Consider the following 72,089-nt stretch of genomic DNA (forward strand, 5'->3'; position numbering starts at 1 on the left):
ATGGAGAGAGAGACAGACACGGAGATGAGCAAGAGAGCTGCTCCATACTGGAGCAGGTTTGCGGGGGGGAAGGCTTGTGAATCTGTGGACCAGGCTGGAGCAGTCTGAGCCTGAGAGACTTGAGAGACTTTCTGTGATTTATGACTCCACCCCAAAGAAATGACCCATGCTGGGGCAGGGGAAGGGTGCAAGGAATGCCCTGCCCAGCCAAGAAGGAAAACAATGTGTGAGGAACTGACCAAAACTCCATTTCCCCAGTCCCTGCCCCTCCCCGTGCCACTATGGCGGGGAGAGGAAGGGAGCAAAATCCTGATTAAAGTGAAGCCTGCTAAGAAGGGAGGGGTGGGGGAGGTATTCTAAGATCTGGTCGCACTTCTCATTACCCAACTCTGGTGTCACTGTGTGTGCAGTGTACTGTGATAAATTTGAGTTTTCTCTCCCTTATTCTGTGCTGAGTCCATTTTGCCCATGATGCTAATTGCATCCTTATCCTCCCTGTCCTTATCTCAACCCCAAACCTCTCAATATATATTTTCTTCCAGATCCAGCTGAAAAGGAGTGATAAAGTGACTTTGGTGAGCATCTGGCCTTCAGCCAGGGTCAAACCACCAGAGGAATACTGCAAGTTTCTATTTTATCACTTGACTTCTTACTTACATATGATTCATCTGAGGGAAAAGTACGTTACTGAATCCAAGTGCTTGAACTAGTTTTGTCTGTCTGCTTTTAAATATGATACCAAAGATACATCTAACTAACATTTTGGGAAAAGCATTGCTTCTGGAAAATTATAATCAATTTTACAATCACAAATATTGCAATCACAAACAACAACCCATAAGTTTCCTAATTCCCTATCGTGTTTTCTGTTCTGAAAACCACTTAAGGTTTATGTAACTCTAATTAATTTCAGTTTAGATGAAGTAGTGTAAGAAATACAGAACTGACCAGGATGCCATGTGTTTTGGCTTTCCACTCCACATGATTTTTCACTACTACATACTGACAGAGATGAGAAAATCTAGACCAATACACAGTAGGGTATGAGTAAAATCCAGTCTACAAAATAAGAACTCAACATTTTCTAGAAGGTGAATATATAATGTTATCCTATAGGACCTGTATGAAACTGCAAAACTGAACTCTGTCTCAGAAAACAGCAGTTTTGTAACAAAAACGTTAGGCATTAACAAAGTCAGCCTTTATTAGTTCTTAGTTTAGAGCCATACAGAGGCAATATTTAGAAATTCATTCATTCTGTTCAAATTTTGGTCATATTTACAGACATCGATGTGAATGCTCATGTTTCCAGAGGTGGCGAGGACAGTCAGGCTTCACAACTGGGCTGCTTCTTTTCCTGGTTAGTCTTGTTTCAGTGTTCTTGCATGTGTCCCCGGCACAGGAGGATTACTGGTGCTTTCTCCCCTCTCTGACCCAGCAGGCAAAACATGCGGGTATGTCTCATTGCAGAAAACACGGTATTGCCCAACAGGACCTGACTGCTGCTGCCAAAAATCACTCTGAAAAAATAGGGCAAGCCTATACTGCTGTGGATTATGGTCAGAAAAAGGATGTTAGTGCCTCTATACTGAGCTTCTCCCTGTCCACTTCTGCTGTCCCTGAACTACTTCCTTTACAGTAGTTACGATACGTTATGTCCCCAGTGACTGTCCCATCTAAAAATAAGTGCTCTTGACACACAAGAGATGTCAGGCTAGCACAGCAGGATGCTGAAGCGTCTCTAGATGCGGAGCAGGGCTTCTCTTACACTGGGTTGCAGCAATTTAGGAATTCACACGTGATAAATGCAGTAAGGGCGGCTTCTTTTTATCTCTGGAAAATGGTGCCAGGACTGATACATTGCTGACCCTTATTTGGGTCTCTAGCTTATTCTTTTATGCTGTTCTCTGGAACCATATAACCCTAATGCTTCATCAGGCAAACATGCACTGTAGTTGTATATGCTTTTTCCCTGACATCTATAGATGAACTATGCAATTCACAGCAGCTGGCTCAGCTTTTTGCTTGAGCTCAGACAGAAACATACTGTGTTTGCTCTGATAGTGCTTCTCAAGCAGGGAGATAATGCCTGAACTCTGAAAAGTTTCTTACCTATGGCTGAAATAGCTCTTATCCAGCTTTTATTTTTGTTTTCCAGATATAACAGTACAGCAACAAGCTTCTCTGCATTACCCTGAATGCTATTATGTGATTTAAAGCCTGCGTCCTTGCTGGGTTTTTTTCAAGGTGAGTGAAAATCATAGTGAAAGCTAAATGAAACATACTATTTTTCTTAATAGCAGCATATTACATACAGACTAGATTAAGCTGATTAAAGCTCTTCCAGAGCAAGGCCCAGAGAAGTAATCATTTTCTCACAACAACAGAAGTAGTTAGTGTCCTGGACTACTACTATTTACAAAGCAAAAGGAAGTAGTATTACAGGTGCTGTTTCTCCCTCTTTTCTTGCATTCTCTTCACCCTGGTAATTTTATAGATTTCCTTGGCAAGGAGGAATTTTATTTTGGAAGTTTAAGTGCTATCTTTTTTTCAGAAACCTCACGAAAGTTAGAAAAATACATGAACTGACAGAGGATGCTTAGCTGAGTTCTTTTTCAATTTTCAAATCAGTAGTGCAGCAAAAACATTACAGCTATTGGAGCCTAGGTACCTGTCAAAAAAGTCCCAATCCTCTAAGAAAAAGGATTAAGAGAACTAGAGTTGAGAAACCACATAGCAAAAGAAGCACTAAGGGCTATGAAAACAGCCTCTAAAAATCCCTGCAAAACATCTATTCTCTTTTGACTGTTTCTACTGGGAAGATTACCATGTTTGGCAAAGGAAATTACACTGCCACGCATCTTGATGGTGTTCACAGCTTCTTGAGGGCTGTGGGTTGTCATTCATTTGTTGGCTAGGACTTTTGCTTTTGTCTACTTGATCCACAAGGTTGAGTGTTACCCAATTCTTGTTTCAAAAGATTTCTGTGATTTCAGAGAATAGAAGTGGTGTCTCTAATCCTGTCAAAGCCACTCTGTCAGCAAAACTAAACTTCCACTCCTCAGGAGAATACTCTTCTTCAGTATTCTGAAGAAAAGCATTCAGTATTCAGACATCCCAGGAAACTGCAGAGACCCGTTCTGAGAAGGAGGGAGGAGAAGGGACCATCTGGAAGAAGTTAGAACCCACCTTACCTGTCGGGTAAGAACAGTCTTTGGTATCCACTATGAAAGCAAATGCAAAGTAGGCCTCACCTGGAGGAGTTTATGCACATACCCATTATTGCAAACCACTTGTTGAGACCTCTGGCTTCTCTCTTCTTTCCCTTTCGCAAATTTAATCCTGAACTTTTTAGGATTAATTTACCCACCAGCCAGTTTCAAAGTCCCACACAGACAAAAGCAAAAGCAAGCCATACTAGGAGAGCACTACTAAGGCATTTTCTTTGCTTGGACTTAAATTTGTGTTTACTGCATTACTTCAGAGCCACAGAGGAAAAGGGGCCTACATTTATATAGTACTATCTCAGCTATTTATGGGCAACAGAACCTTAAGTAAATTGCTCTTTGCCCTTGTTTTTTTGGCTATTACAGAAGTGAACAGTACACTGAATTACAGTATCATTTTTATAGCCACACAATATTTGAGTCCAAGGCTTGAGCCGCTTCTAAACTAGGCTCTGTTTAAGCAAATCTGTAAAGTAGTGCCTAAGTTGTTTTACAGGACCAGTGTCAGAAGAAAATCAAGGAATTCATAGAAATGCTGGCTAAATAAACATGAAATAAACCACTAATAGTTCATTACTTTAACTCAAAAAGTCCTTAGTGGGTTTTTTTTTTGTTAATTTTAGGTGTGGATTTTTTTATTTTATTACATGGCTTTAGCATAATAAAAGAAAAAATTTGTATTCTTTTCTTCCAGTTGATACTCTTACTGTCTTCACAAAGATCTTGTTTGCTACGTTTTTGCAGTGGTGTAATTCTTTGCCATAATGCTGCAATTTAATATTTTAAATTAGAATAGTTTTTGTTCACTTACAGATGCTGTCTTTTAAAAATGGATTTGTACATCTTTTTTTTAAATTTCCATTTATGTTTCGTTTAGCAACTTGATCTTGTTCACTAGAATAAAGACAGGGACACATCAGAAGGTGACACTACATTCCAAACAAATACCGACAGTGGAAAAAACCCCACGTAGATCAAAATCACAGGTTTAGACTGCTTTACGGCTCCCATCTACTCTTTCTTATAAGAAAATGTAAATAGAACACAAAAAATATTTTGGTGGAAAAGACAAAGTTCATCCTTTACCAAAAATGAAAAACAGAACTGAAAAGCTCATTCTGTCCTAATTACTGATAGAATCTGTTAGTTTTAAATTACCCATTTTAGGAAAAAAACCCCTCCGGAGTCCTTTTCCAATTCCTAAAATACTTAAACACAATAAACGATTGTCAGAGAGAAGTATTTATAGAAAATAGGTTGGAAAATGAAGATGACAACCCTCAGCTGAGGAAGCTGCTTGTAGCCTGAAGGCCCTGTATTATCTGACCCTGCACAGACACGTGAATATTAGCACATAAAAACTTAACACCCACGTGTTCACCACTGTAACATTTGTTCTCCCAAGGAAGACAATTTGGTAGGTAACAGCAATGGAAGAACACACAATTGTGCCCAAATTACTAGTTTTCTTGTTTGAGAAATGCTTTTCATTCACTGAAATGAAGTTAAAAGAACACCATGTACCAACTGCAAGCATCAGGATTTGTTGCTCATAAGCAAACCTCTAAAACTCATGAGGGTAGAGTCATTTCAGGGGAAAAGCTGATGAAATCTCAGCACAAACACACAAGTATGCAATAGATCTGTTTCATGGAGCTTGGCTTTACACTATTTCTTTTTCCCCTGTTACACTACAAAAGTATTTAGAAACAAAGAACTTCAATGCTATTAATACAAGCTTGTAATTTAGTTATTCTTTAGTCACTTTAGTGAGGAAGACCTTCCAGCAGCTTCACAACTGCAACTTCTGAAACCCAAGTATTTTCCCTTTACCAGCAATAAAAGGTATTCCTATAGCTATTACTTTGTTTGAAAATCTACTTGGAATTTCATTAGTTTTACTGAACTATTCAATAATCTGCCAAGTTGGCAGGTATTCTTAATGAACCAGGAAAAACCTCTCTGATCACTTGAAAGATGTACACTTGGAAGTTACACTAGAAAACCCACTCAACTGTTGTGTCCTTGCATTCATAGATCTATCTTCATTTGTCTTCTGAATGTGGCTTTATCCCAGGCAATTACTGTGTCCTCTTAAAGCAGAAGAAATTTATTTTAAAGCACTAATTTTAAAAGCTGTGCTGTGGAAAAGCTGTGTCCTTAAGTCTTCTGTAAATAACAATAAATTAAAATCAGCATCAGAACTCAGCAATGAGAAATTTCTACAAGTACCCGGGCCATATGAAATTCTCGATACATCCCCAAATCAATATGGTCTCAATATGGTCCCAAATCAAAAAGCTTTTTAACATTTCAAACTCTCACAATAATTGAGATATTCTTACTGAATTTAAACCTATGCCTAAAATACCATCTCAGTGTATACAGGGATAGCTGTATGTGTGGAATTCTCCATTGCAAAATAGTAAGGAAATCATAGTGTCTTTATCTGAATTTACTTATCAGCTCATGTGACTGAATTAAAGGTCAAATATTCAAAACCAGTATAAAAAGCATCTTTACTGAACAACATATGAAAAGCAAATTACGTATCATTTGAGGCTATTAAACTACATTACTGATACTTACAAGAACTCAGTACAAGGTCTGCCAAACATTTTGCTTGTCCACAAAGCGTTCAGTGAAAAATACACCCAGTGGGTCCCATTATGCAAGCAACCATTTAAAAAAAGTCACTATAAAAATAGCGATCATATTTCTAACTGCTTTTTACCCTTTCCCTTTCCAAAACTCGTAGAGGACAAACATCCCTTGACGATTCCATGATCCTGTGGATCACTTTTCAGTCTCATTCTCAGGTTCGCTGTCTCCGCTATCGCTGTCTCTTCCGGGGTGTTCTGGCATGGTTCGATGTTCATCCACTTCAGGCACTTTCAGTTCTCCTTCCTTTGTCATTTCTTCCCCTGCCTTATTTTCTTTTTCGGCATCTTCCTGCATTCCTTGCACTTCACCTTCTGCTTCAGTTTCTTGAGTTTGAGTAGTTTCTGGTTCTTCAATCATGGCAGGTGGAGGAAGTAAACGCTAGATGATGAAAAAAGAAAGAATTTTCAGTTTTTACAGAGAATGCATCTATTTGGGCACACATACCTAATTTAGTTTGAACTGTCCACCTTACATGTAGGATGTTGCATTAGGCAACAAGTTAACAATAACGACTACCATTTAGAAACCCTTATCATTTGTAAGCACTTAAGTCATAAAAAAAAATAAAATCAATAATAATCTTGGCTCACAAAATGGTTTTATTTACACTTTTTTTTTCTTGACAAGAGGCTGTTAAAAACTCAGTACTTCCAATTGAAGGATGTCAAACACATTTAATTATCCCAAACATGCAGACAATTAATAGGGTTACTGTAAAACCCTACTTGAAGCAACAAGCACATTCCTACCATAACCTCATCTATTACCATTTCAAACTCCTAGATATATTTAACTTGCTTTTGGGGGTCTTTAACAACTCATTCCAGTAGTTTCCTATTGAAAAGTCTTATTAAATATTATGTGAATGTTATCTGCACTTATACAGGTTACACATAGAGCTGTAAGTGTAGAGTATTGCAAATTAAAGCAATAGTTAAATATTTTTCACATAATAAATACTTTTGGAAAAGTAATATAGTGTGCTCAAAGTGGTTTGTTTCCAACTAAAAAAGTAGTTTGGAAAACAAGCAGCAATGGTAGCCACACTGTAGACTTGGGAAAAGAAATAACAAGAATACAGGAAGATGAACAGTATGCATGAATACCTTACAACTCCAAGCTGCACAGAAACACTCATACTTCTTGCAGCCTGGCATTATTTAATGGCATGATGGGTACTTCCTTGGAATCTGTGAGGCATTTTGATAATATTAAAGCTTGATAAATCTCCCATGGATGATTATTTAATTTTGTTTTGCTTAAAGGCAACTTGGCTTCACATAACAAATTAAGGGTTTAATTATAGTGAAGTCTTATCTTCAATTAGATGACAGTAATATTACAAATTTCTGACAAGCATAGTCAAATCTATGAAGCAATTATGACTACCAGCAGAGATATGAAAATAATTTTCTGCAGACTTTGAAGTTATACTGGTTCCTATAATCCATCCATTCACAAAAAAGCCTATTTCAAAACCAGAGATACTTTCATTGTAAAATTATATCCTTGATACATGACACAGATTCATACTTCTGTGATTTAGTTAGATACATGTTGTGCTTGGTGACTACTGCTGTTAAAACTAGTACAAAAGTAAAATATATATTGTATTAAATAGGGTAAAAGAAATTTAATGCCTTCTTTTTTTTTTTTTTTTTGCAATTCACCTTTTGGCTTCTCCTTCAAGAATGTGATTCATTGCCACAGTAGGAAACCAGCAGTTCTGTAACTAATTTTGGCTAGCAATGGGCAAGATTAGGATGCTAAAAAGAATAGTAATATTAGCAGAAGGATCATGTCCATATTTGATTGAAGTGTCAAGCAAACCCATCTTATGGTAAAATTCAGATGCTACCATCTGCTTTTCAGGACACGTATACCCTTCTCAGTTTTGACAGTGCTACTCATTTGCACTGAATGTGACCAACTGCACACTCCACTGAGTCTTGCTCACATATGAACTTTATGGTTGAGAGTTCTCCAAACAAACAGACAAACTGGCTCCAAAACATCTTCTCATGTGCTTTTAGGCTTGAGTTTCTAACAAAACAGTGTGAGCTTTCACAACTTAAAAATGACAAGAAGGGATTTCAGTGATGTAACTCCTCTTTCTCTATCACCTTTTTTCTATAGCAGACAGATAATTAGAGCACTTTCCACAAATAGCGAGAAAGCAGCCTGTGTACCTGGAAAAAGGCTTTTTCTAGCTAGAAAAATGCTTCAAATTTGGCTGAAGCTATGCCTTCCAGAATAAAAAATAGAAATCAAAGAATCACAAAGATAAGAATTGCAGAGGAAAAATTTCCTAACCAAAGTCTGACACGCAGTAAAAGGAGAAGTTTTAGGTTTGTATTAGATTAGACTGTTCCAATTAGACAAACAGACACTTAGAAGGAGGAAGAGGATAGATGAACATCCTCGCATTAAAAAACAGAACTTTGATCTCACAGACAAATACCTTGGACTAATACATTCAAGGATACAGAACCATGCTCATGCTCTCATCCCACAGCCATCTAACACAGCATGAGTAGTGTCTACTTACGTAAGTTTTTTCTACCTTTGGAAATCCTTCAGAAGAGCAAAAGCCAACAAGGGAACTTCCGAGTACCATGAAAAACTAAGTTATAGGTATTATAATCGTGCTAGACCCCAGGTATTAAGTGAAAGCTGATGCAGCTGCAGGGTAGCATTTAAAACCTTTCCATTCCCATTTGCTACCAGCTACCTCTAGGCCTCTACAGATCCAAGCATGCTGAGTAAAGGCAGCTTTCTGCTCAGCACACTAAACTACCTTAAAGCTCTGCTTACATATGTAAGGTGGTGAGGGGGTTCTGTTGGGTTCTGAATTTTGCTTCAGGGTTAAACACTTGAAAAAAATTAGGTACAGGATTGAGAAAGCATCTACAATTGCTCCCTATCCCATGCTATTTTACTTGGTGCTAAACTAGCGCTAAAAAATTGCCCCAGACTAAAAACGCTCCAGCTGCTACCCAGCCTGGATAATGCAGTGAAGTAACGGTTACAATGGTTCCAAGAAACAATCTGGCCTTTCTACACGCTGCAAGTTTGTCATGCAAATCTGTTTTACAATGTTGCACTGGCTATCATACCATCAGCTACACTTACCTGAAAGATAACACGTGGTTACTTCAATACTGGGCAGGCTAGTTTTTTAACACAGCCGTGCCTAGCACTTGGCATCAATTACTGCTGGTTTTGGGGCCTAAATTACTAAAACATACAACTCTTGCTCCTGCAAGATTTGAAAGACCTCGATATTCTCATTCTGAGTCATTAAACCTTCTTGAATTTTAAACAGTCTCAAACATCACAAGTCCACTTACTAAATGTTGTTTTAAACGCATGCCTTTGCAAAATTCAAAGGTCCTTACCTGCTGATAGTGGCGTGTACTCTGTATCATGTGCATATACATATTGTACACGAAGTTAGCCATCTGAGGCATGTTCTTAATAACATGTATTTGGTGAGATGGTCTTTCTCCGTTCTGAAGAAGGGGGGAAAAAAATCAGAGCTTCAGCAAGCAAACCAAAACAACCAGTATTCAAAGGTTATTTAACTATATTAGAACACAAACTCCAAGAAATGAAATAATGCTTTTTTTAAAAAAACCCACAAAACTAAATTATTTGGGAAGACAGGAAGTGTAGGTCTTACACTTTGGGGAACTGGACAGCCCAACAAAGAAACTTCAAAAGGAAAGGTTGGGGTTTGATGCTTACTCCATATTTTGGACTGAACAGTAAGATACTAAAGGCACAAATAGTGTAGAATCAGATCAGGACTCTGCCTACTTGTCCACTACTGTCCAGCTCCTCGTGGCTCACAGTCAGTGACTACGCACACTGCTGCCTTTGTTGCACAGTGGATCTGTAAGTTTGAACTGAAGGGCTCCCTCCCAAACTTGTCAACAGCACTTAGGACCAGAGAAAGATCTGTTACTGCATTTTGAGACCACGCAGGCAACCCTTCACAAAGCTCCTGGAAGCAAAGCAGATAGCGCTCCTCCATTTCTTCATTTACCATCCTACCCTGTGTCCTGTGCTTAGATGCTTAATACAAACCTTTCCCCAAAGATCTAGTACAGTCTTACAAATTACGTTTTCGTACTGACGAACCGAGCTCAGCAACAACAGCAAGTACTTCCTGTGAGGTTCAGTATTTTTCTTTTATGATAAAAAGTGTTTACTCTGCTATATATTTTGGTTTTGTTGTCAAATAATGGTACTTATGAAAACGCAAGCACAACAGCTGCAATGATAACTAAGTTTTGTGAAAATATCAAAACCAGCTAGCGTGTGTCATCACAAAAGTTAACTCTGGGACATATTAACCAGGCGGCACTGGTTTAGCAGAAAAGATGGTCCCACCTCTTATACCCACTCAAAAAAAGTGGGCAAACACTCAATACAGGCAGCGATTCAGGACAGCCTTTCCTACCTGTCTTGCTGTTGGAAAACATTCGGTGGGAACAATATGGAGGTGAAGTGGTCGAGCTGTGAGTTGGCTGAAAGCTGGAGTTAGCTCAAAACAGTTCTGAAACAGCGATACTCTTGCAAAAATATAAAGCCCAAGCCTGGCTCTTGACATGGCAACGACTAATCGTCGGACATCCCTTCAGAAAGCAAACCAGAAGAAATCAAATCAACCACGTTCTTTTCACTAATGACAGTTGCAACAGAAATAACTAGAAGTGTACGGAAGTCTTATACTAAAGGAAATAAAAAATCATCTGTTAAAATAGTATTATGTATTTAGGTTTTTTCCCTACACACTGTTTCAGTAACCACCAAATCCTACAACCACTATACAAAAGCACATTCACTGTACCGATAACATGAAAAATTGCCCTTCACTATTTTCCCATACTTCAAAGATTTAAACTGAGAACAAATCACATTAGTTTTTCTGTATCCCTGAATGAGTAAAAATGAGTTTGAGAACACATCCAGCTACTGCTGAACAGACAAGTCTTCCTCCACCCTACCTCACAAATTAAGTGCAAACCTTTTAAACTACACGTCATAATTGACACAGTGAACTGATCACACAGTGATTGACACTTCTGATACAATACAAATAAAAACCTTTACAGGAAAGCACCTATGAGAAAATTTAAGCCTGCATTTGTTCAACAAGCACTGCATTCCTATCATTCTACTAGGGTGAAACCAAGTTCAGCCTATCTGCAGTAATATAAACTAATTATAGTACGAGAGCCATTACTAAAGGATAAAGTGGTTGTGAAGAGGGTACCAGACAGTTATAAAAGGAACTATGTCTGAACTTCATTCAGTACATAGCATTAAACTTAGTTTTTACTACATACTCAAACAACTGAACACTTTTCTATAATGTACTATAAACATCTTTCTGATTCAGAAAAGATCTAGTTTGATGACACTATATGAGTATCTTCTTACATACCTCAGGTGGCCCACAGCTTTGGTACGCACTAGTGAAAGGAGAATATAATCATTCTGTTGACCTTGAAATCTGTCCACAGTTGTTACCTAGAGAATCAAAACCAAAAAAAAACCCCTCTGTAGGTTAATCTTTGTCATTTCAATTAAAACATAACACTAAAATTCTAGTATCAACTTCAGACTGATACTGCAATAAATAGGAAGAGAAAAAATGATGCTTCAGCTCTCAACCGGTCTCTAACCAAAAAACAGCCTTTTCTTTCTGGGAGACGTCGGGAGATTTTATCTGACCGTATACATTATAATATTTATGTTGTTACTCAATTCAGACAGCTAGTGGAGTGCTAATACCAAATGATTATGGACAGCCATCAGTTCTGTAACATGGAGTTTTAACCTGCAGAATTATCACCAGACTTTTATAACTATGCTTTATAGTTGTTTCACTTGATTTGTCATCATAGATTTTATCATATAATTTCCCCTTTGGATGGATCTTCCTGTAGCTGTGTTTTTTTGGGCTTGGTGTTGGGGTTTTTTGAGGACAAAATAAATGACAAAGCAAAGTTATTCTGTCCCATATAGTCTGTAGTCTTTACAGCTTCACTGACAGGCAGAAATGAGAGCACTACTCTAAGAAGAACGTGGGTTAATAAAAATGTAGTAGACCAGGGAATACTTGCAGAGTAGCCTGTGAATCTATCCAATTAGTCTGTTCTGTAATATGACAAAACAAACAAACCAGAACCACTCCAATGACTGATGTATTTTCATAGTCACCTTGTTTGGCCGTCCAATCAGTGGGTTATTTCCACACCGCTGATTAATGACATCACGAATTAGGTGTTTCTGTCCATTGTATGTTGTCAGGATACTAATCTTGTCTGCCGGGTAACCAAGCAGGCACATATACATGAAGAGTGCCACAACATATTCTGCTTCACCAAGATTCTTAAATTTAAATAGGGTTAAAAAAAAAGAAAAAAGGGATTACTGAGTTTGTAAGGTTGGAAGAATAACATCTGTGACATATATTTAGTCAAAAATCTCAGTGCTGAGAAATTTCTATACATCTGGTCTTTGCTTACTTAAAAGTTTTGAAAGGAAATATTCACAAGTAGATTTAACTTCATTCTGGTTCCTTTTCAGAGACCTGCTGAAATCTTTACATCAGTATTACTCTTAGTCATTAATTGACACTTCCCAGTACCTATTCAGAAGCTCCCAGTTTTATTTCAATACAAGATTAAACTTTAAATATTTAGTAGTCCATTTAAATTGCATTTATGAGCTATTAAATATTTACACATTTGAATATAAATGCATTTATATACTTACAGCTATCTGCCCAACAGAACTATTATTACAGAACACAACCTGTACAATATTTCATTTCTTCTTCTTCTTCTTAAAGGTCACATACCAAAAAATCTGTTATGCAAACCCAAAAATTATTATTATTTGTTAAAAACTACTACAAGCTGATAGACCCCAGACTCCTATATTTAAAGTTATTTTAAAAAAAGTGCAAATTTAACACAGTTCCAAATAAGCACGCAAAAATGTTGCAGTGAATGGCTCTCCACTAAAGCTGAAAGTAAGAACCAGTTGAACTAGAATAACAAAAGTCCTTTCAACTATTAATTAGGAGAGACACATCTGGACTATTAAATGCAGTTATTTCTACTGAGGCCATACCTTTTCAATTTCAAACAACCAGCTGTTATTTTGTATTTCTTAACTTTTTCCCCCCTAATGCCTAAAAGCATCACTCTTCTGGCTGTAGAAATTTTGTCCAGTTTCCAGACTGAAGTTATCCATAGCCTGTTTAAATCCCTTTTCCATCAAGAAAAATTACGTTTCAGGCTAAAAAGTTACGCTCAACTGCTGACATGTATTCCTGCTCTATTTACACTGGGAAACTTACCCCCAAAAAGTGTGTGTTTTACTAGGCTGAACATACCAGCCTCCTTTACTTCTTCTGAAGTGGGCTCTGCATTACTTGGAAAATGCAGTTGCTACACATACCAAACACCAGGGGGCATAAAGCTATTCTGCAAATCTTAATCCACTAAATCTGGACAGAAATGCCCAAAATCAGAGAGAAATAATGCATGGTTGTAATTCGCTACCGCTAACATAATCTGCTAGTATCTCTCAATCCTCTGGACCATGAAAAAGAAAAATAACTCTAGTACACATTTTAAGAGTGCTCATGAAAGTACTGTAATGATAAAGGTGGTCTGTGTCCCTACATGAGTCAGTTGTCTTTGGCCCAGGAATGGACTAAAGCAGTGCTCAGATTCTCTGTTATCAGAATCCTGTTTTTAAGGCACTAATTTCAGATGTTCCACAGGACAACTCTTTACTACTACTTCTTTACAGTGCTACAGCTTGAACAACAAAATCTTAAGCAGCTTCTACCTCCAAACAACCGCCCTCAAACTAAGAATGACATACAGTGGATTATGGCTCACCATGGGCTTATTCATTAACAGCATGCTAGCTTGTATTTAAAAAAGTGAGAGAGGAACCCAAGCATAAACTATGATTATCTTTCGTATTTTTCAAAATATAAGTTAACATGAATCTCAATGCTCTTCATAGGGAAAAAATGACAACAAATATTATGTTCTTAAAGTACATTGTTTGCTCTCCGTAATAGTAAACAAAATATAAGGTGTTAATTCCATGTTTGAATTAAACTTGTTAACTTGCGCTCAGCTCCAGCCTCTGACTATGCTGAAACCCAAACTGGTAATTATAAGCACCGGAGTTTGTTTTCATCACTGTTTTTAAAACAAGAAGAATAAGAGGACTGAAAATACAAGCATCTCCTTACAAGTGTAGGGGTTTTTATATTTAAGAGAAACAGATGGCAGCTGCTGTTGCTGGCCTAATTTTCAAATTTAGTTGAGAAATTCAAAGGCTAAGTTGTTTTTTTGGCAATTTACTTCAGTCTCAATATCTGTCTTTTGCACAGAGACTTATTTTTTGCAGTACTGTTTCATTCATTTATGAATGGGCTTTTCAGCGTTTTTACATAAAGATCAATTCAAAGCAGTGACTCTTCAGGCTCAAATATGTGCAACAAAGCCAACTTTGATCCTTCATGTACAGGGAAAATGCTACTGTTGATTTCACTATCATGGCAGTACAGATGAATTACAATGGACTTTAATTTGCCATAGGCCAAAACAACGTTTCATAATGAATTATACACCAGATCTCACCCCTCTCATAACATTGAGAAAACACAGATATCAAGCAAAGTCATTCACTTGGAGCAAAAAGCACGACATAATATAATTTTCAACATTCTAAACTGATTAAAAGGGAGAAAAAAAGACATGAATACACAAGACTTAATTGTCTGAGAACATGAATGAAACATCAGTTTAATCTGATAATCTGTCTTCACTGTAGATTTGGTAAACCATATTCAGATTAAATAAATTATATACATAGTATTTCTTACCTGATAGAAATAAGGATTGGGTTCAGACTCTCCCACACCATTGAAGTCTTCTACATTTATAAGCTGGAAGTCATACAAAAACCCAGCATTGGCCGTTCTGAATTCCGGCAGCAGCTGCACATGAGGCAGGTTACCCAGATTCTTGTAACGCCAGTTGTAGAGGTTACATAAACTGTCCAAAAGCGTAAGAGACAAACCCCAAATAGTTAAAATGGGTTCCTGAGCTCAAAGTAGTTCAGTTGCACATGACCCCTCACTTTCAAAATTAATGTTTCTGTAGGTTTACAATGAAAAAAGTAACACTGCCATACCCAGCCTGTACATAGATATTAGCTATTTACAAGCTATTCAACAATTTTATTTTCTAAATATGATTCTGTTTGGTTCCCTCAGAAACTTTCTCTCTCAGAAAACTCCAGATGTCACTTCTTTTTAGAAGCTCTGTGCAGCACAATCAGCCTTAAGCCTGTTCTACTTGATCAGCTTTACACTGCAGGGTACAAGTCTTGCAAAGAAATCTAGTAGGAATCACAGATAACAATTTAAGGAATATTAATGCTTTTTTACAAAAGGGAAGGAGTAGGGGAAAAGGACTTTCTGGAATATCCATTGTGAAGCTTTTTACTGCAAAACCAAATTTATTTTCTTATTTTGTGTATTGCCATGTATTAACATGAGATGTGAAGGGATACACCCACAATCTACACACTTCTGAATCATCTCTGCTATTTATTTACAGGAGTAGTAATATAACCAGAACGTCCCATTCCCAAATGCACAATATCCAGAAGATAAAGTAGGGTAGTTCATGAGGAAGGTACTTATGGTAAGAAAAGACAAAGTGTAGAAAGGTATGGAAAAATGTCCTTGATCAAGAATTTGCTTGCAAAGCAAAGGAACTCTACTGCTCCCTTATCTCTAAGAAATTTGCTTAGATGTTGCAAAATAGTAGATGGCAAAATAAATTTCATTTATCATCATCTGATAATATAACAACTTGCATTTTTAAATTCATACATAACTACTGTTCATATAACTAAAAAATACCATTCTACCACTCCCAACAATCCCTACATGGGAAAAAAAAAGTAGTAGTTCTTCACATTGTTCTTTCCATTTTATGCCTTAAAAAATTAGGATTTAAAATTCAAGTAGCAAGATTTTATACAGAGTAATTTTTTCTTCTATCGTTTTATTTTTCCTTGTTAACCTGCTACCACAAATACTTACTTCACACAATAAATAAATACCTAAGAACATCTACACTACCGCAGAGAAATGACAAATACATGGATAATATAGAAAAGTTATTGTAATACAGGTTCGCAGTATGGACAACCTGGTTGTCTCCAATCGAAGCTGAAGCTCTGCTGAATTACTCTAAGAAAAGCCCCCTTTTGCAGACCTTAAGGGAAATATTATATATTCAAGGCTAAATAAATCAAATTTTTCTTTAATACTTACGACTATCAAAATTCCTTCAAAAAAATTTTCAATAAAGTACTCATACAAAAGCAGAGTACTACTAGACATGCACAAAAAAGTAAATCTGATGGCAGTTCAGCAAAAGAGTCTCTCTTCCTAGCCTAAGCTGAAAGAGATGGAACAAAGAAAGTACAGTTTTACCTCTGTTCTAATAGCTACAATACAATTTCTAAGCTTTAACCTGGTATTTTGTTACAAGCTATACATGCCATTTTTCTCTGTCTCACCTTGCTCTTGCTCTTCCTTGTGCATCCAAATCAACAGTTGGCACTCCAACACGAACAAACCGTGTAAAAAGGGACTGCTCCATGTTGGAGTATTTTTGAAAAGCCATGTTCTTAATGACTGGTGGCAGCTGATGATGGTCACCAATCATAATCCACCGCTTCAAACGACTGAATCCATCCTGGGGGTTCTACAATTAAACAATTACACAATTATAATTATTACAATATGAGACACTGAATTACAGCACACTAGTAATCAAATTGTCCATCTCAGGCTAAGGCCTAAAGTTCAACATTTCTTCTTAAGCTACACTGAATTGCGGTCATTTTAAAAAGAATTACTATGGTCAGTGGAGAAACATCAGGATAAACGTTATACATTATTTTAAAGACCAAAAGTAACAAATCATCAGAAGACAAAGGGAAGAGGCACAATTAAGAAGCTATAGTAGTAAAAGACCTGATTGCTACACAGTACTGTTACCCTCACACAGTCTTTGAAACTTTCTGAATTCTGAGAATGTGAATATGAAGTGCTGGAAGCATCTGAAAATTCTAGTACTAACAAGGCTAAGGGCACAAGCAGAGCGACTGCCTTTCAACTGTCTCTGCAGTTCACATGCTTCATCTGATTACCTCTAGAATTCCCACACAGCCTCTTCCATTACCAGGATATGCCTCTAATTAATCCTCACCCTGGCTCTTGGCCTGAATGCTCTTCAGTATCTTTAGTTCCTCATCACCCTTTGTGTACCTATGATTCATACCAACAGCTCATGAAGAAATGTTGTAAGATAGGGACAAAAAAGGAACAGATGTGTGGGCAACATTATCTAGGAATCAGAATCCTGAAGATCTCCACCAACCAGTTTTACAATTCAAACCTTCATTTCTTACACACTCTTGAGATATTTCCCTTTCCTCATAAGAGCACTATTCAACAGAGAATCTAAAGTCCCTTTTCCTGCTACCTGAAGTAGAAGAGCGTCGAAACCCTCTCTGATCAGACAGCAAAGAAAAAAACCTGAACTCTGGACTGTCCTGTTCATAAAGCCTGAAGATGCCTTAGTAACAAAGTAAGAGGAAGGAAATAATTTTCAATGACATTGGAAAACATATGCCCCCCCCTCCTTACAAAAACATTATTGATTTAGAGAAAACCAAGTATTCTATATAATCATTCTGCTCCTATCAGCAATTTCAATCTTGGACAGAGCCCTCCAAAGGAATTGATTTGAAAAAAATTTCTTACTCTGAACTGCAAGTGCAAGAAATCAAGTACTACTCATCTACAAGTCTAGCTCTTCAGGCTTTGTTAAAAAAAAAAACAAACCTTCAATTGTCAAGGACTATCTGGATGGCTCTTGTAAGAACGGTCATGGAATTTCCCCCAGAATGTGGGTCTGTGGCAAAAAAAACCTTGTTTCACAGAATCACAATGTTGGAAAAGACCTTTAAGATCAAGTCCAACCATTCCTGTCCTATGATAAACCATATACCTAAGTACCTCATCTACCTGTCTTTTAAACAAACATATCCAGGGAAGGTGACTCAACCCTGGGCAGCCTTTTCCAGGTCCCGACAATGCTTTCAGTGAAACATTTTTTTCGTAACATCTAATCTGACCCTGCCCTGGCACAGCTTTGTGCCATTTCCCCTTGTTCATGTTCCCCTGTCACCTGGCTGAAAAGAACATCGCCCACCTCTCTACAACCTCCCTTCAGATAGTGCTAGGCAGTGATAAGGTCTCCCCTCAGCCTCCTCTTCTCCAGACTAAACAACCCCAGCTCCCTGAGCTGTTCCTCATATGATTTGCCTTTCAGCCCCATCACCAGCCTGGTTGCCCTTCTCTGCACTCGCTCAAGGACCTCAATGTCCTTCTTATGGAGAAGAGCCCAGAACTGCACACAGTACTCAAGGTGTGGCCTCACCAATGCCGAGCACAGGGGCACAATCACCTCCCTAGCACTGCATGGGGTTTAATTATACAAAACTTCTCAGTTCCTGCATTGACTATATATAATTATTTCCCTGATCCAGGCTGATACACCTTTATGTACAGAGATTTAAACATCCAACTGCAGGAGAAGCCATCTAAATGACAATTTAGGTCTCCATGCCTTTCTGACAGTTAGGAATATCTAACCGAGCAGAAGGAAGAGATGTTGTATTTCAGATTTAACCAATTTGAATAGTGTTCTAGAGACTAGAACAAGGACTCATTAAGCCTGCAGGACAGAAAGGAACCAAGTCTGTTTCACTGTATTATTGTAACCGCTGAACTAATAAGTGACAGAGAGCTTGACTGTCACTGTTTTGAGAGAATCCTCACCCAACACAGGTTTGCTTTCCAAACACCCCCCAAAAAAATGGAGAAATATGTGCTCCTGTTTAAATTTCAAAGCAATATTTAGGGTTTGGAGGGTGAATATGCTGCCTATTTGCTCATCAATACCTTCATGTATTAAAGAACTACATTTATACCCCTAAAAATGAAAAACCTACAGTTACACAAGAACTGTGAACTGGACTTGGGGTTTAACAGCAATATGATTAACCTGTAACATGCATTTTTTTTGCACACTAGGCCAATACTGAAAAGTGAAACATGAGCTGCCACTGCAAACATATCAAGTATTTCATGACTGTTCTATCACACCTTGTTCAATTGAGAATTTCTTTTAGAATGAAAAATACAAAAGCTCAGATGTAGTTTTCTAAAGGACTTAAAATTATTGCTTTTCAATGAAAATATCTGATCCAAGCAAAGCTTCTGAAAGCAAACTTAATTTTAGAATGTGACCAAATGCAGACTCTGTATTTTTCAGAAAAACGCTGGAGTAAGAACCAAATCAATAGTACAGACTCCCTTCAGTTTTACTGACTTCCCACATATCAGCTTCTGAGTCACAGCTAAAGAGGTTGCACAGACCTCCTGAGGGAGCCTATATTTCACTTCCAGAGGTGAAATTTTATCTCGTGATAATCTGACTTTACAGACATAACAGAGCAACAGATGTGTGAGAAGCCTATTTTGCTTACTTATGAAATTCTCTAGCTCTTAAAGAAGGAAGTGATACCTCCCAAGCTCATGTTGCTAAAAGCAACCACAGATAGATAACCTTCACTGGAGGCACTGAGTGTTTCAAGACAGTCTGACTGAATATGTTGAGTTTAGAATGATCACAGTAAACGCTTTTAGGGAAAGATACTCAACTTTGGAAGTAGCAGTGTTGCCCCCCTATTACAACAATCCCTTATGTTACAGAGTTATTGCTACCTGGCTTCCTAAAGACTGTGCTACAAATATCCTCCCTGCCACTCCAGCTTCAGTTTTCTTCTCTCCTTCTTTGCATTAGTAGTAGTATCTTTCCAGCTGCAACTGGAATACTTTCACTCAACCATCACATCTGCATTATTTCATCCACCTGCTGTTGGTTTGCCAAACAGCGCAAGCTGCAGTTGATACCAGGCTAAGCATTTACCAGTTAGCTAGAAAAAAACCACGTAATTACTGGACAAACGTAGAAGTATAGATAGTAACCATCTCTTTTCTTTCTGTAGCAGTGTAACATCCATTGGAATGTCTCCTCTCTACTTGGCCTCAGTTTTCCAGAAAGTTGTAGGTGCTTGGTATCTCTTGACCGAACTGATCACATCCCACAAATGGACAGGATGACACAGAGCGATTATGCAAGTCTTACATTCTTAACAAAGCCTACTTTATATAAGTATCTTTGCTTTTTCATTTTCAAAATGAAAGCCCGCTGATCCTATTATTTAGTTAATAAAAGCAATATATTTAGAACCATAAAAAAAATAACCAAGGAACAACTAATGTAGAACAATGCAAAAGCTCTCACTGTCCACTCAAACAACAAGTGTCAGTTCTAGTTTACTTTCTGTACAAGATATTTTCCTTTTAGTATTCTATATTGCTCAAGAACAAAGACTCTCTTTTAACATTTTTGTAACATGTTTTATAATTCACGTCTAACCTGCAACAGAAGAGGTATAAAGGTTTCTATCTCCAGAATCTGAGCAGACTCTTCCATTAAGATGTTATCATACTGAAAAAGAAAAAGTAAAAAGATGTCCATCAATCAAACAATATAAATTAATGCCATTCTGTCTACCAAAAGAAAGCATCAATTACTCATTCAGTTTTCAGTGTGTGGGACAGTTACAGCAGGATTTGACCTTCTAGGTAAAATATGGGTCTTACCAAAATTAATGTCAGAGCATGAAGTCATACTCCATCAATGGCAGATCTATCAGTACCAATCAGGGCTTACATCAAGAAGGAATCCATGACTGAGCTATACAACATGCTTCCCATATGCCATAACCCATATTGCAAGAGAAAAGCTTTCTGCAGTGGAGCAATGTAATTCGGTATCTTCGCAGTGAAGCAGAAGAGGAGCACTTCTGAGAAAAATAATACTGGAAGAGCTGTGATGGTGGGCTTTTGTTTTGGCTTTGTCAGATTAAGGTCTGTACTAAATTAATACCTATGGTTAACACTAGGGTAAAAGCAGCATTGCATCGTAGTTATTTTTCCTCAAACCGTTTGTTTTTTAGCCAAAGTTATAAAGGCCACTTTTTCCCCCCTAATTCCACCTTTACTTTATTAGTCAATCACTGCATATCATTGAAGTTCATCATTTAATATGGCAAAGGTTTTTTTTTTTTAAATGGATAGGCACTATTAAGCATTTTCTGCAGATACAATAGAAGTGTTTTCATCTCTTTACTTAAAAAAGTTAACTTTTTCTTCAGTAAAATTACAATCTGAAACATACTGGTAAAAAAAATGTAACTCAAAATAATCTAGTTGCCCAGATTTGGGATAAATAAAAAAGGGAGGGGGAACAAACCCAACAAACAATTAGTGCAGTAGTACTAGTAAAATCATTACTTTGAAACCTAATTCAACCAGGTCATGTCGTTTCAGAGCAGCATGAGTACAAGTCATGGCAATGATTTTTGCTTCTTTCACCAACAGGTATTTGGATCTATCCAGACCACTGCGGAGAAGTTCAAATGCTCTGAATTCCTATAGAGGAGAAAAAAAAAAAGAAAAAAATTATCCGGAAAGTCAGAATCTAAACAGTTATTGCTTAAAATATGCATTGACTTAAACTATCTAGCTACTTTTTTAGTAAAATTAGGCAGCAAATTTATGAAGGTCTCTGCTGTTAACAATCTCACCTGAATTTGGTTTTTATGCTAAACCTGGAAACAACATTTAATTCCTTAATTCTGCAACCTGTGTATATACATACATACATTTGCAGACAATTATTCAATTGAGGAATCCTCTCAGAATCTCCCAAAATTTTGTTTTATCTTTTTGTTTCCTAATTTATTGCATCATATCATCACGTCCAATTCAGTATTAGAAAGACCAATACAGTTAACATGACCAAATGATACCCAGATCACCTTGATCCTAACTTTTTAAGAGCCTCTCAAGAGATTCTGTGAAAAAGAGAAGATAATCTGTTTATGTTACATTCAGGTTTTCTGAGTAAAAGGCAACTCCTTGTAGACACAAGTACCCGGTAAGGATCAGATGCACAGTGATAGGTGCACCAACCCTAGCAACCGAATCAGTGAAAGTGGAACACACAGCATGGCCGCTACCTAAGATCACAATAAAACACATTAGACAATTTGTCCCTCTTGTGAAACATGCCTGTATTACCCAAAGGTAGAGATCCTCACCCACCTGGGTGCCTGACAAGCTAATGAGCAACTTAGAGGTATATACTCCTTCTGGAATGCAGGGCAGAGAATTCTGGAAGTGTGTACAGTTTTTTTTTTATATGATTAGCCACATCCACTTACCTTTAATAGTTACAGGTCTTACCTCAAGCTGAGTGAATATTTTCTTAATATGTCTAAAACACCCTTCAGCAATTTCCATATCTTCTTCATAGGATCTGCCTTTGAAAATAGGTTGAGGAGCATTTGCAAAATACTGGTGAAAAGGAAAGAAACCGGAGACATCCGTAACATCTGGCAGTTTTCCACCTTTAACTTTCACTTTGCTGATATACTCCTCCCAACGAGACATCACCTACGACAAACAAGTTTTATATTGTAAAGTCATTGGCAACATGCAGTCTTGCACACACAGTATTAAAATAAAACATTATCATAAAAGCAAGGTATGTCTTAATTAGCATGAGATCTTGTATCCAGATAACATTTTTGAAGCTGTGGTGGGTGAACCTTGGCTGGCTGCCAGGCTCTTACCCAGCATCTCTCACTGATGCCCCCCACCCCAAGGACAGGGGGAGAAAATTAGATGGAAAAGCTTAAGGCTTGATATAAAGACAGGAAGATCACTTCATAGATACCAAAGGCAAAACAGACTTGACTTGGGGAAAGTAAATTCCATTTATTGCCTATTAAAAATAGAATAGGATGGTGAGAAACAAAGACAGATGCAAAAACACTTTTCTTCTCCACTCCATTTCTTCTTCCTATTTTACTCCTTTGTTACCAACTCTTCTACCTCATCCCCACTCTGAGCTGTGCAGGAGGAATGAGGCTGATCATTCAAGTGCTTAACCCACATCTCTGCCACTCCTTCCTCTAATGCTTGTCCAAAAATGTAAAACAGCCCAGATTTTCCCATCTATAGGAGAAACTTCATGTTAGAACCTTTGCAAGCAGTCAGAGAGAGCAGCTATACTATCCTTTGAATTGGTCAGTCATCAAGCAGGATTTAAAAGAGCAGCAATACAAGTACTGCTGCAATTATAGCATTAGCTGTTATTGTATTCTGAACCACCAGTGAAAATGTGGATGTGGTGTTTTTTTTAGACTCAATTCTGAAAAATTCACTCTAAATTTTACAAAGTGTTTAATAAAACGCTGAGGTCATACAGCCTCTGAAGTATTTCAGTCCTTACTTGGTATAAGAAAAAATGGCCAGCTGTTTCACAAGTGTAAGAAACATCTCCTGGGACTCCAAGACTCTCTTGCAATCGCCCAACTTCTCGTAGAAGTTCAAGTCTTCGAGCCAGCACATAATTAACTCTTCCATACCTACAAAATGGATTAAATAGAACATAATTTGTATTTAAATGTATTCATTACAAAACTGATTTATGTAAGTATCACAGAAGAGATAACAAAAAAGCTAACATCCACCCCAAAAGCCTTCCAACTAACCAGGTTCCAAAACCCAAGAATTTGCTACTATCAGTTGACCCCAAATAATTTACAAGGTCGCAAAATAGCCACTGCTGTAGAAAAAGCTCCTTTCATCCTATCACTTCAACAAAAGCTTACTAAGTGTTAGTAAAACATCCTCACGATGTACCTGTAAACCAGAAAAGCATTACTTCTAAGGTACTGTTTATGAACAATGGTATACCACACATTACACAAGCAAAGTACACAAGTCTACGGTCACTGCAACCAGAACCTATACCCCAAGTTTCAATACAGTAAGACTGACTTCCTTTGGCAATACAAGGAATGTCTTGCAATAATACTCAGCCCACCATAACAGACAGATCTGCACCCAGACAGACGAGGTCCTGGACTGAGAGCTGCCCCTTGAATAACTTTTATGACTAGTTAGTAAACTAACTCCTTATCTTCCTCCACTTCTTACAAAATTCAAACCCCCCTTTTTTTTCCCTTTTAAAAAAAAAAAAAGAAAAAGAAAAAAAATCCATTTCCTAATTCCATGCACTCCCCCACTCCCAGAAGCAGTACAAGGGAGGAAAATAAATAAATAAAACCACATTTTCTAAAAAAGACCCCCAAATTTAAAAGTGGTATAAAAGAGTGGAATTAAAAAACAGTGAGAGGAACAAGATAGCTTCATTTAAAAATGCATATGTACTTAAAAGCACAAATGAATAGCTTCCAAGTTCTTACCAAACTTTCTGCATAGAAAAAATATTAAACAGTCCCCCGTAATCACAACAGGTTCTACTGTCTTATTTACAAGGGTGACAGTTGTTAAAACTAGAGGTTTGAATTACTAAGACAAACCTGAATATGATGTTGGTCACAAATGGAAAAGAACAACTGTCAAAGTTCCTGGTGAACTTAACATCCTTGGAAAACTAAACAGTTTTTTCTTCTGTAATAAAACCAATTTGTTATAATTACAATGTGACTGCAAACAGTTTTGTTTTCCCCCCCCCAATTTCCTTCTTTCTCACAATTCTAGTCCCATGTCCTCTTTTATATATTTGTTCATTGTTAGAACAATTTTCCTTAGCTGTGATTTCCCTTGTGTTTATGTGACAGTATCAGTTTAATCAGCAAATCTCCACCTTATGCTCTTATACCCCCTGCCCAGCTTTGCTGTGCCTGCAGAGGAAGAAAAAAGGAACACTAAGCCTGCAAATAGCAGAAATTCTTTAAGCAGCATTGTGCCCTCTAAAGTAACCTGACACAGAAAAAAACCCCATACTCTGAAGCAACTTAAAAGCAAACAAAAGATATACACGAAATAAACTTCTCTTCTCACAGCAGTGCACAGCCCAACTTCAAATATTTTCCTCATCCTGATCCCTCCCTCCTAAACTTCCAGAACCCACAGGACTTGCAGTGATGTCCTGTAGGTCTGGAGTCACCTTGAAAAAGAATGAAAATACAGTGTGGAGTATCTCAAAGAAAACTCATTTCAGTCATGAGCACTACTGCTCAAGGAATATACTAAACAGTGGATATTACTAAGTATCTGCTCATGGCATCATTTCACTAAGATTTTGGATATCATATTTCTGACTATGTCAAAGTAGTCAAATTAAAAAAAAAACACTAAAAAATAAGTCACAAGGTATTTGCCTTGCTAAATGAAACTCAACTATGCATATGTCGGTAGCTACTAGTGACTATATATAATTTTTACTACAGCTTTAGAAGTCAAAGTATTGCTATAGTAATTCAGCACTAGACAGTTTAGTTATTTTCAGTGCATGACCCTTATAGCCCCACTTCCACTTATGAATATGTGTAATCCTACTGACGTCAGCTGGACTAACATGTAACAAATGCACAAGTATTTACAAGAACAGGTTCTTAAGTCTTTGTATTGATACAGACTTGACAGCTTTCCTTATGTATATATTCTTCAAAATGTGTTATTTCCCAATGAAATGAATAACATTCTGAAGACTTAAAAGTAGTTTAATTTCATGCTTACATTTATTAATACAATATTCACTGTGTCAGCAGTAGTGATATCATATTTGCTGCAAAACCGTACCTTTGTTATTCAACTTTCTCTCACAGAACGTTATCAATTCCATAAAATGTATATGGGCCCAGAATAGACTGAACTACTGTTATTGCACCAGTTGAGCCTGTGAACAAGCAACTGCCTAATTTTGTCTGTGAATTCTCAAGAGAGCAGAGCTTCTCTACAAAGCTAGAGCCAAAGTCACTTAACCCTGCATTGGAAACAAATAGACTCTGCATTCCTTGGATTCAATAATATCAGAAAGGGAGATAGAATGGATTCAACACATGCATCTTGCTACAATGTTTATGCAAATGAGTTTATCATTAGCACCTCTTTTCTCACCTGCTGAAATCTTTCTCTGTCTCTAATTCCTCTTCTCCATGACCCAGACGCAGGAGGTGGCGCTCATCAATGTCTAGAGCCATGATTTTTTCAAACAGCTGGTTCAAGGCCTAAAAGATTGACAAGAACAGAAGAAAAAGTAGTTTTTAGAACTTCAGAGGCTCTTGCAGCAGAAAACTGAAGAACTACTGCTAAATCAGTCAGAAACTTAGGCCTTTTTTGGTATAAATGGAAGCCAAAGCAAGCATCAAGATAATCCTGCAATTAGAGCGCTTAATCTTGACAACAGGGAAATTAGTCTACTAAAACTTTTGTATTCACATGGTTTATACAACGATTAAATTTGATTTTACAATTTTAAAATTTGATTCTATCACCTGGTTAATTTAGTTGATAAAGCTATCAGTTTATAAAACTGTCTCAAGAAGCACACTTTGAAAACATTGATTGTTTTAGATTACCTTAAAGCATTTAACTTCTACTGTGTATTAGAAGAGTGGGATCTGGCACTGACTGGCAGGTACTGTGATTCTTTTCCATGTGGATAAATTTTGCTGAACTAAACTTCAAGGTGTGCTATGTTTCCTGCCTTAAACTCTTCACTTTTTTAACAGCTTCCTATCAACTGTCGGAATCGACGTATTTCAAAAGAGTACATTTGTAAGTACTGTATCATCAAGTTATGCAACTAAGAATGAGCATGAGCAAGTACCACTTGCACTTCAAGTCACCTGGAACTCATGCAAACATGTCAAAGTACAGTGTGAAGCCACAGGGAACAAACCCTGCTGAGATACAATTCATTTCCTGAAGTACAACTTCAAGTTCACGTTCTCCTGTAAGTCTTACCAGAATTGAATTACCTCCTTTTCTACCCAGTGGAATTGCTCTCAAGACTTCACTAGCTGTTACCCTTCCACAACCCATTGTATCATTCCAGGTTGTAACTCCTCACCAAAACAAAGCATTCTTTGATCAATACCATATGTGCCTGATTTTGTTTTGATGGAAAAAGATTAAATGGTTCTGTGGTATGTTCAGTTAAAACAGTTCGTAACTGAGATAGGACTGGCTAATTAGGGTGACGGAGGATCTGGGTTTCCAAACAGATCCTTCCAAATGAGATGCAGATTTAAAGTAAGAATCTTTTAAGACTTTCATCAATATTATTCTTATTTTATATATGCCTGAGAATTAGCTTATAGATACTTTTCATGCTTTCCCTCATAACTATGAGGCAGAGCAACCAGTGTCGGAGAAAGCTAGTTAGCAAAAGTCTAGCAGGAATGCAGTTATGTGCAACTGTAAGAACTGCACAGACACTTTTTCACAATACTTCCTCAATTAAACAGCCAACCAGTTAAATATATTGAAAATGTCTGATATACAGCTCAGAACTACAAACCTGAAATGCAAAAATGTAGTTTCACATTATGAAACTGGCACAATTGCACAGAAGTCCACTCCAGTTCGCACTGTTAAGAGACAACTGCAATCCCACACCTACTGATCTCAATACCTGCTGTTCTTCTAGATTTTAATTACAAGAAAATTTCATATGACTGACACTTTACCTGATTAGAGTGGGTAACTATAAGAGTTCGTTGTTCTGGGAAATTATGATAAAGATTGGATATTATTTGGACCGCTACATCAGTTTTTCCAGTACCAGGTGGCCCCACTACCTAAGAACAAAACAACAACAAAAAAAATCAATACACAATTTGTCAGAATATTGAAAAATACAGAGATATAGCCATCTGGGGGGAGATGGGGAGGGAAGAACTAACAATTTCACAAGACACTGACACCATACACTAACAACAAATCTGTTTCATGTACAATTGCTTGCTGGCTTCCACAACCTTCAAGAACATGTACATAGATGAAAGACCTAGGCCAGTGTTAAGGCAGACTCATGCATAAGAGTAATATAGTAATTCAGCATATAAAGTACTACTTTGCTTTGCAACCCATGAAAACAGACCTTCTCAAAGGAAAAAAAAAAAAAAAAAAGACTGTTTAGCCTCAGAATGGGCTGGAGGAAATGGTGGAAAAAAAAAGTCAAAACATATTTTAAAAAGAATAAGGTAAGGCAGATATATAAAGAACAGGGAAGAAGAGTTCATGCTATTTACTCAAAAATCTGTAACTGATGCTATAGACGTAATACTGACAATGTTTTTATAGGTTCATTTATACCAACAATATTAAAAAATTAAGACCTGAGACATTTTAAAGGTATCAAAGAATTCACAGAATCACAAGGTTGGAAAAGACATTTAAGATCATTGACTCCAACCATTCCCATCCTATGCTAAACCATATCCCTAAGTACCTCATCTACCCTTTTTTTGAAACACATCCAGGGAAGGTGACCCCTTCTTAAGGCATATTATAAAGCATCTCAAAGTAACTTGGTCAGCATGAAGAAGCACAGAATAGTAGGTTTCATATGTATCTACTCATAAAATTACTAATTGTCACATAATCACACTTGGTTTACATAAACAATGTCATCGCTCACTGGATTCTAAATCAAGTAGGATTGCACTTCTCAAAAATACAACAGAAATACATAATGGTAGAGAATACAACAGGCCTATATTACATCTGTGTTCTCTGTCTGCCTTCTCTCTCTGCAAAAAAATGACTTAGAAAAAACCCAAAACCAATACACCTTTAAACCCAAAAATCTTTGTGAGCTTTTTACCTTTTGACCAGACTCCCATTCTCTAACCTCTTAGAAAAAAATCAGCAAATGCAGGTTTAGTAGAAAATTTCAAATTGAGATCATCAACTCAAATATCTATGAAAGTTGATGGAAAACCAGCCATAGGAAATTACTTTTTGATTTTAAAGCCCTCCAAAAGTAAGGTACATTGTAGTTTATAATGCATTACACATTTGCATTTAAAGGTTGTTAATAGTTCAACAACACTATTTGAAAAAGACAAAAATAAAAAGTAGATAACTGAGCAACCCCCCTCTTCACTATCTTGTGTGTTAATTATATACTACAAAATCATAATAGAGATTTGTATTTCCCAATCTTCTTTCCTACTGACAGTACTACTAACAGAAAACAATACTCTTATATGTTGACATGGGTATTCTTAAACTAACTCTCTAATTATGTGAAACCAAGCAATTCAAATTATTCCAAACCACCCCCCAGCTTCCAATATTGTTTAATACCAAAATTTAAAACATCTGTCACTATGGCATTTACACAGAATTCAAAGACCAAAAAAGAACTTTAATTTCTAAACAGACCTTAAATTTGATATTCTATCAACAACCAGAAAGTTCTGCTGTGTTCCACTAGAAAACACACCATACTCAAAAACACCACCGATAAATTGAGCGGCCTTTATGCACATTTATGACACTACTAATTTCAGACAGGGACAAAAGGCATACAGTCCCTTGAAAGTTTATTAGCATCTTTTTTGTGCTAGCTACAGAGTGTATAGGGAGTGGTAAAACAAAGAGGAAGAGGAGAAGACAGACTATGGTATTAAATGATAACAAAACTACAAATTACCACTACTGCCTATGTAGACCAAGAAGAAACTAAGCATATCAAAGAAAAGGGATTCAAATATTCTGAGTCGCTATGCAGATACACTGTACTTCACTAGGAAACAGGTACTTGTAGTCAAAATCTAATTTGAGAGTAGAAAACATTAAGAACTTTTGCAGAAATTCACCAATCAAAAAACACCTTCGTAATAAATCTACAGCTTTGGTTTGTAACTTCTTCATTCTAGAAGTCAGCAGGATATAAAACACTGCAAGTTACACTTCACCAGACTGAAGAAAAAAAGCTCTCTGAAGACAACTGACTGACTTTCATTTCCTTTAATGGAGTTACATCAAACTAAAAATGATGCAAGTAATTTAAAACAGCCAAAAATGAAAGACATGGCAGAAGCTCGACAGTCTGAAACAACGACTGAGAAAGTCGGTGTAGAAAGTCTCCAGCCACTGAAACACAGGATACAGCTGGAACAGACCAAATGTGTTTCTGTATGATTTTGTGAAGAGGGAAGGATATTGAACCTTTGTATGTTATTCATATTTTTAAACTACTATTAATAGAAATGACCTCAGCAAGGCTAAAAAAATGGGCTTTACTGGTATTTCACACTGAATGTACCTAAAGCTAGAATCAAATAATTAAGAAAATCCTTACAAATATTCCTACCATTGTTAGTCCAGGCTGCATTCCCGCACGTATAGCTTCAATTTGAGTATGGGTAAATTGAATAGTATTGCTGTAACAAAGAAAAGCATGATCAGGAAACTGGCAGTTACAATAAAACCATTTGTTTTAACAAGTCTTTAATTTAAATTAATTGGCTATATGTTTCACCAGAACTACATGCTTGCAAACCTCTATATAAATTAAACTGTCACTACAACCACCTTCTTTATAGATGTGGTCATCTTGCAATTTCTAAGCAATGGTAAAATACACCTGTGTGGCAACAAAGTCATCCCATCTAAAACACTGTCTGTCTTTAGTTATTTGCTGAGAATGCTTAAAGTTATTTAGGTATGATTCTCCTAACATTCAAAGTCCTGACACAATACTAACAGTATTTCTCATTGTTCTTCAAGAGAATTTTTTAAGAGAGAGAGGATAATAGAATAGTTTGATTTAAATATAAACCAAAACAATCTTGCACTCAATTAGTAGTGACATCAAAATGACAATTCATTTATAATCAATAAGATTAAGTATTTCTAAAGATGAACAACTATGCACTTATTAACCATTTGTAAATAAGTTCTCATCCATTTATTACCGTTTTGGTTGATTATATGGATATGGTCCTCTGTTTGGAATGACATGAGGCTCTACAATCAGTGTTTTAGCTTCTTCAGGTTTTTCTTCATTCCCATCCTCTGCTTTTCTCTTCTTTCCTTTACCTCCCTTTATTGGGAAAGTTATCCTGTAATACAGAATTTAAGACTCCATTTCAACATTTTAACTATGATACCAGACTGTCTTAGAAGTTCATACAGGAAGATTTTTGTCACCATCAACACAAACTTTGACGCAACAGGGAAAAGAGATTTGCAGACAACAAAGTATTAATGAGGATGAGGAAAAGGATTGACAACTGAATTGATGAAGCCAATTCTTAAAAAGCATATTTGACAAAGAGTATGTCAAAAGCGTTCTTTACATAGCTTGAAAAGCCAGGAGCAGTGCTGAGAGCCAGCTGGAAAAACATAGAGGGCAAACAGTTCATAAGTGAAAATGGAAGAGACAGGAGGAAAAGTGCAATAGAAAGCCACTGGCACTGTCTGTTCACAGTAATAATTCAATTTTGTTCTAGAACTGATGCACTTTTCCTTATCCAAGATACATCAATGTTGTAAACTGCTCCAATATGCAAAGCCTTTTATCCCTCCCTTTTTTGTTTTGATAATCCACTGTATAACATATTAGCAAGCTTCTCTAACTTAGAAACAAATCACAGTGAATGAATTCCAATGGCTATCCAATTATCTTGAGATCCTAAGCCTAACTGTAGTATAGTTTCCTCAGATTTACAGAATTGTATGGGATGGAAGGGACCTCCAGAGATCAAGTCTGACCCCTTTGTCAAAGCAGGTTCCCTAGGACAGATCACACAGGTAGGCATCCAGATGGGTTTTGAGTATTTCTGGAGAAGGAACACAACCTCCCTGAGCAGCCTACTCCAGGGCTCTGTCACCCTCACTGGGAAAAAGTTCTTCTGTATATTGGTGCAGAACTTCTATGCTCCAACTTGAAGCCATTGCCCCTTGCTTTGTCTCCACAGACAACTGAAAAGAGGCTGGCCACTGCCCCCTGTGCTCCACACTTAAGATATTTATTTATAAACATTAATCAGATTCCTTCTCAGTCTTCTTTTCTCAAGGCTGAACAGCCCCAGTTCATTCAGTTTTTCCTCATAGGGGAAATGACCCAGGCCCTTAATCATCTCTGTAGCCCTCCTCTGGACTCTTTCCAAGAGATCCCTGTCTTTTCTGTACCAGGGATCCCAGAACTGGATAAAGTACTCTAGTATCTACCTAGTATCGATCTGAATCTTTATAGTAACATATTTTCTGAAAGGAAGGAGCACCTCCCTTCAACCAGTGGACCCAACTCCATCTAACAAAACTCTTCTGCAAGCGTACCCAACCGGGAATACTCGACATTTTGAGATCACCTGAAGGGGGGTGTTTGCAGAACTGGATTGTCCACAGTCACTTTAATATTGTATCCAGGAAAGCTCGCTTTTAAGTGATCGATGGACAGGAAAGTGTCATTAAAATCCAGAGTTGCAATTTGATTTGGCATTTTTGAATAGTGTGCACTACTAGGGTCTCCATATCCGAGAATGATGTCATGCAGCCAGTCAGGGACCACACAATCCGTGTTCATCAAATTTCTAATAGTCTCCAAAACAGCCTGCAAATTAGAAAAACAGAAATAAATGTGACTGTAGAGACTGACATTTTACCAAGGAAATGAGACACACTGAAGACTAATCAAGTCTGTTCCAAGATGCTAGCATGTACCAGTCTTTAATTGACAGGTGTTTGGTAAAATTGAGTCCATATATATACACAGTGTACATATGCAACAAGAACACCAGTGTCAAACCACAGAATTCTTAGACTACCCTGTTAGTAGAGAGGACCATAATTACCAGTACATTTTTCATTCTAGAATACTCAGAGGAGAAAAAAGATACTGTTAAAAATAACCTTGCAGAGCGTGTACACTTTAACTAAAAGGTAGTTGAACTGTCTTTCAGTTAAAGAGCTACATCAGTGGCAAGTCTTCAACAATCACCTTACTTGAAACTCGGTATTAGGATATCATGCATCTGCTCCTCAACAGAAGAAAAACACGATGGGGAAACCTGTGCTGATTTCCAGATCCTCCAACTTAGCACACCATGAAGCATGACACAAACCAATGGTAAATATACTCCATCAAGAGCACACATCAGGACATCATACAGACCTTTCAATTGCCAATCTTATAAAGCAAAGCAAAGCACAGAATTCTATTCTGATAGTCTAAATGTATACATGCAGCTCCAAAGGGTAGGATTCTCTGACCTTTTCCTGCCTGTGTTCCGTCATTGAATGAATCAAAGCAATGTGGTCATCATTCCTGCTTAAACAGTCAACCTCTACAAAGTTTCTGATTCTTCCCCTCTATTCTGCACAGGTGAGACAGTACCTGGAGTGCTGTGCCCAGCGTTGGGCTCCTCAGGACAAGAGACATATAAGACATACTGGAATGAGTCCAGCAAAGGGACTAAGATGATTAAGGGATTGGAGTATCTGCTACATGAGAGGCTGAGAGAGCTGGCACTGTTTGACCTCAAGGATGGAAGACTGAAGGAGTGGTGGGAAACATTATCAATTTGTATTAAAAATAAATAAATAATTGGAGTAAGGACAGTGGAACCAGGCTCATCTCAGTAATGCCCCAGGAAACAACAGGAGGGAATGGACAAAAACTGAGATACAAGAAATTCCACTTAAAATACATAAATCACAGAATCATTAGGTTGGAAAACACCTTTGAGATCATCAAGTCAAACCACACCCATCCCTGAGCACCTCATCTACACATCTTCTAAATACATCCAGGGATGGTAACTCAACCACCTCCCTGGGGAGCCTGTTCCAATGCCTGATAACCCTTTCCGTGAAGAAATTTTTCCTAATGTCTAATCTGAACCTGCCCTGGTGCAACTGGAGTCCACTCCCTCCTGTCCTATCACCTGTCACTTGTGTGCAGAGACCCATCTCTCTACAACCTCCTTTCAGGTGGTGATAAGGTCTCCCCTCAGCCTCAGTCTCCATTGCTGTTGATATCCAATTCCATCTGTACAAAGCCAGGAGATCTTGAGCAACTTGCTCTAGCTGACACTGCCTTAAGCACAGCTTAGACTAGGTCATCTCCAGAGGTCAATCCTACCTCCATCATTCTGTGAATCTGCGATTCTGTTCCTTCCAATCTCAACCATGATGTGGATGCTGTAACAGCTCTATGAAGTTATTAACTTGAAGGCAACTTAGCATTATAAAATTTAAAGACTGATGTTAACTTACATACTCTGTCCTTTCCTAAAAAGGTTGTTAAATTGTCTACCAGCAGAATGGCTCCTACTATTTAAAACTTGATTATCATACCAAGGAAACACATAGCAAGTCAGTCCTCATACAGGAAACTCTTAATAGTCAAATTCATAGCTGTGGAAAGAAGTGAACCGGCATGAGATAACACAGCTGGCACTATCAAGTATCACCATAACACAAAGAATACTCTTAGCTCAGCCTCATTTTATAATTAAGGTGATTGCTCAAAGAATCTTGGTCGATGCTTTCCAACCACTCCAGAAATCTCCTCTCTGGCTCCCCAGTGCACACAGTGTATTTCTTTATGCTCTTGGTCTTACCAAAATTTTAGTGTCTGACCTGCAGGACCAGAGAGGCCCTGCAATTGACTTCTAACACCTGAATGTCCTGCTATTCCTTCAGAGGCCTAAGATACACAGATGGGTGAGTCCCATAACAACTGCAAGTGTTGATACTTTTACTGCAAATATCAAAAAGTAACATTTCTGGCTTAAATGTGTCTTTAAGTATAGTATAATTCTTCTGCACTGAGAAAAGCACAAATAAATAAGAAAACACAGCTACTTCAGATAGTCTTTCTAAATACAGATGACCAATTTCTCAAAGAAAAGCTGTCCTTAACAGCTAACGTGCTGTTTCTACATCACAAAAACTTTGCTTCAGCTTTTAAAAAGTAACTTCTATATACATAAAAATAGCAAGAACTAACACTGATGACCAACTGTAGTGACACGGTAGTGCCACCTCCAGCAAACACATTGTATTTACACTTCCAGTGCTGTCACATCTGATTAATTTATTAAGACAGCACAAGTGTTCCCTTGTCTTCTCTCCTTCTCTCAGCTTAAAACTTCAAGCTGCCTTCCATCTGCTCAGTACACTATGAACTCTAATCAGTGATACCTTGTTTTCTTCTATCTAGCAGAAGTTAGAAGGGTTTGCAGATGATGTGGAATGCTTGCACTCAAACTGGTAGCAAAGTGATAAACCTGGAAATATCTCAGTTTGTCTTGATAAATCAATGTATGAGACAATTAAAAAACAGCATAGAATGATTTGCATTGTTATTTCCCTGCAGTGTAAGTTTGAAAGCTACACTCACATCTAACAGCAACTCTGAGTAAACTTAAATTATGCACTTTCCTTCTGACTACGCAGAAATGCACACAAACAAAACACATGTGCAGAGTGCCAGCACACCAACAGGCTTTGGCAGAGAGCATTTGTGCTTCTAACGTAACGTGAACCTGCTGCAGACACACAGTCAGTATTAGCAATCAGTTCTGTTTCTTTTTTTTTTTTTAATGTAAAGCTATAAGGGACTCTCTATTAAATACTTCTAGTATACCAATCTACAGGTGGATGGCACCAGAATGGTCTGTGCAGACAAGCTCCTGTTTCACACCAGAGGGATCTTTTCAGATACAGAAAAGTCAAAGTCTTCCTGCTTCCCTCTTTATCCATCTGCACAGAGCTTGCTGTAGAATTCTTTAAAGTGAAAATCACGTCAATTACACAATACATGATTTTAAGGCACCAGGAAGGCAGTTTTTCATTCATGTTTTCATTCCATTTTTCATAATGGAAATTCAAGAAACATTAAATATTGAAAGGTCTAAACAACCTAACAGCAAAGAAACTGAACATGCACACAAGAAATATTTATGCACTCTCATAGCAAAAAAGGCCAACAATATCCTGTACTGCACTAGGAAGTTGCCAACAGGTGAAGGGAGGTGCTCCTTCCTCTCTGCTCAGCACTGCAGTTTGGGTTGGAAAGGACCTTTAAAGGTCATTTAGTCCCACCCCCCTGCTACAAGCAGGGACATCTTCAACTACATCAGGTTTCTCAGAGCCCCATCCAACCTTGACCCTGAATGTGCCCAGGGACAGACGCAACCTGAGCCAGTGTTTCACTGCCCTTATTGTAAAAAACGTCTTGCTTGTATCCAGTCTGAATCTTGCCTCCTTTAAGTTTCAAACTGTTATACCCTGTCCTATTACAACAGGCCCTACTAAAAAGGGTCCATCTTTCTCACAAACCTGCTTTAAGTGGAAGGCTGCAATAAAGTCTCCCTGGAACCAGACTCTTCTCAGTAGTGTCCAGTGAGAGGACAGGAGACGATGTGCATAAATTAGAACACCGTAAATTTCATCTGAAGATAACAAAGCACTTTTTTGACTGTGAGGAAAATAAATCTGTGAAAACTGTCAGGGCAGGAAGAAAAGGTGCCATTCAACCTACAAAGTTCCAGTTAGCATACAATCTCTACTTAATATATCATTACCAAAGATCTTGTCTGACACCCTCCAAAACATAGTAAGAAACTGGTCTGGTGATGCTCCCAAAAAGCTAACAAGTTCCTCAGATTTCACTTTTGAACTAGTTGCTCATTTTCCTACAGTCCCCTATTACATCATGTAACAAAAATGTTCCATGTGCTCCCTTGACCCAGAAGGCCAAACAGAACTGATCTGTAGGCTACCTGCTAAAAGACTGAAACTATAAACTAATTTTTATTATATATTCAAGTGAAGAAGGAATGTTCCGCTTTTCAATGACTTTGACACTATAGCTGTAGAAAGGAAGTTATCACTAGCCTACAGGTTTTAACTTCCTGAAGTAATCCAACACCACCTAGAAAGCCTAACTACCTGTACCTACAAGGAACAGGTGTCTGTGCCTTTCAGACAAACTCTTGTTCTAGGAGTCAATTAGCAGTACCTTACCTTGAAATTGTTTTCTTTTGGTTTTCTTCTCATTATTATATTAAATGTCTCATAAACATCTTCTGCTCCATTTTGGATTGTATTGGTCATGTCTTGTTGATATTGGTTTGGGTCCAGAAATACTCTGTATGTTCTGCAATCCCCTTTAAGTCTTGGTTTCGGTTCAGGTCCTGTCCATAATTTAACAGTAAACTTAGAATTTGAAATAGTGCTAAAAGCAGATTGTTGCTCAAGTTAGTGATCTATAATAATCCCTGAAATGAAACTCAAATTCAGATGATGAAATCAATTTCTACTTGGCATTACAAACATTGTTATTTCACGTTTTCATCCCATTTCTCACAGAGTTTATGACTAGCAGCTACTTTATTCCTAAAACCAAAGTGTACTGGATTTACTTAATTAATCGAATTATATCTGATTTTACCACAGGAAATTAGCTGACCTTTCTCAGGACTGCTTAAGGAATTGGTTTGTTTTTTTCAAATAGGCAATGAATTCAGTGAGCATTTCTTAAAAGAGAAGCACGTCAATGACCTGGCTGTTAATAAAAATAAGTTTTTAAGCAAGTTTTGGTATTGTACCTTCTTCAATAACACGTCCTTTCTCATCCAACATGCCCTGGATCTCACAGCCTCTGACGTACACCAAGCCAGTTTGCTCCACAAAAGGTCGTCGTCGGTCAAACTTGGTGCCATAAGGTTGCGTTGGACGCACCGTAATCAAAAAGCAAACATCATGTTTACGCAGACCTGATTCCAAGAAGAAACATTCAGTCATTTGCTTGAATGCTATTCTCCTCTTCCATTCCTTAATACACACATACACACACCCCAATACATTAAAAGTTCCTTTAACTAAAACTCCACCTGTTCTGCAAATAACGTGTTGTTTCAAAATATGCTTTTAACACACAATATTGTCATCCTTTCCACTATTCTTGTGCAGCAGTATCTGCTAAGACTTCAGAAATGAAAAGGAAAAATTGACTGCTTTTCTCATGACAACTTGCTTACTATTCCAAGGCTATTCTTCTCCCAATAATCTTACTTCGGTTACACAACCTAAATATTTTCAGTCTTATCTCGAAAACAGAGTGTCATTAATCTCTTATTCGCATTGCATTCTTCTGGACTAACTCCAATTATATGGGTTTTTTATTACTATTTCAATGCAGTGCCTACAACTGGGCATATAATCCTAAAAAAAGTTACTTATCTACTTAATAGGGTAAAAGGTCACGTAACCAAGTTGTTTTCTGTGCTACATTCCACTTTATAAATCCTTATGTGACTTAGATGAGGTTTTTTCATTTTCCCTCAGAAGTAACATACTGTTTTGAAGCCACATTTGCTTTTGAGCAATGGTGACCTCAGACTCTCTTCATTCTGCAGAGTTACTGCCTAAGAAGTTATTCCCCCAACATGCATTTGTGCATTGACTTGTCCTGCTTAAGTTTAGTATCTAAATATTCATTCCTACTGAATTATACCCTACCAATTCACCAATGTCATTTTAAACACTAATCCTTTTCTCCCACATACCTACAGATCTCTCAGTTCTAAGACACCTTCAAAATTTAGTAAACACATGCTATATTGTTCATGTGACAATTTCTCATTAGTCACTGGATATTATCCAACCTAAAGTAGTTTAATCAAGACCCTGTTATGTCAGGCAACGATTCATCAAATTCTTCATGTCAGTTTGGATTAAGTTAAAGCATTATTGCTTTTGAAATTACAGAGGCTGTTCTAGTCTTTAAAAAGCTATGTGCACGATTATATAGCTACCTTCAGTATGGTGTGTCATTTGTTACCATCCCTCCTAGTTTCTACTTCTATTAAAAGTCTACATTTCCCAATTTGTATCTGCTTATTTATCACATGCTCCCGCTTAAGTATTTGTGCTATGTAACCTGTAATCACAGCACCAGTGGGCAGCTCCAGCACATTTAACAGGGTTCTCTAACAAAAGAGAAAGGAGTGACATTTACTGGTAATCCAGGTGCAAGTACGTGCTTCTATGCCAGGAGCTCAATTTCCCAAGCAAAAGAAGTGTCGCCTATAGATACAAGAAACAGCACTACTAACATTCAAATATACTGAAAACTATACAAATGTACTTGTCTGAATTAAATAAAAATCTGCCCTTTTCACTTGTATGAGATATATATCACATTCCCCAAAACTTTTCCAAAACAGTATTACTGGCATGTGTATAAATTTAAAATGCAAAGTTACAGAATCACAAGGTTGGAAAAGACCTTTAAGATCGAGTCCAACTGTTCCCATCCTATGCTAAACCATATCTCTAAGTACCTCATCCACCCTTTTTTTAAACACATCCAGGGAAGGTGACTCAATCACCTCCCTGGGCAGCCTGTTCCAGGCCCCGACAACTCTTTCAGTAAAAATTTTTTTCTAACATCTGAACCTGCCCTGGTGCAGCTTTGTGCCATTTCCCCTTGTCCTATCACCTGTTACTCAGCTGAAGAGACCATTGCCCACCTCTCTACAACCTCCTTTCAGGTAGTTGTAGGTGGTGATAGGGTCTCCCCTCAGCGCCCTCTTCTCTAGGCTAAACATCCCCAGCTCCCTCAGCCGTTCCTCATGTGATTTGCCCTCCAGCCCCTTCACCAGCCTGGTTACCCTTCTCTGCACTCGCTCAAGGACCTCAATGTCCTTCTTATGGTGAGGAGCCCAGAACTGCACACAGTACTCGAGGTGTGGCCTCACCGATGCCAAGTACAGGGGCACAATCACCTCCCCAGACCTACTGGCCACGCTATTTCTGATACAAGCCAGGATGCCATTGGCTTTCCTGGGCATGCCGCTGTCTAATACTCAGTTGGCAGTCAGTCAACAACCCCAGGTCATGACAGAGACTTTTCCACATTCCCTGTCGGGGCAGAATTTTATAGTTACAAACTGAATGACATCAGACTGAAACAGTAAACATTCTTCTCCCACAGGATGTTTAAATACATTAAGAATTTCAATTTTCATTTTAGGAAAGTATAAACTTCTTAGACTTAGAATTTGAACAACTGACTTTTAAACACTGTATTAAGATCGGCAAATCTGTACATCAGATTAAAAAAAACCCCAATTTCTTACAAATAAGATTAAAACAGAGTGTATTTTGATGAATTTCTATTCTATTTTAAGGGCATTATTTCAAAGAATTTAAGTACCTTCCCATTCATCTTTGATGTTATCTCGGACATTCAGATTAATTGTAACATCTGCTCGTACTCGCATGGGCCAGTTTTCACCAATATTGGGCTTTGCCACCTCCACCACTGTGAAAGAGACAATGGGTTGTGCCATCCTAGCCCATCCACCAAAGACCACACCTCCGTATTCCGATAACCTAAAAAACCCCAAAGCATTAGTTATGTTAGTCATTATCTGATATCAGATTTAGTTCTTTTTGAACTGTTGCAGTCAGCTCTAAGACAAAAGCAGAAGTCTTCATTTTACATACTACTGAAGCAGAATCATATAATCCTGCATTTTAGAATTGAAGCATAACACAAACTGGCTTACTCTTGTATTTCAAGAAACACAGGAAACCTATGCTGGCACTATAAAATACAACCAAGCAAAACAAAAAACCCCACGACAAAACAAAACAACCTCAGAGCAGAAAAAGGGAAGATAAACAACTACTGAGTATAAGAGATCACAACAACCAAATGACCTCTGAAATCTAAAGAGGATCAAAACGTAGAAGATGCCAAGTTCAAGAACAGTCAGCAACACCGCTCACACACCAGAGGAGCTGGTGGTAATGATTCCAGATTTTGCAGTGTCAGCCAAGGATTAGTACTTTTCCACAACTCATCCATCTCAACACAAGAAAGGCTAGTTATTAGCACCCAATATATTGTCTTAACACACCTGCAAGGAGGCGTATCAACAGATTCCTAGAAAATCATCCCACAGGATGGCAACACGTTCTGGAAGAAGTCAGTATGAAACATAATTTCTGTGTAATAATTTAATATACATTTGTTTCTACATATTCAGTACATAGACAATATGAGTTATTATTAATTCTTGGATGCACTTTCATTAGAATTTGACTGGTTTGCACAATTTAATAAATATTACCATGGTTTCATCCTACTGACACTATCTTCAATGTCCTGTCTGATCTCGTAGGTAGACTCTAAGCGGAAAAGATTGAAGTTCCTCAGCAGGTAGTCATGAAGAGTCAGGAACTGCAAATTCAATTTGGGAAGTGCAAGGCAGCCTGAGGAGGTAAGGGTAAAAGGAAAGAGGTTATTTGACAGATAAACAAAAAGATGAATTAATATATTGGTTCTAAAACTTCGTAAGTACACACACACATAAAAAACCTCTTTCTTCTCATTAATACTTATTCACAGAGAATTTATCCCCCAAACCCCTTATGCTAAGCAGCTGAACTTAAAGCTTATACCTACACACACCAAAAAAAAATCTAAATCAAAGCTACATCAAGGACGGTACAGAATACTCACTACTCAAAACAAGAAGCATTCTTTAGTCCTGCCTTTGAAGATACATGGTGTTATTTGGTATTTCCATGATCCAAATTAAAATTTTCACATTCTTAACAAAAAGTCTCATTATCCACATTACAATTTCCAGCATGAGATGTAAAAGAAGCACAACAGTTTTTTAAAGTGGCTATACAAAAATGCACATGCTGTTTACTGCAGATGAAAATTACCTATTTGCTTGTTTGCAATACCTGCAGTTCACTTCCTTGACCAAGAGCACATTGATCAACACTAGATTCTGAATTTAAAGTGCATACACTACCTTTCAGTGACTGTACACACATCTATTTTGAAATCAAAGAACAGGATATGTAGTATTACTTTTTTCCATCACCATCCTTTTTTTTTCCTTTTAGAAAGGCTTTCTTAAAGATAGTTAAGAACAGAGCACAGAAAACAGTTTTTCTGCTGTACGTTTACAACCTGTTTCACCTTACAGTAACTGTGCCACAGACCGTGGTACAAAACATCCATTAGCCGGATTAGAAGCAAATAAATGCTTTTTGTGTAAATATAGTCCTTAAGAGTTTTTATTTAAATCTATGACGAATTTGCAATCAATTTAACCTCAGAGTTCCCAACACACAACTCTTCAAAGTTAAACTCTTTGAAGTCAGATACTGAAAAATACTACGAGACTCCACTTAAGTTCCCATGACAGAACGAACATAGAAATAATAACTGCTCCCCTACCCTCACCCCCAGCATTTACTGTCCTGTTCAGCATTTACTGAACTACTAATCATACCTTCTCCAGAATAATATTCAGTTGGTACAATATTTTCATCCCAAATAATCTTCTCTGTGGGATAGAGAGGCATCTGGTTGAGCTGCTGAATTTGAGATATCCGTCGCTCATGACGGGAAACCTAAAGCATGCATACATTTTAGAACTCCCTAAGTCAAAAAGGGACAATAAAGCTATCTTTGGAACATACAAATTAATCCATAAGACTGCTGGTGGTAACTTACCATTTTCTCTCTTTTAATAAGCTTTGTTGTTTTTGGTTTTTTTTAAATGAAGTACAACTAAACACACGCAGTGACATCAAAAGATGAACAAACACATAGTCAAACTATCAGTCACAGTACTAAACAATCATATGGCTACTCAGCTGACAAAAAATGGCATGAAAGAACTGAAAATATTTAGTCAAGGGTCAGCAATCAACTCCAAATGAAATGTATTTTGCTTTCCTAATTGCTACTAATTAGTGGCTAATTACCACTGCTCATTCAGACACACCTAGTTTTCATTCCCTCTTTGGGAGGAAAAAAAAAATCCAATCAGTACTAGGTCATCTGAACAAATACCTCTCCATGACATCCATAAGCTCCGTATTACTACCACCTAAACCTCAGGAAATTACATGACTTTTAAAGAAATCAACACAATCTATGAAAAATTTTTTAAGAACAGCTATGCCATTCCAATACTGGTATCTGATTAGAAGCCTACAGTAATATTGTTAGCCATTGAATATCCGAAAGAACTTTCGCCAAATTCAACAGGGCTTGAGGAACCAAACAGCTAGATCTACTTTAGCAGATTTTTGTTTTAGAGGAACCAAACCAGTTCCTACATAAACAACAACAACAACTTTTTCACAACTCCTCAAAACTGCTGCTCAGATTCTGCTTAATGATCTTTACAATTACACCAAACAGAAATTCTACTCAGAGAGACTAAGTTTATCAATAAAACATTTTAAAATACTTGTATGGTTCTAAATCCCATCTCAATATGCAGTCTACTGCTATCACACTGCCGTGGTTGACAATGGCTAAATTATTACCACGTGGACGCTAGATGTAGCTACATCCCGAGCTTGCAGTGAAAGAGTAAAGCAGTATTAATTCTGTTTTTACCAGCAGCTCCAGCAGAAACTCCTTTTCGTGGCCAGAGTCCTCCCCCTCGGGCAGGGGCGGCAGGAGGCAGAGGTATGACGCCACCTGGTGGAGAACGTTCGAGCTGCACAGCAGAAGGAAAAACACAAGTTGGGTCACTCACACCAAAACACAGAGACACTTACCCTAGCTGCCTATTTGGTTTTTACCCTCCTTAAAAAAACAACCAATTTCCACCTATGAATTTCATCAGAAAAGTATCATAATTAATTCAAAGTTAAAGATCGGTATTTTCTGTGATGTTTAAAATATGTATTATTGGAATTGCTACCAAATGCCCCAGAGCACTTCCCCAGGTAAAGTGATTTCAGCCACAGGTATTAAGCTCAATAAACAAAGCCAGGTGTGAATATTCTTTCATTGTTTTGAGACAGGACCTGAAAACAGAACCAGAGGACATACTGCCTTTGTCAAATACAGACTGCTGTTCTTTTCATCACAGCATTTACCATATGGTACAGTTAATACAGCAGTGTACTTCTAGGATTTCTGCTGTAGTTTTTGTACAGAACAGTAAAAAAGTTAAATTAAAAAACTCAGAGGTTAAATAATGTAGCAGTGATTAACTTACAATTACTTCAAGCAGCTAGCTGTTTTCCAGAAAATTAGTACTTCCTCACATTCATTATGAAAAAAGAAAATACATTTTTCTTACACTAGAATTCCAGCACTTCACTACTACTGTACGCAAAGTCTGCCCATCTCCCTATTTCAGCAGATGTAAAGGAACTGTGACAAGCAAGAAAGAACTGAGAAATCACATGAGAAGACCCATGGATAGTCAGAAAGAAAAAAAGGCCAGGAATTCCTTAATTTAAAACATACGGAAAACAAAGACTTTCAATTTCATGTTAAATTCTGTTCTGATAACTTACCTAAGGGGTCCAAATAGCTTCAACAATGAATCACGCGTATCTACTGCAGCAACATTTGAGAGCGCAAAGTCATATAACTCCGGGAAATGGGCAAATGCTGCTCTCTACAAAAGACCCATGCCCAAAAACTGAATGTAAGCATATTAATAAAACAACTTATTACCAATCTAAGATATAAAAGCATAACTTCTTCTGATTATAATGCACCTTGTGGACACTACCCAGATAGAAATAAAAATGAGGTGAAATCTCCCTTTTTCTCTGCACCAGCTATTTGTAACTCCTGGGCTTCTGACACAGCATCTTTTCTAAAGACACTATCAGCGCTTGTTCCATCAAAATAAAACATAAAGGGGCAGACATGTAGCCTTGCAGGCAACGAAGAAAAATAAGGAACAAGTTTAATTTAACTGTGCTGCTTTGATTATTTTGTTGTTGTTGTTAAATCTGATGGGAAAAATTCAAAAAAGTGTAACTATCTTTTACACTTTTTCATAGTTTATTGTTTCAGTTATTATTGTATTTTGTGTCTTATGTACAAGGGACCTTTACTGCTACCATACGTGTGTACTGATCTTGAAGAAATGGTGCCACCTACTGCACAGTAACGTTAAGTTCCTACAGCGCTAATTTTCCCCTCAGACTAGATTTAACAGGTGCTGCTTATCTCAACAACCTCAAGAGTGGTGATGCTTTGCTAGAGCATATTATTTAGTCAATCACACAGAAAACATTGTAGCATTAATGTCCTCTATATGGTATAAAAAGTCAATTTTAAAGTATTCCTGTAACTTAATAGGAAAATTAAGGGGTTCGCTTTGGGAAATAACTTCATGCCTGTTCCAGCTGCAAAGGAGACTAAATCAACAAAACCAAATTCTTTCCCTCCCTGAAGTACTTACTTCACCATCTGCCTACCTGTAAAGAAGTAATTCTGTCATAGTGAATTGTTGTCATCTCATTCTCTGTCAAAGCATTTCCAGTCTGATCGTTGATTTCAAAGCCAGTGTAGAATTTAAGCATATCTAAAAGCTGAGGCATCATCCATACAAATTAGTGGATTAACAACAAGAGACACTCTACCACAAAGCAAGCCACAAATCTGGGCACCATGCACAAACAAGAGCTCCTCAAAGCTCCTGAAGAAACACAATGATATATAAATCTTATACTTGACTGATGCACAAAACAATTCACCCTACCTTTCAACATGAATATTTAACTCAGATGAAGAAAATTATTCTGATGCGCTGCTGGCATTGTGTTCCATCAACACTGACCCTCAGAGAAACTGAATAAATGTCAGAGGTGGGGGACAGCAACCAGCAGGAAAAACAGCTGAGATGCAAGAAAGGGAAGGTACCTTCAGATCCTACCACAAAAACATATATACTGTCTATGACTGAGTAAACTAACTGAAGGACAGTAGTGAAAAACTGCTGCACTGTAGAACAACCTGACATCAAAAACCACAGAAGAGCTCAATAGTGACAACTTCTGCTATCCATGGTGAAAAGCATGGCAGAAGCTGCAGTGTTTTCTAGGTTGTACTTTTAAGAACAGTTCTGAAACAGAGCTAGAAACATAAAAGCAGTCACACACATAGGTGCAAGTAAAAAAAAAAAAAAAAACCAGTCTCAAAACCTGTCTTAACAAATATAAAACAAAACAGTTGCAGTATTCAGTGGCACATCAGAATGAAAAAAGTTATTTTCAACAACTTTGTATCTCACCTGGCAGAAAAGATGACCCTCCTTCTCTCTTTTAGCAAGACTGGACAGGTAACAGTGAACAACAAGATGGGAGTCATCCAGCACTGTATTAAACCAGCGCCGTGTGGGAAGCAGAGCCTGTGGTAAACCACCTCATGTTAGTATAAGCAATTCTTCAAAACCTAAGAAATCCTGGTTTCTCATGATTGTCTATTTCAAGCAATTCCATATCAAGATAGACTGCTGCATAGTTATTTATGTAGCTAATGCCCTAACAGAAGTTCTCATGTTAAAGCAGCAGTTATGCATACCAAGACACTGGTTTTATGCAGGTAGCTGCTAAGCACACAGCCTGTGACAGGGCACAGCATAAGCCTGCCATTAGTGAGACTGCAGCCTGTCAGTAATAAGAGTAAATTAAAGAAAGCAATTGTTCTACTAGTAAAGTGTCTGCATAGTGACTGTATACTGTATGCTACCAAGGATATGTCAAAGCGCTGTCACATTGCTTAAATGTTCGATTTCTAAACTCATCTAATTAATTTTAAGCTTCTCTCTCACGACTGTGAACTGTGTTTCTTCTATATGGTATCTTCTGTTCTTTGTAAGATACTCAAATTAGATATTACATTTTTTCAAAACACTAGAAACCTACAAAAGCAATCTTATTTTAAAAAAGATTACTTCTAAATGTAAATAGCTTATGCTGCTATATATAGCAACTGTTCAACAGCCTACAGTAGTACACCTCATGGATACAAGAGAAAAATTAGGTGGAATCTACCAATTGATTTTAGAAAGCCAAAAAAGCATCATTATGGTGTTTAGAACCAAGATGAAGAGAATAAAAGAACACGTAGTAGAAAATATCAACAGACCTGCACAATAATTACAAAATGCAAACTCAGAAAACCGTTAAGAACTTTCCATTAAGTCATTCTTTTCAAACTATCAAATCACCAAGTTTTGACAGCAGTCTATACTGTAATCCAAAACAAATATTCCAAAAAAAGACCTTGATGCAGGTAAGAAGAGCACATTAACATAGTACATACTACCAAGGCTGAAATACTTGAATTTACAGCTAATTGTTCTTTTGCTTGTTCCAGTCATTTTGAACAGGCTTCATGAACTGTCTCAATTCTAACCTTCCTGTAATACTCAGGAAGAACCAACAGTTCTGGGTTATTCCTAACAGATTAAAGAATTACACATTTTCATCAATTTCCAGAATTATCACTACTCCTCCAGTAACAAAGTCATCTTCTTTGAGCAATTTACAGAATCACTAGGTTGGAACGACCTTTGAGATCAAGTCCATCCAAAACCATCATCTACTAAACCATATCCCTGAGCATCTCATCTACCCATCTTTTAAATACATCCAGGGTCGGTGGCTCAACCACCGCCCTGGGTCGCCTGTTCCAGGGCCCGACAGCCCTTTTGGTGAAAATTCTTTCCTGATGTCCAATCTGAACCTGTCCTGGTGCAGCTTGAGCTCATTCCCCCTCACCCTGTCACCTGCCACTTGGGTGAAGAGACCAACACCCACCTTCTTACAGCCTTCTTCAGGTAACTGTAGGCAGTGATAAGGTCTCCCCTCACCCTCCTAGCTTTCTCTAACAGTTCATCTGCTGCATGTTTATAAACATCACTAATCAGTTCCCAATGTGGATGCACTACTACAACCTCCTATTTACAGATTGAAAACCACTATTACCAACCAAACACACAACTGTGACATAACCACCTGTTAATTGGAATAAGGCAGTAATAATGACCATATACATTTAAAACCTAGAAAAGTACCCCTGGAAACAGGTTGAAACAATTAAACAACTTACCTCAAGATCTAGCATGAGTTCAATGAATCTCTCACAATAATGAACTTTATCCATAGAAATAGGACCTAGAGAGAGAAAAAAGGTTTTCAATTGAACCACATCACAACATATGTGTACCTGAACTATTCTCTAAAAATGTAATAAATGCTACTAATAGACCAGCATTAACCTTTTAAATTTTTTTTTCTTTCATCAAACAAGAAAATTTTTGGATATAACAAAGTTATGAAACCAATTTCAGGAGTCTTTTTTTCCATTCTAAAAGAAGCAACCAATGCAACATACAAAAATGCACATTTCTACAAGATACTAATGGCCTGGTAAGCCTCCTAAGAACTTTTAACTCCGGGTACTCAAAAATATCTATATAAAAGCTGCAATCAAGAAGTGTGCAAAAGGCCTTCACAATATTCAAAAGGAAGTCAGTAGTGACTACTAAGGAGCCTTCAAGATCACAGCAAAACACAACAGTAAGTCTGCTTCAATGAATACATACTTCCTAAAGCCTACAAAGAGCTATTAATATAAGTCTTCCTAAAACAAGTTTTGAATAATCGGGAAAACAGAGGGGATAGGCATCCTTTCTGAAGAAGCCACAATACACAGAATTTCCCCTAGCAGCTCAGTTAAGAGCTGAAGTTTGCTTAGAGTTTAAGAGCAAAAGCAGCACTCTGGGAAGCTATTTCAACAAAATTGTGCTGTACTTAAAGCACAATAAGCTTTTTTTTTTATTTTGTCAAAAGGCTAACACCTACCTGTACAAACACTTTTCCTTTCTATGTCAGGCAAGCATATAATTTCGCCTGTCACAATGCCTTAAAAATCAAGAGCAGTCAAATCTTAACAGAATTTCACTTCACTTAGGCTTTTGTTCTTACTGTAAATCAACAGTACTGACAGAATACAGCCTTATGATATGCATTTATACCACCTGTTTAACAAGGCATCTAAGCCTGTATGAAGTGCTTTAACTCAGCAAGACAACTGTAAGCACACACATTTTTTTTAAGCCCATACTAAACAGAAGGAGGTTTAAAGTAGCTTTCTGCTATTTCATTTTTAAAGCACACACTATTGAATTGAATGAACTGCATACTAATTTTGTCATGAAATTCAAGCAGACAGGCATGTATTTCACTAAAACCCCACCCAGATAACGTCTCCAATTTCAGGTTGGTAGCCTGAAGAGTAGTTGCTTCAGCAACAGAGAATAATTTAAAACAGATTACCAGACAACAAAGTATTAAAAGAAAGACTGTTACCTGACACAGGTATTGATTTTAGCACAGAAATGAATTTCTGAATGAGCTGTGAAAGAAATCTTCTTTCCTGATGTGCTCTAGAATGAGACATGACAAAAAAACCCCAAACATTAATATGCCTTAAACACAGACTAGAACTATATCCTATCTTTCACTGATACAAAGTTAGCTGGTTCAAAATTTATATAATGGTAACAGGTTGCTTTGAAACATACTTGAACGGCTTAGATAACTATCCTCTCTGCACACTAGAAGACAGATTAGCAGAGTCTACATTTGTAGGCACAGAACTAAATAACAACCCATGCTTCTACTCAAAGAGAAGTATGTCACTACCTACAGCTTATCACATTGCAACGCAAAAGTACTGGAACATTTAACTTTGGTGAGATGCACACAAATTTATTCAAACACTTGCATAAGTTTTTTATTTAAAAGCTGCCATTTACTAAAGGCCATGAAAAAAAGCAACTAACTACATGAGTGTTTGCCTATGGCTCCTATCCCATAGCTCTAAGACAATTCACGTATCAAATATTAGAGTTCTTTAACAGTATTTTGCATAAAGACTACTGGAAAACAAAACAGTTTGCAGGAAACCACATATGACTTTATTTGTCATCTTCTCAGTTTATTTAGAAAACACATTTTTTAATTGAAACAATTTATTTGAGCTGAAACAATCAGTGCATTAAGGGCTTTGGATTTAACAGGAAAAAAGGGTTTCTCAAACATACCGCATCCTTGCCTCCTCATCCATTTTCTCATCATTTTTCTTAATTAGATTCCAGAATTTTCTTAGTTTTGGTGTCTTTTTCAGCTCTTGTTCCAGTCGTTTCTGAAATGTTAAAAGATTATTCAGTCACCAATAACCCTTGTTTTCAACGGGGATAAAAGTACAGACCGGTCTTCTTATTAAAAAATAAAAAAAATACATAACAAACCAAAATAAACAGTTGTGTCAACTAATCTCAGTAAGTATTACTGTAAAACAAGGATGTAATACTCTCTCTGTAATAGCAGAGAAAATCTAGCCATGACTAGAAATGATTCATTCCCCAATCCCTATGACCTCATGGCCTTAGTCTATAAATTATAGCTTGAAGAATCTATAAGCAACGAAGCTTATTTTTATGAAAAATTACATAGTTCATGAATAATTACATGGGAATTTTAACAAACAATGAAGATCATTTTACGAGGCACACAAATACAATTCCATATCAATGCAGGCAGATTTGAATATTAGACTTCCTTAATAGTATTCCATAAAAATTCACTTTACAGGACTTGGGTAACACCTATAAGATTGCTTTGTCAGTTTAGTTTGTGCTTACAGGTTGTAGAGCCATCCACATTGGTAAAGAAATGAGCTGCTGCACCTGACCTCTGATTAAATCCACTTCCTGTTAGAAAGTAAGACAGAAAATGTTTAAAATTCTTATGTTTTCTGATGTGTTTGTCTTACAAAATACATCAATGTATATTACCATCCGACAAAAATATCTGTTTTTTGTATTCGATTTCCCAATTTCCTAACAGGAAACTGCCTGGTGGCCTACCCGGCAACTCCTGAAACTGTTGCTGAGGTCGGCACGTTAGGTTCTCCTCACGGATTCTCTCAGTTCTTAATACTTCAGTAGTGGCCCCTTTCAAGTATTTTTACCACAGAACCTGATGAGGATCGATGTTCCTCCTTAAGTCATTTCTCATTTTTTAACTGTTTTCTTACTGTGCTTTCTCCATTTGTTTTTATTCTATTCTTCTTTCGTCAGCCCCTCATTTAAGTTTTTCCCACTTCATCTACACTCTTTGTACTATGTGAAATGACTAATTTTCTCTGTAATTCACGTAACTTGAACTGTTCTTTCAAGTGTTCTCTCTCCATGCTCTGCAAGCAGGATTCCATATAGTCACTAATGATACAGCCTGTGTGCAACATAAGAAAAAGCCAAGTAGCACAAGAGGTAAGAGAGTACTGTTTTAAGTAACAGATAATTGTAAATTATTCTCCACACTTGCTATTTAGCATCTATAAATGTGTTTTTACTATAGATTGAGAACATAACTTGGTCCAATGCTTTCTTAAAGCTAGCTCAAGAGAAGTGTAGGTAGGAATATTGTATAAACCTGGTTTTAAAAGTGAAATAAATATTGTCTCATTAGTGAATAGAACTAATACTGTGTAACTAAAAAAACCACACAGTATTAAATAATCTGCTTGTAAGTCTAAAGCACCTTTTTATATATAAATACATATTTTTTCAGCACCACTTTAAATGTAAGTTTGAATACAGGCATTCAAATTGCAGAAAGTTCAATCATCCCACTTGAGTTTCTTTTATGACCTTGTGTCAGGGAAAGCAAACACGATGAGAGAGTAAAGCAAGTCCTGTCTTCTTCCTTAAATGGAAATTTTGCTTCATCTGTCTCATGAGAAGAAATTGCTCAAAATAACTCTTCTTAACACAGAACAGCATAAACGCACAGAAGGAAATAGAGTTACTTTTAACATACCAAACTATTGAAGCAGTGATCAAGGAAAAGCAGCAGGACTGTCTGCTCATGCAGAGAGTATTCGGTGTCATTTTCAACCAGCGATGCTTCCAATATGCATTTGAAAAAGAAAGGAAAGTGTTCCGGCTTTTTTTTGAATGTCTAGGAATAGAGGAGGAGGTAGATTTTGAGTCAGGTTGATATACATCATTTCAAGTTTCCTTCAAGTTACATAGCTTAAGTTCTCCAAATGAAGTTAAATCTATAAAAGGAAAGTTTAGTTTGTCTCTTTTCCATTTATCTGACCAGACAGCACAAACAAGACAAACTAAAGATATCCTCCTGAGCAGGGATCCTCACACTACTGGAGAGCTCTTAGCAGGACTGCTGCCTTCTGTGTGGCCCAATGAGGGTCAAACAGAAGGCAAACAGAACAAGAAGCACAGGTGGAGTGGATTGTGCTGTAGGGACTGCACACAACTACTGTAAAATGACACAAGTTAGAAGAGAATTAGTAGATTTTGGTGAAAATTACAGCAGCTGTTTAGTGATCTGCAAAATGTGAGCAGGCAAAAACCACCAGAAACTTATTACAGTTGTGGAACTCCCATTCAGCTATCTCAGACAGAAAAAGATTACCCAAATAATACTGGAAATAAAACAGGCGACCATGTACCAAATAAGAGTTAAATAAGCCACTTAGAAAGTAAAATTCACCTGTCATTTTGATTCTAGTACCTATGCCAGAGCAAAAAACCAGGCAGAGATATCATATGTGCAAGTTATTAATTATTATTATTAATCCTCCTGCCAGCACTGAAGTAATGGCACACTTACAGGAGTAAGTGTGCTTCTGAAGTGACACTTGCATAGAATTTCTAGCCATGCTTATGTTGTTGAACTGGCCTGTGAGAACTGGACTGTTCATAGAAACACTAGATTATTTCTGATTCTATTATTACAAAAAAACAGTATACCATAGGGGCAGAATAAGAAGTTATCTTAGTATAAAATTTCATGCAGAAAAGCTACAAAACCATATTTGGAGGTTTTAAGAAAGACCCTATTGGATAAAATATTAGGCTTCCTGTGGTGCCTTCTTATATCCATAATTAAAAATTCTTTTTTCTTTCAATATTAGAGCTAGTGTTTCTTCTTTGCAAATACATGAATTCTGGCAAGTGCCAAAAAAGCAAATGCTGAAAACGTAAAGGCATCACACAGCAGAACAAAAGACTCATGCACCAGAAGGAATCAGGCGATTTTTCATCTGTCCATTGCTTTCTCAAAAAAGAACACACATTTTTAAAACATCATGAGACATTCCAGCTGAGGTACCATTTACTTTTAACACGACAAGCTTTGCTACCTTCTGTCAGTGTAAGTGAGCACACTGCACAAGCTGCAACTTACAGATTAAAGTCAATTCTAAATGTATCTGAAATTGGTTACCTCCCACGCAGGGACATTCTCTCTGAACTTCTCATTCACCATACAGCAGATTGACATTAAATATGCCTTACTGGACACCTCTGGAGAATAATTCATCCATAGGTAATTTTCAAGGTACTGGCTGTGAAGAGACAAAGAATATTTCATTAGTTGCTGCCACCCACATAATCTGTCACTCATTTAAAAGAGCAGTTATCCACAGGGTATTTTTCCTCCTTCTCCTTAAAGCCATCTTTATAGTTTGAGAGTAGTTCCTGAAGTTACCTCTCATCCAGGTCACTGCAGCAAAACTTGTTAGACTTAGTAACTGCTGCAAGAGACAGACTGAGCTTCTTATCAAGATACGTTCACCAGATGGTTTCCAAATGTTACAAATAGCCACAGCTCAATACAAAGTAAGAAGATGAACTCATGCTCATTTTCCAAAAAGAGGAAAAAAAAAACCCCTAAACTGTCACTTGTCTAAAGAATGTCACATGCAGCACTTCCTAGCAAAAGATGCAAAGGACAACTACTATATAGCAGTATTATTAAATACCCTTTTTTTGCAAACAACCATCTAGAGACATTTTATGCTTGCAATCACTTAAAAGTAAATAAAAAACATTACACTACAGCGAGATTAAAACAAAACAAAACAGTACATTTAGTACATTTTAGTAAAAATATTATTATGCCCCTTAGCAAGGATAAAAAGGTATGCAAGCAAGAACAAAGCATAGGAAAATCACATGTATGTAAGAGAGGAGTCTTTGACAGATGGATGGGGAAGTGGGGGGGAAGAAGAGAAAATTGCTTACAGGACAAATGACAGTAGATGGGGCTATAGACCAGAAACTACTGAACTTAAAGCCTGGTAACGTTAATATTGTTCAGAGACAGGCTAAAAACCTCTCACTCCATGGTACTGCTTGCATACAAATTGCAGAAGTCATGCTACCAGCATGCCACTTGTTAGTATCAAATCCCAAACTGCAGATTACTTTTTTTCTCTCCCACCTTTACTAATGAAAGAGCACAAAACAGAGAGAAGTTTGTCCTGTTTTTCTAGGTACTACTCATGTATTTCGGCTTTTTCAAACAATGAATCTCTCTCAACCAAAACACCTATCCTTCTGTCTGCTCATAAGATTTGAGAGATAAAACAGAACCAGACAGAACACTGAATACTGTGCTTCTAAATATGTAAAGGCTGCAAATACTTATTTTACATCATTTTAGACACGCTTTATAAGCTCTTCCAGAAAACTCAGAAGTAGCTTCAAATTTTCCTAAACAGATTTCTATTTCTTTTCAACTAAAGAAAACTTAATTCATACACTTCCTCTGGCTTTGGCAAGTTCTGATTTAATGACACATTCCAAATAACACAACCAGGCTTTTCACCTCTTTCATTCACACACTCTTCTTTGGTGCTTCACTTACTGTAGAAATTCAGATTTATAAACCAAGATACTCCAACATATTATGTTTATGAAATCACCTCTTTCTCAAACTGAGCTTAACTTGCTTAACTTCCCTATGTACACAATTCAAGGCTTTAGTAAGTAGGAACAAATGAGTATACTACCTTCAAACCGACTTACTGCCCTGCATTTGCTCTTCATCTTTACAGGTTCCTATAAAAAACCACCCTTAATATTTCACTCCAATTAGCTTACCTGAATTCCAGAAGCATTATCTTTCTAATAGCAAACCTAAAAAGGAAAAAGTAATCAATTATACAGTAAAGAAAGCCTCCCATAAACATCTTAGCTGCATGGAAATTGGCTGATTTTTCCCTTATTTTGTGTGAAAGTTCAGCCCCAAAGAGTGGCTGAGCACCACACAGGGCTTGCTCGTTCCTGAAGGAGAAACAGTGGGTTGGGATAAGGACAGTTTACTGACAAAATCACCATGAAAGGGGAACAGTAACAGCCCATCCCAAATTACACTCACACCTGGTGATAACACAGCATACCTTACCACCTGACAGCAACAGAGTGACAACAGAGTGACAACACTCAGACTGCCCTGGAGGCACACCGATGAGTGCCCCTCCCCACCAGCCCCTTTTATGGGGGAGTGATGTCAGGTAGTGTGATAAACAGCCTGGGCTGCCTCACCTCAGCTGGCCTGGCTGCCTGGGGAGGTTAACTCTGGCCTGACAGGAACCAGGACATTTTCTTATTTAACAAAACCTGTAGAAACATCTAGGATTTATTTCATCCTCCTCTCCCCACCGTTTCCATGCAAGAACAACTACTTGAATGCAGAAGCAACTACTGTAACACTGTGGAAGCTAGTGTTCATGCAGGTTCATTAAACAATCAAATTCACATTAACGAAATCCATCTAGATTTTTCAAATATGAGGACATAAACTGCTAGAAACTGAGAGTGCCTTCTACACATTTGATCAGTTGGTAATGGTATCCCTTCTTAGTGACTGGAAACAGAAGTTTGCTCTGATCCTGCATGGCAAGTCCTAGATTACTTTCAGAAAGAAATCATAACCAGAATTCTGTACAGAACTCAAACTTCTCCTGAAGCACTCCAAACAGCTACAGTTAATTCTTCTCTGTACACAGAGTTGTAGACTGCAGTTTATCTTGAATTCTTTATCTCCCCCACCTAATATTACAATTCACTGAAATAGGACTTGCCCATTATAAATCTGGTAACAGTAATTTGAGAAAGATTAATAAGATAGAGGCAACACTCATTTTTTCCCCTTTACATACCTTACTGACAAAAGAAGGGACCTGCCTTCTAGAACCACCACAAAACTCAACAGACTATCAGACCAAGGAACCAACCAATACTATGTCCAACCACCACATTTAAAGATTACTTAAATCATGAACTTTCTTTTTGCCACATTCAGACTTCTAAATACCAGAATGATTGAAGGACTGAAATGCACTTGAGTTGTTTTTATCTGCTTTCAACGTTAATCCATTTTAAAATATTCTATGAAACATTACAAACCATACAGACAATGCTGGAATGCTTGTCTCTAAGTGCAAGTGCATAGTGTACTCACTTTGACCTGACAATTTCTTTTGTGTATACATCTTCAATAACCTATGAGAAAGAATATTTCAAAACAAAAAGGTTAAAAATTGTATAGACTTCACAAAGTGATTATAAAGATGCATTAATGTATCCCATGCACCCAAAGTTTCTCTGAATTAGTTACTGTCTGCTTATTGCTATTAGATTAAAAAAATGTCACAACGAGTATGTCTCAGCTCTGAAGAGTCCAAAAGCTCCATGGACATACATTCTCACAAAGAAAATTAGGGGAAAGTATACAATGACAGAGAACAGACTGAACCTTCATTCAAATCATTCTGAAGGAATAACCTACACCTCACCAAGACTTTTTCATAGATGTCAAACAGATCTGCAGACCTTTTAATTGTTACTTTGGTTTACTGTCAGATTTAAAGAACAGTCTTTAAGAGACGAGTCTGCATCAACTCAGTCATCAGTTGTCACTGTGCCTTTTAACTGACATTTAACCAAGTCCAGACACTTTCACCTAGTTTCTCCGAACAGGAACGAAAGAATCTGCACCATCTGCTGCAACAGGCACACTTTGACATCATATGACAGAGAGATGCAACTCAGTTGCTTCTATAGATGAGAGTTCTAACAATCACAGACAAATATCATCGCAAATACTAGAGAGACAGTTTTAAAGCAAGGCTGGAAAGCAAGATTTAGCCAAATGCCCACAAGGGAAAGAAATCTAACACTTAGAACCCCACACTACAGAAAACCAGCACAAAACCAAACACATCAGGCCAAATTTTAAACATTCAAAACATAAACATCCACCAGAACTGCATAACTCTCTGAAGCAACCTTCAGAAATAGCATATAGCTCAGTAACACCTGCATCTTTCCCCTTTCTTTGATTTCTAAGGGTAGGCCCTCCTCAAACATCTTTTAACCTCAAAGGAAATGCTCAAATCCTAAGTTCTTGGCCAAAATAAACTGAACAAATATCACACAAAAGAAGTACATTACTATAACACACCTTCATAACAGCGCCTACGTTTATAAACTACAAATACATAACAAACATTTTATAATTACAGGCTACTAAAGAACTGTTAACTTTCCAAGCAAAGTTCTATATTCCTATATAAAATAAGCACCCCTGGAAGCTGATACTTCAGAAAAAGGATAATGCTCATTTTTTAACACCCCAACACAAATATTTACCTTTGAATCAAAAGACAGCTTTTTCTTCACATGTGGAGCCCAGTATTTATTTGCTAACTGTATGGGGGGGGAAATAATGATAAAGAAGGTTAGACATGTACATTTTCAGTTGTGGTGATACAGTAACTCTGTAAGACATCCCACACCGAAACTTTATTTCATTAATCTTACTTAATTTCAGCTTATGGTACGTACAAGTAACAAAATGATGCTCTCCAATAGCAACACCTGTCAGCTGCTTAAGGCTTTATACCTAAACCTCCTGTGAAAAGTTCTGGATGCACATACTGCTATATAACAATTTATTTTAACCCTGGGTTACAAATGCTCATGTGAATTTCACAAAGAACCAGAGGCTACACTTAAGGGCCTAATATTTTAAGGCTATTTGCTGTAGCCATCACTGCAACAAAACTCATATGCTCTGGGGACAAGAGCTTCCTAACAAACTTTATTCAAACTTCTTTATACTGTAGAAGAGGAAGGGAAGTGGCACTTCCAGCAGAGACAAATGATCACTCGCATAAAAACTCCTGAAACGCTCTGCTACGAGAAACTGTCAGTCGCTTTTCACCTATTATAACTTCTTTTAAGATCCATTCTTCGTAAATCCCTCCAGCCTAGAAAGGCGGGGGGCATAAACCCTTTCACACGCAGCACTGGCGGCAAACCTCTCCGCATTCACGACAAAGGAAAACCCTCTTCCCAACACCCACGGGGCCGCAAAGACTACCCAGGCCTTTCTAGCACCTGGCTCCGGCCGCTGTCCCGCCGGCCCGGAGACCCTACGTGCCTCTCCCCCGCCGGCCCGGAGACCCTACGGGCCTCTCCCCGCCGGCCTTACCTGGGTCACGTACTCCGCGTTGATCTGCGAGACGGTGGGCGCCACGATCTTCTTCGGCGGGGCCGAGGACGCCGGCGCCGCCATGGTGATGCCGGCCCAAGCCGCCTGGCACACGCCGCTCTCCCCCTGCCGCTCTCAGTCCGAGCCAGGCCCAGCGCGCCGGTGCGCAGGCCGAGCGGAAGTCACCTCCGCGCAGGGAGCAGCGGAGAGGAGAGCGCTTCCGAGGCGAGGGGCGCTAGAGCGGCCGCGGCCAGGCTGCGCCACCTGCCGCGTCCTTCCGGGAACTGCCACCGGCGGGCGCGGAGCGGCGGCGCTCAGGGCCCAGAGCTGCGCTGCACGCCGCACTGTGGCGGTCGCTTTCGAGGCCTGACGACCAGCCACGGTGGCGGGTCGCTTGCCAGCGGCTCCCGTCTTTGCGGGGAACACGAACGAGGCGTACAGGCATCTGTGAAAGCCTGCGATAAGAGGGCGACAGTTAGGCACCACGCTATTGTGCGCTCTGGGAATACGCTTGGGGTGACTCCTATTCAGTTTGTCAGAGCGAAGGTTTCCGCCCGTCTGAGGTGGAAAAGCCCCCCTCGTACTAACCGCAAGCAGACACCACCCTCCGTGGCACACACACATCCCTCTGATACGGGACACGCGCGGAGGACAGTCAAAGAGCAAAAAAATTACACTCAGAAGCCAGCAGTTTGCTAATAAATTAGGATAGTTGGCAATTAACTTCTATTTGGTAAACAGATTAATTAAGCAGGAAATTAACAGACTCCCCGGAGAGGTTCCAGTGCTTTGTTTCTCTGCTCATTACCCAGCACCTGCCACTCGAGTACTTTAAACTTCCAAGCAGATACCGTTGAAGCCTGTTTGAATATGACCTCCTTTGTTTTGATACCAAGGTGATCTCCATTTCATTTCTTCAAGCAGAGGTTAAGCTAAATATTCTTTTTGAAGTTGAATTAGAATTTACAATGGGAATGGAAAAAGTAATGACAGTACCTTCAATGGGATCAGACAATGGCTACATTCAAATAAATATGCCCAGTGCGTGCCTTTCCTTTAGAAGATCTGGAAAATCTAAGCTTTCTGTATAGGGACTAGTAAAATCAAAAGTTACAGAAGTAGCAATAACAAATTCTTTATGTGACAAGGATTGAGTACTGTCTTGTGGAGGGATTGGAGCCTTTAGAGAGATCCTTATTTGATGAAAATGTGCAAGCACAAAGCACTTAAACCAATGTACCCCATTGGACGCTTCATTTGTGGTAACAACCAACAAATTAGGATGCTTCAATTTAATTGACATAGAGCTTTATGATTGGCTTAGCATTTTTGAAATCCGCAGACATGAAAAGCGGTATTTTTATTTACCCTTTCTCCATCACTTGGTACGACTGGATGCAACCCTTGCATCCATGGACAGGTGTAGAAAATATGAGTAAGATTTACCTGAGGTCTCGGCTGGCTGAGCCATGTTAGCGCATTGCTGCATCTTAACTGGTAAGTTTGGGAGGACACTGTAGGCAGTATTACCTTCCATGCTTAGCTTGTTCTGTGGTTGACTACCTCAGAAACTGGCATGGCTTGTATTTGCATGTATCACATCAACTAGAAGTGTATCAGCTCATCAGTTTGGCAAAGAAGGAAAAGAGTACTTTTGCTACCCATAAGTAGACTAGATGAAAAAATAGCAGGAGGGAAATAACTATTGAAGCTATAAATCAGTGATTTATATGGTATAAATCAGTGATTTATATGGTAAATCAGTGATTTACCATAACACGAGTTCATGTTATGGTTTTGCCCTAGCCAGCAGCTAAGCACCATGCAGGTGCTCGCTCACTCCCCTCCCCGGTGGAATGGGGAAAGAATGAAAAGGATGAAAGTGAGAAAATTCATGGGTTGAGATAAAGACAGTTTAACAGGGAAAGCAAAAGCTGTGCACGCAAGAAAAGCAAACCAAACAAATCCATTCCCCGCTTCCCATGGGCAGGCAGGTGTTCTGCCATCTCCAAGACAGCAGGGCTCTAATTGTGCGTAACGGTGACTTGAGAAGACAAACCCCGCCACTCTGAACATCACCCTGTTCCTTCTTCTTTCCCCAGGTTTATATATTGAGCATGCAATATGTTATGGCATATCCCTTTGGTCAGTTGGGGTCAGCTGTCCCAGCCATGTCCCCTCCAAGTCCTTGTGCACCCCCAGCCTACTCGCTGGTTGAGTGGGGTGAGAAGCAGAAAAGGCCTTGGCCCTGTGTATGCACTCCTTGGCAATAAAGGAAATGTCCCTGCATTATCAACACTGTTTCCAACACAAAATATAAAATGTAGCCATATTAACTACCATGATGAACTGTAACTATCCCAGCCAACACCAGCACAGTTCATTGCCTATAGATATAGGTTGAAATAAGAAAGCTTCTAAAATTGACTTTCAGATGGGACCCAAAAGTTTTACTTGTGTTTAAGACAGTGTCGTACACCTAGAAGAGGCTGTGATGATTTCTGGGGATCAGAGGTGAGAGTAATTAATGACCTCAGATTTCTAATCACATGGTCAAGTATCACCCACAAGGTGACATTTTTTTCAGAGCTATTACCATATCAAAAAGTAGGTATGCAAATAGATTTTGGACTTGGGCTCGTAAATTTTGTAGAACAGCTTTACAAGACTAACTTAATCCTTCTGAGGTCTGTTGCATCATATAAGATGATATGTCATATATAAACCCCCACAAATTTCCATATGGTATCAAAATTGTGAGAGCTCAAGGAGGAGTCCATGTTTACTTAATTTTTGGCATATGGGCATCCCATTGAGGATGTTATTTGTATTAAACCTCTCTGGAGTCAATATGGCAACAGGGGTCCTACAAGAGGGCAAATCCAAACTAATCTAAGTGCTCTGACTCACTTTATGATGGAGCTTCTGATATTTGAAACAAATATTAGTTAACATTAGGTATTGTGATTACATCCCTCAGTGGCAATGTCAAATAAAGATCTCCTCCCTATGAAGAATGTTTCCAGTATTTCTTGATAAGGGCTATTGGTTAGTTACAGAGTGCTGCGACAATAGCACTACAAATGAATAGAAAAAGCAAAAATTAGTGCATTGGCAAAATATGTCACTTTCAAGCCCCAAGAGCAGCTGAAGCTTTAAAGGGGAGTTGCGGTGAGGCCCGGCATAATGACGCCCAGCGTTGTACCCATGTCCCCATCTGCGACTCACACCCCAGCTCGCACCTGTCTATTACGACTGGTCTCTTGAATGCAACATGCAGTTTCCCCTGGAGCGGAGGCACGTCTGTCACTTTCCACCCCAAACTGCTTTGTAGTCAGGGGAAAAGTAAACCCCTGCACCCTGTCGTCCCCACAGCCTTCTGTGAACCTCTCCATCTTTCTGTACTCATTGACTTAACACGTCAAGAAAATCAAATATTCTTTCTCTTCAAAAACCTGTTAATTCATTCATGAGGACATGTATTATTTAAAAAGTCACACATTTGAGTAGATGCAGTTTTCAAGACTATTCATTTCTAGGCTGCATACAGTCCTGGTCAATTTATATTCAATGCTGCTTTCTTGCTTAATTAGCTCTTCTTGTTTTGGATGCTTGCCCTTCTGTATTATTGTAGCCAGGAAAAATATTATTTTCTTCTCTTCTTTGTAAACTATATGGGCCAAGGTCATCAATAAGCTGACCGTTGATTTCATCTCAATTATACTCTCCCAAATACAGTATCAGTGGGTCATGAAGCACCTAGTGGTAATCAGCAGGAGCTCTTCAACCCTTCTTGATGGAGGTGCAGGGGCCTCTTCTTCCTCCCAAAAATCACTGAATGTGCTAGCTGTCCTTCTTACAACAGTAGTTTTTACTCTTTTCTGTATATGCTGAATACCTTTACCATTTCTTGGACCACGTAGTAGAGAACTTGGAGGCAAAGGGAAGCCTACAATACTTTTTTCAAAAGTGAGCTGTAATTGTTCTGACAGCAAGTTCATCGTGTGCAGAAAGTCAAAGACACCAAAGTCCTAGCAGGTGATGGCTGAATTGTGCTTTCCCTGTGCACAGCTTCAAGGCTTAAAAAGACTGAGGTGAGCCAGGTGATTTTTAATAGAACTGTGCTTCCCAAGGTGGATGTCTGGATATCTGAGGTGCATCTCAGTGGCATACAGGAATTTAATCTCTGGTCTAATATATAATTGTATTAAACTGAATGCATAAAGCTTAGCTTTGGGGAAGTACCTAACTGGATACTTTAAGGAAGATGAATCCCAGCTCCACATAAGTCGTATGTTGAGCAGGCTTTCTGTGAAGCAGGGCTGTAAAGCTTATGAGACTGCATCCCTTTAAAATCAGCTTTTATCTCTTAGTTGTTGACTTTTACACAGGAACAAAAGGTTTTTTTGAGAGGCATCCCTTTGAAAAGCTCCGCAACAAAGCTCCAAACATGAGGATTTCAAGTCTCATCATTTGTATGTACAAACTTGCACAAACAGCTTTTCTTCTAACCAAAAGGAAATGACTATGAATATACAGCATTTTGAAATATGACTTGCAAAGTTATATTAAATAAGTTTTTGAAAAGTGTGGGGGATGTGTGGTATGAAAATAGCATGGTATGTACATTATTTAAAGATGACCAGAAACCTCCTATGTTTCTTACCTGTTGAAAAGATAGAAGCAGAATTGATGTAAACAGCTTCTGGGTAAATAAAATTTGGAAGCACTTCTCAAAAAAGGTCAGAAGAATCTTTCAACATGTAAAAGGTTTAGACACAATGATAAGAATTATACCTTTCATTATAGTTTATCCTTCAGAGTAGTTAATATTCACATAAACTAAATGTTGAGTCTGTTCATGGTAATTTTAATTCTGTCAAGTCATACTGCTTTTACTATTTTATTTATGTGCATTCTTTTAGTCCAAGAGTTTGTCACTGTGTTCATCTCATTAAATATGGGTACTCACTCCGTAAATATGTGTACTTCCACTCAGTAAATATGGGCACTTTCAAAAATGATGCCTCAGTTTAGTAACAGATGCTTCTTAAAATATTTAGAATTTTAAAGTGTAAAGAAGCCGTCAGTAGCATTCTGATTTGTGTATAAATATTTATTTAGCACACGTTCTGGCCAATGTACTGCCCTTGATTTTAGTGCAAAACTTACAGTAACTTCAATGGAAATTCTGAGCTCATGACTAAAGAAAAATATGGTTAATTCATCAACCCAGCTGCTATTATATCCCAGAATAGCAAGCACTGCCTCTAGTGAAGGAGGTGGGGAAGTACGGGAGTTTATGTCATTCTTAGCTTTCTGTTGATGGGTGCACATTTGGGTAACAGCTCAAGTTAAAGCAGGCTCTGGGCTACTCGAATTCCCTTCAGAGACTTAGCAAGGTTCCTACCAGCTGGAGCAGAACAGCACTATGATTATAAGAAACCAACGACCAGTAAAGCTCTAGAAATATTTGCTAGAAATTCTGAGAGGCTGTTATGGCATAAAACTTCTATGAGGCAAAAAAAATTATTGATGGAGGAACGTGAGGCCTTCATCTCTGAAGTAAGGTTCTAAGGCAAGTAATTTCCTTTCTGCTAATGCTAGCTTGAGAAAGTTGGGTCTATTTGTAGAATAATTGTATAAGAAGATTCTCGATACCATATTCTTTCTCACAATATAGAAAAACATACAGATTGCAAACAGGAACATATCAAATCTTAATTGAAAGAGAACAGTTATAAGATGTTGAGAGACAGCTCCTAAAGCTTTTATCCTTACCTTTCCTTGTATTTTCTAGACTTTTTGTAGCCATTTTCATTATCACATAAGAATTTTTGAGAGAAAAGTGCCAATAAAACAACATACATAATGAAAACAGCAAAATTCACACAGTGTAATACTGAAAAAGAATATATGATCTTTTACTAGTTTCTTTTACTGAATAAAAAGCCTCCCAATATGATTTAAACTAAAATATTGCACAACAAACCATTTTAGCTTATTGGCAAATGGGTATTTTTCCTCTGTTGACTGCATTAGCATCAGACACACTGTTTGATGCCTGAGGGAATTCTTAGGAAGGTATTCTCCCTACCCAAGTACTTGCTATTATGAAGACCTAAAGCATCAAAGACAAGATGGAGTGCGCTGTGGCAAACAAGGTTGCCAAGATACTAATCCAAGGTTACTTGTAGTGTCAAAAAAAGTCATGTTTCGATCTTAAAAACTATCCTCAAATTGACTGAGACACTTGAGGTGTCTAGAGGCCTTAGGTTTCTGCTCAGTTTAGTAAGGCTGCTTTGACACTAGCGGGACTATCTCTGCTCAGATGTATCTTCACAATCCTCTTAGAAACAAAATCAAAAAGTAATTAAAGAAATCATGTGAGTTTCTGTTACTCAGCAAACTACTTTTGCAAGCACGCACTAAACATTAAAATTTATAGTCTTTTAAAAATTGCATAAATAAAATAATGCACATTTGTATATCAGGAGCATGTTTCCCATGATGATAACAGAAATTGAGTGCAGTGCATTAGCAGTAGAAATGGGAGACAGCATGTGTAGTTGGTTTCTTTAGCTTAGGAATAGAATTTTACTTTTCACACAGCAGTGGCCACATAATTCTCTATGTTCCCTGCTGTCATGATGTCAGCAAGGCCCATTCCAGTTCCACAAGTAACAAAGGAGCCACAGCAAAGCTGGGTGGCCACCATTTCCATTTGCTTTTACTATTGTATGTACCCAGACCTCTTTCTGTGGAGAATGACAGGCCAGGCAGCTTCTCTCATCCTCAGGCACCGTTTTGCATGTCATATCATGTCATGTCAGCACACGTGCCACAACCACCTCCATGAGTCTCTGTAAATCACAGGTGAGGTTTCACAGATCCGTACATACTGGGACCAGGGACACTGGAGGAGGAAAAGTTCCAGCCACAAATCCATCCGTCAGGAGTGTAGCAGAATCAAGCCCCACGATAGCATACTGCAGCCAAAAGGGCAAAGTACACAAGTTAAACAGCATTCAGAGACTTCTGCTAACACAGGGCAGCTGCATCAACACTTTCACATTAGAATGGCAGGTTTTGACCAAGGAAATGATCAGTTTTACTTGTGAGTTATTTTGTTGGCATAAGGGTGATTTCTCCTTCACTTGCATGGACTCTGAAGATTCACTTTTTTAACAGATGCTATAAAAGATGCTGTTTAAAAGCTGCTTGACAGAACTAGTCATTCTGTAAAGAAGTACAATTAATTTGCTCAACCTGGAGAAAATAAGGTATATGAAAGCATAGAAAAGTCACTTCTGTAATTTGAATTTTCCTTATGGTAACTGCCTTCAGACATACCTCATCCATAGCAATCAGGCAATAAAACTAGGCTATCAAGTTAAAACTTGCACATTAAAAATTCACAAAACCTTGTGCTAGGAATATGAACTGTAACCCCTTTGGTTATTTAGGCGATCTAGACAATTTTAACATTATTAAATGGGCCATTAGAAGCACCAAATCCATGGTCTTTACTGATTTAAGAGTCATCATCTAAGTGTTACTCAAGTGAGCTACTGTTGCAGGATTATGACTTCCTGAGTTTTACATCTACACTAGTAGACAGCCAGGAACACTAAACATTAGATCCAGCATCTCAATTTGAAGCCTCAGGTCTCATCAACTTCAATTAACTTTCTTTTGTGTCTGTCTGCCATTTGCTTCTCTAACTTTTCTTGTTGGCCCTGGGTGTAACAGTGAGACTAGATGAGACAAATTTGAGAAACCGAACACTCAGTGAGAAGCAGCAACAAAATTTTTCTGTGGTTTATGATGGCTTATTTTCCTTTTCCCTAGGCATAAATAGGAATACTTATATATATTTTGCAGGTTTTGACTTTCTGCAAACATTGCAGCAACCATAGCACAGCAATCAATTATCCACATTTTAAAGTTAGCCATAGCCACATTCCCTAGATAGAAAATTGACAAAGTGATCAGTTAGTACTGCACTTCCAGTCAATTTAGTATTGCATACTTTGCCTTTTTTAAAAAAAAAAAAAAATCACTTTCACCTTTTTCTGCTTGTTTTAAAATATTTGACCCTTCTTTTGTTCCACAGAGGGCTACCTCAAAGTTGAACCCGCACAGTTTGAGAAGTTCTGTTTGGGAGGAGCTCGGTAATAACATAAGAGGACCCACTGTTTGCCTGTTTACAATATGCTTTGGTTAAGTCTTTGCTACATGCTTTAAAAATCCACTGCCTCAGTACTGTGAGATTATTACTCTTAGCCATCAGCTCATTCTAACAAAACCACAGGCAATGTCTCTGCCACCAAAGATGCTTCAAAGATTGATGGCTTCAACTTGCCTGGAAGTGTTGGAGAAAATGACTAACATACTAATGAACACCACAAAGGGTTACTGTTAACACTGGGAAAACCATGCTAGCTCAAATCCTCAAAGGTACTTGGAGAATTTTACTGTTAACTTCAAAAGAGACAGTTCAACCTTGGATTTTTTTTTCCTCCTCTTAGAAACTGCTTTACCCCTTTCTAGCTAGTATAATCCCCCTAAAATAATGAATTTATCCTCACACAAAACTTTTTTGCTAAATGAGTAGAGCCAGATGAACAAAGTGGCCCTTACTGCCCTTCTGAAATCCCACAAAGTCCAAAGATTACATTAGTTTCCAAAGTAATCAGACAGTAACTGTTCCCATGTACGTCTCTCTTCATCTGAAAAGCAGCTTTCTGTATTACTTTCCCCTCATTTTATTCAAATTGATATTTTCAAAACATATCAAGTTTAGTTCTTGAAACGTTACTCTCCAACACTGCATTTCTTCAATGCTGTGACTCCTTAAGAAAAATATTATCTTTAAACATATTTCTATTTTATTTCTTTAACAAAAATATCTGAGACACAACCTATTGTTCTTATATGCAAAGTTATTTATTTTGGTAAGTAGTCTTAAAACGTTTCTGTATATTGAATATTACATTGTTTGAAAACTTTGGTTTGCAAAAAAAGTACACAATAAAAGTAGAATATAAATAAAATAGTTTATTACAAGTATTTTAAAGGAGCTCTACAATACACTTCCAGAACATTTTATACAGTATTCTGTCTTTCAATATGAAACAATTTACATAGGGAGAAAAAACTCTCAATATATAACTGTAGTTGTTATTAACATACTAAATTTATCTGTCATAGAAAAAATCATAATAACTACAGACTGTTTCTGGGTATCTTTCCTAATTTTATTCTCTCTGAAAATGGGAAAGAATAACACATACAAAAATAAATAAAACTTCCCCGCACACTTCATTTATACCAAATACTACAAAGCTCATGCCACAGCAAAACCTAGATATATCACTTCAAAATTTTTTTTAAAAAATAAAGAACATTTCAGTTAATAAATATGGATATATTTAAATAGTGAAAAGAATGCCATGTATCTTACAGATATGTTAATTTAGAAATAGGACTAAAAACTTCAGGATTCAAATATTCAGAAGTTGCATAACAAAGGAAAACATCCTAAAAGGTAGGGGTTTGGGTTTTATTGGGGGGAAGAGGAACAAACAAAACAAAACTTCATTCTTGTTGATAATGTATAAAGCTCCACCACATAAATCTTTTGCCAAGCCCACAGGAATAATGGCCTAAGGTTGACTTACTAGAAAATATAACTACGGATTCTGTTAATACAAGATCAGAATTATTGAATTTGAGCTAAAAGTAATTTTCAGTGTCTTATATTTAGTGTAATGAGAACATGACTTCCCTACAAAACTGCTCGTCTGAGTTACTGTCACATAACTATCAGAAAAATACTTTATTATTGTATGAATTGGCCAAAAAAGCTAGGAAAGGCAAGGGATATACATAGAAGTGGAGGAATGAAGTGATGAAATGGCTTAATTGATTATAAACCCTGCTATTTTAGCATTGTCATTTTATCCTAAAAATGGAAAAGGTCTAATTTCTCCTCTATAGATCTCCAAGCACATTACAAAGCAATTAATAGAAAAAACCTAACTGTTCCATACTGTTACATCAACATTCGTTCTAATTACTTTTTTTCTTTGCTACTTTCTACTTTTTTGCATCTTTTATCTGAAAAGAACCGTTTGGGTTTTTTAAAGTATGAAATACATAGAGCAAGCATCCTTTCTTTTCAACATACAGGGAGCTAGAAGAAAGTAAAAGAACCTTTTTTTCCTGTACTTTGGATTACCTTTGCATCGTTACTTTTCTGATAGCATTAGACAGCATAATGTCATAAAACACTGTACAGAAAAAGGTATAACTTTAAAATATACGATCCACAGACTGCTGCAGATTGTTGCAACACTATTAATACAGTCAGAATGTGTATTTATAAATTAATTTAGGAAAAGAAATGCAAAGCGCCTTTTTTGTTCTATGGGTTTTTGTTTTAAACACCTTCTCACATTCATCACAAGTTATATCAACTAGTTTCAAAGACAGTAAATTGACTCTTCAGCAGGCCATCTCCATAGCAGAAAAAGATTTTCCCCTTCATTAATTATAAGCCTTTTAAATAATTATACAGCCAATTTTTTTAATACATCATTTCATAGTGCATTATCCAGTTTTGATAAAAACAATGCATTCTCCGGTTGTTGCTCGGTGGAACTCAGCTTTAAGCTCTCTTTAAAGTGAATAAGGTGATGTTTTTTCAAATGTGGGGCCTGTCTGAAATTCTTACCACAAACTAAACATTCAAATGGCTTTTGTCCAGCATGCATTATGTAATGTCTTTCAAGCTTAGAAGGTGATTTAAAAGTTTTAAAGCAAATACTGCATTGATACAATTTGTTAACTTCACTTTTTTCAGTGCTGCCAGAAAAATCATGCCAACAGCTGTAAAAGCTCTGCTCTGTTTCCAACAATTTACTACACAAATATGGCTGCACTGTTCTACTGCTGCTGGTGTTGAGAACAAAGTCCCCTGACTCAATTTCAACTTTGATTTCAGCTGCTTGGTTTGACTGAATCAGCTCCAATTCTCGAAAGCCAGATGCCTGTGAAGGTGTCTGAGAATAACCTGAATAACCCACAGGCTGAGAAGACTTAAATTCAATGTGATCTCCCTGCTGATTGAAAAGTTTGTTCAGGTTTTCAAATTCTACCTGGCAAACAGGGCTTTTACGGGGTCTCTCTTCAGTATGGGTGAGCTGATGTCTTTTTAAGTGAGCTGACTGTCTAAATGTCTTCCCACAAACATTACAGCCAAAGGGCTTCTGTCCCGTGTGTATAAGATAGTGTCTTTGAAGTTTGGATGAAGACGGAAAGACTTTTTCACATCTGTCACATTTACACACTTTCTGTCTGTTACGTATTTTTTTAGCAGAAGCTGAAAAAGCACAGTGAAGTACTTCTGGATTATCAAAGAAACCATCATCTGATGAACCATAAAAAGAGTCGTCTTTATTATGCAGTGAATCATCTGTGTTGAAGGTGCTTTGGCCAGTGAGCATACCTTTCAAATCAATCCCGAGGTCAGGAGTTTGCGGCTGCTCTTGCCAAGGTAATGGCGGAGCAAGTGTTCTTTTCATCCGATTACTATGTGCCTTGTGCACGTCAGGCTTACTGTGGCAATCCTTGAAAGATTTAGTGGAAGCATGCTGATCAGAACGCTGATCTCTAGCTGCAAGCAGGTCAGGACTTTTAAAGTGACCCGATTTTTGCTTTTTTCTGTCAGTCAGAGAAAAATCTGTTGCCTTTCCTCCAGTATGCTTCAGCTTCATCAGGATCTTGTTTTTCATGCCGACGCTGTGGCTGCATGCTGTCATAACATTATTTGAACTTTTTCCATCTCTCGGACAGCATTTGTGCAAATTTAGAACCCGCTCTGTTTCAAAACACTTCTCACATCCTGGGCACTGAAAGGGTACAATATAAATCGAGTGTGGGTCATTCTCCTGTGACTTGTAAGCCTCAGCATTCTCAAGCCTGTCCTTCCTTCCTTCCAACAGGTGCTGTGATCTGGGATGTTTAAGCGTCTTTGCTTTGTATAAAATATTGTGAAAAGTCTTATTTCTGGCATGGAGCTGTTTGTGCTTCATGAGTTTGCTCTGTATTTTAAACCCCTTCTGACAAAAGCAGCACCGAAAAGGCCTTTCTTCTGTGTGTGTGAGCTGATGGATTTTCAAGTGTGTTGACTGTCTGAAAGATTTACCGCACAAAGAACACTTAAAAGGCTTCTGGCCAGTGTGAATAAGGAAGTGTCTTTCTAGCTTCGATCTTGATGGAAATGTCTTGCTACATGACTCACAAACGTGAGTCTTCTTTCTCCTTCTGGCCCCACGAAGATGATCTGCCTTCAGGCACTGATGCAGCATCCGCCGCTCTTCAGTTGTGAAAGATTTCCAGCACATAGAACATCGAAACACGCTGCAAGTGCCCTTGTCTTGCTCAAAAGTCACAGAGTTTTCTGTTTGCTTGGTATCATTCTTATAATTCTCATTATGAAGCTGCTGATGCTTTAAGAAAGTGATTAAATTTTTGAAGTTTCTTTGACAAACAATACATTTAAAAGGCAGATTATGGGTTAACTGATGCCTCTCCAGGTGGACTAGCTGCCTAAATGTTTTATGGCATACATGACATTCAAATGGCTTTTGACCAGTATGTATCAGGTAATGCCTAGCTAATTTTGATGGAGTTTCAAACTGTTTATAGCAAATGTCACAAATATATGGCTTTTTCTTGGGTATCCTGTCCGCTGTTACACACTGCTGAACTTTTAGCATTTTTAAAAAGCAATTACAACTTGATTACTGTTTCTTCAGATAGGTAATTCAAGTGAAATCATCAATTACACACTAAGATGAAAGGCTGTAGAAGCAGCAAATGTTCTTAGGAGAGAGAGATTCTTAAATGGCACGGGTCCCTAAAATAAGAGAGAAAGTATTATTTTAGCCTATATTAATACATAATTGCCTATGTTTGTCTCATTTTCTATATAAGAGACCAAGAGCATCTAGATTAGAATACTTCTCACTTAGCTTAAGATGCTTCCCTCAAAACAGAGCATACTACATGATGCAGGAAAAAACTAGACTACTTTCCAGAAAAAACAAGTTTAAGTCATCTGTGCAGATATTGTTTAGCCCTACATGTTACTTCCAATATACAGTTCGGCTACATTATGATATTTAGGTTATATGCAAATACAGCATATTCTTAAAAAAAAAAAAATCTACAAGAACTGTAAAAAGTTTCTCCCCTACAGCTGTAATTCCAACTCCCAGATATAATATTTATGAATGCAAGATAAAGAGAGAAGTACTAGGGATTCTTGGGCTTCCATAATAAAAATCAAATGAAAGCAGTGAGAAATAAACACTAGCAATGCATTGAAACTAAGTACAAAGATACTATTCACATTTCTGCATCTTATCAACTATATCCAGAAGAAACTGTAGCATAATTGTTTTTTCTTTATCTCCAGACGGCAAACACCAGAACCAGTCAGCAAGAACACTAGCCATAAACTATAACCAGAATGACTGTAACCTCTAAACCAAAGATGCACACAGTCTATGTCCACTATCTCACCACAGAGACAGAATATCCAAGTTGTGGTACCTAGACGTGTATACTCTGAAGTCACCATAGAGGTTGTTATCATAATTCTTTGTAACAAATATTTTAATCTAAACCAAAATCATGGCAGTTTTGATTTTCCTTGAGTTTTCAACAAATAAAAACTTGGGCAAGCAGTTGTGTCTCAGCTAAGGCCTAATGATTTGCCAACAAGAAGCAGTAACTTTGCAAGTACTTGAGTGCACGCAAAGTTATTAAAATATACATAGAATCAGCTTAAAAGGACCTCAAGCAACCAGTTAGTCCAAGCCAACTCTGAATGCCAACTCATGTCTAGACAGCCTCCAAAGTTGGTCTAACATCCCCTGAAGGAGTTTTCT

The 72,089-nt window shown here is 37.7% G+C and overlaps 2 protein-coding genes across 2 annotated transcripts; both read right to left on the reverse strand.

The window, feature by feature from the left end:
- Window positions 1-5,727: 5,727 nt before the first annotated feature.
- AQR (aquarius intron-binding spliceosomal factor) lies at window positions 5,728-58,212 on the reverse strand (the record flags this gene model as incomplete). The annotated part of the gene is made up of 35 exons (XM_084262832.1): window positions 5,728-6,269; window positions 9,290-9,403; window positions 10,357-10,531; window positions 11,344-11,429; window positions 12,123-12,293; window positions 14,821-14,992; window positions 16,533-16,720; window positions 20,531-20,602; window positions 21,451-21,588; window positions 22,405-22,614; window positions 23,456-23,591; window positions 26,095-26,204; window positions 27,669-27,779; window positions 30,305-30,374; window positions 30,909-31,055; window positions 32,307-32,548; window positions 36,970-37,139; window positions 37,554-37,721; window positions 40,166-40,344; window positions 41,088-41,229; window positions 42,270-42,390; window positions 43,391-43,493; window positions 44,305-44,408; window positions 45,223-45,336; window positions 46,038-46,154; window positions 47,861-47,925; window positions 49,123-49,199; window positions 49,860-49,960; window positions 50,460-50,528; window positions 51,640-51,780; window positions 53,071-53,191; window positions 54,732-54,767; window positions 56,095-56,135; window positions 57,285-57,341; window positions 58,129-58,212. The coding sequence occupies 35 exons, from the start codon at window positions 58,210-58,212 to the stop codon at window positions 6,024-6,026; spliced, it is 4,398 nt and encodes a 1,465-aa protein (XP_084118958.1). The 3' UTR covers window positions 5,728-6,023.
- A 10,520-nt stretch (window positions 58,213-68,732) lies between these two features.
- ZNF770 (zinc finger protein 770) lies at window positions 68,733-70,913 on the reverse strand (the record flags this gene model as incomplete). The annotated part of the gene is made up of 1 exon (XM_084263118.1): window positions 68,733-70,913. One exon carries the CDS (start codon window positions 70,911-70,913, stop codon window positions 68,733-68,735), a length of 2,181 nt encoding a protein of 726 aa, XP_084119244.1.
- Window positions 70,914-72,089: the final 1,176 nt, after the last annotated feature.

This window comes from Gallinula chloropus (assembly GCF_964237585.1).
Source record: "Gallinula chloropus genome assembly, chromosome: 4".
NCBI classification, from domain to species: Eukaryota; Metazoa; Chordata; class Aves; order Gruiformes; family Rallidae; genus Gallinula; species Gallinula chloropus.